The 71,929-nt window shown below is 43.0% G+C and overlaps 5 protein-coding genes and 1 pseudogene across 5 annotated transcripts; 3 read left to right on the top strand and 3 right to left on the bottom strand.

The window, feature by feature from the left end:
- Nucleotides 1-1,876: 1,876 nt before the first annotated feature.
- On the top strand, nt 1,877-6,350 carry LOC127781148 (exocyst complex component SEC15B). Its single transcript, XM_052308059.1, has 2 exons — nt 1,877-4,372; nt 5,826-6,350. Exon 1 carries the CDS (start codon nt 1,947-1,949, stop codon nt 4,347-4,349), a length of 2,403 nt encoding a protein of 800 aa, XP_052164019.1. The 5' UTR covers nt 1,877-1,946; the 3' UTR covers nt 4,350-4,372; nt 5,826-6,350.
- A 2,958-nt stretch (nt 6,351-9,308) lies between these two features.
- LOC127764344 (dirigent protein 23-like) lies at nt 9,309-11,527 on the bottom strand. Its single transcript, XM_052289214.1, has 3 exons — nt 11,259-11,527; nt 10,924-11,044; nt 9,309-9,444 (listed from the first exon to the last, which is right to left on the bottom strand). Exons 1-3 carry the CDS (start codon nt 11,525-11,527, stop codon nt 9,412-9,414), a joined length of 423 nt encoding a protein of 140 aa, XP_052145174.1. The 3' UTR covers nt 9,309-9,411.
- A 9,377-nt stretch (nt 11,528-20,904) lies between these two features.
- LOC127757289 (protein SRG1-like) lies at nt 20,905-22,736 on the top strand. The gene is made up of 4 exons (XM_052282790.1): nt 20,905-21,292; nt 21,386-21,633; nt 21,714-22,041; nt 22,160-22,736. The coding sequence occupies exons 1-4, from the start codon at nt 21,080-21,082 to the stop codon at nt 22,403-22,405; spliced, it is 1,035 nt and encodes a 344-aa protein (XP_052138750.1). The 5' UTR covers nt 20,905-21,079; the 3' UTR covers nt 22,406-22,736.
- A 21,454-nt stretch (nt 22,737-44,190) lies between these two features.
- Nucleotides 44,191-49,043, top strand: LOC127771374 (2-oxoglutarate-dependent dioxygenase 11-like). The gene is made up of 3 exons (XM_052297314.1): nt 44,191-44,412; nt 44,550-44,882; nt 48,778-49,043. Exons 1-3 carry the CDS (start codon nt 44,191-44,193, stop codon nt 49,033-49,035), a joined length of 813 nt encoding a protein of 270 aa, XP_052153274.1. The 3' UTR covers nt 49,036-49,043.
- Nucleotides 49,044-55,324: 6,281 nt separating this feature from the next.
- On the bottom strand, nt 55,325-55,656 carry LOC127767754 (pathogenesis-related protein 1A-like; annotated as a pseudogene).
- A 2,639-nt stretch (nt 55,657-58,295) lies between these two features.
- Nucleotides 58,296-59,187, bottom strand: LOC127760582 (dirigent protein 2-like). Its single transcript, XM_052284868.1, has 3 exons — nt 58,910-59,187; nt 58,602-58,791; nt 58,296-58,337 (listed from the first exon to the last, which is right to left on the bottom strand). The coding sequence occupies exons 1-3, from the start codon at nt 59,185-59,187 to the stop codon at nt 58,296-58,298; spliced, it is 510 nt and encodes a 169-aa protein (XP_052140828.1).
- Nucleotides 59,188-71,929: the final 12,742 nt, after the last annotated feature.

Below are 71,929 nucleotides of genomic sequence, written 5' to 3' on the forward strand. Positions count from 1 at the left end.
TAAGCAACTTTATTAGGAAAAGACAGAGTTAAGGGGTTAAACCCTAGTACATTGCAGAAGGATGTAAAGCAAGCAAAGAGACCATCTTAACAAGGTAGAGGCTAACCAATCTAAGGAACCAAACTTCCAGATGAGACTAAACAACAGTAGAGGACCAGATTGACGGAGCTCAGCAGCACTGCCGCGACGACTGGATCCTTGCGCCTCCAAAGACATGCATCCCGCTTGAGAGACTGGAAGACTCCTACTGCTGCCCCCGCGGAAAAGACACATAACAGAGGTTAACTGCTGAGCCGTAGATTTTGGTGTAGCAGCATAGAGGTTCCATGGAGTCTGCCGTTAAATCTGAGGAGCAAAAATTGCTCAACCCGAACGGTAGACCCTACATGGATACTGCTATTTTGGAACAAAAGGAAGATTAAAACCAAAAAATAGTTAACCAACAACACAAGATCAATTAGATGGTTGCGATAGCATTAATTTCTATCTTTCAAGGGGGTCAAGGATTGGTGAGGAAGTGCGGACACCGGCGATGCAGGCGACGAAGCCACAAGCGGCAATAGCCTCGTGGGCGGCGTGACCGTGGGAGGCAGGAGCCACTTGAGTGGCGCAGCCGCGGGCGAAGGAGACCCCGTGAGCGGTGCGGCCGTAGGAGGCGACGACCACACGGGTTGCGGCACCACAGTCGATGGAGACCACATAGGCGGTGCGGCTGCGAGAGGCGGCGAAGACCTCGCAGGAGGCGACGGCGCGGCCGTGGTCGACGCAAATGCAGGTGGGGACGGCCCCTCGGCCAACGCGGCCACACAGGCGACGCAGACGCAAGCGGCGATAGCCCCCACGGCGACGGACGCAGTCGCAGGCGCGGACCCGGGCAGCGACAGCCTCGCTGCTAGCACGGCAGCAGGCGGCGACAACCCAGACTGCGACGACCACGCGACCTACAACCACGGCTTCTTCAAAGCTCTGCCCCATCTAGAAACCCGAGACCTTCAAGAATGCTAGTAGAAGCACCACCAAGAGACTCAGATCTGGAGAAGAACGGGAAGAACCCGACTACAAGACTAGCTCGTACACTAAACAAACCTACTAGACTCCTAGAACTAAGGGAAAGGGGGGGGGGGGGGGAGGGACTCCTCTCCCTCCGGCAGCCGGCAGCAAAGCCACCGGAAACAGGGAAGAAGAGGGGTCGAGAAAGGGGAGATTTACTGTAGCGGAGAGTTCGAGAGAGAGCGAGAGCGAAAAAATTGCTTGATAAGTTTAAAAAAAGTTTCAACCTGAGAGATAATTTGGTCATTGCTAAAATATTTGGGAAAAGTTAGCTATGCTATTGCTTGGTTTTGCTACCAAAGTTACATTTAGATCTTCAATTAAGCCTTTTTTAAGATAATGATTCAACTATGCTAAATGATTTAACAAACCAAATAGCTTGCTAATTTTTTTAGTTTACTTGAAAAATTCTATCAACCAAACAAGTCCTTATTGCACTCTTCTACCGCCGAAAGCCAAAATCTTCCAGGTCCAAACGCTCAAACCGGAAGTGAGTCTATCCCTCCACTCACTGTCAGTTTGGACCCACCATCCATCTGAAACGGTGGACCAACCAACATCCCCCCCCTCCCCATGACCCCACCTGCAGCCACTCACTCCCCAATAACACAATCCACTCCAGTCCTCCTTCAGACGCCGTCGCCTCCGCTTCCTCCGCTTCCTTACCCCCTCCCAACACTCACAGACATGTGGGCCCTACCCCCCTTCCCGCATTCCGTTCCTGCGCGTGGACCCCACCTGCAGCCACCCACCCTCCACCTTCCCTTCCCCCCCGACCACCTGACCTCCCCTGCTACTAGCACCCCGACTTTTTTTTTTTTTTCTTTCCTTCGCTTCTTCGCTGTGTTCCCAACTCGGCAACTGCTTCTTCCTCCTCCTCTCCCTCCCAGATCTCGATGCTGCGGAGGCAGCCCGGCGACGCGCCGGCGTCGGCGGCGGCGTCGGAGGCCGACCTCGCGCAGCTCTCCACCGCCATCGCCGCCGGGGAGGACCTGGGCCCGTTCGTGCGGCGCGCGTTCGCGTGCGGGCGCCCCGAGCCGCTGCTCGCCTCGCTCCGGGCGGCGGCGCGGGACCGGGAGGCCGAGATCGAGGAGCTCTGCCGCGCCCACTTCCACGACTTCATCCGCGCCGTCGACGACCTCCGCTCCCTCCTCGCCGACGCCGACGCGCTCAAGGGCTCCCTCTCGGCCTCCCACGCCGCGCTCCTCTCCTCCGCCGCCCCGCTGCTCGCCTCGCTCGAGTCCTTCCTCGCCGCGCGCGGGCTCGCCGGGAACCTCTCCTCCGCGCTCGCATCCTCCCGACGCTGCGTCCGCCTCCTGGCGCTCGCCAACCGCGCCAACGCGCACCTGCAGGGCGGCAACCACAACCTGTACCTCGCCCTGCGCGCCGTCGATGCCATTGACCGCGACCTCGCCTCCGGCCCCGAGCCGCTGCCGCTCCCCACCCTCCGCCGCATGTTGCTCAGCCTCGTCCCCGCGGTGCGCGCCCACGCCGAGCGCGAGATCTCCAGGGAGTTCTCCGATTGGATGGTTAGCATCCGCGCCGCGTCGCGGCACCTTGGCCAGGTAGCCATTGGCCGCTCAGCTGCCGCCAGGCAGCGCCAGGAGGAGCTCCGATCCAAGCACCGCCCGCTGGAGGAGTGCATAACGCTGGACGACGATGGCGTCGGCGACCTTGATGACTTCGCAGCTGCCGCCGCAACAGCAGACGTTGCAGATGGTGCCGCTGCAGCATCATTCGACCTCACGCCACTCTACCGCGCGATGCATATACACCATACCCTGGCACTTGGCGAGCGGTTCAAGAAGTATTACCTGGAGAACAGGAAGCTTCAGCTGACATCGGACTTCGATGTGATTGCAGCAACACCGTTCCTCGAGTCTCACCAGGTGTTCTTCTCGCAGATTGCTGGTTTCTTCATTGTCGAGGACCGCGTGTTTCGGACAGGGGGTGGGCTCACGTCCCGGCCTGATGTAGATGCATTGTGGGATTCTGCTGTTGCAAAGATGGTCTCTGTAATGGAGGACAACTTCTCTCGCATGCAGACAGCAAATCACCTGCTTCTGATAACTGATTATGCTGCTTTACTTTCTGCCACGATGAGGCGGTATGGTTATCCAGTTGGGATGCTGCTCGATGTGCTGGCTAGGCACCGGGACAAGTACCATGACTTGCTACTTGCTGATTGCCGTAGGCAGGTGGTAGAGGCACTGGCTGCAGATAAGTTTGATCAGATGCTGATGAGGAAAGAGTATGAATACTCAATGAACGTGCTTGCATTTGGGATCCAAAGCTCGGATATCACCCCAGCGTTCCCGTATGTTGCTCCATTCTCATGCACCGTGCCAGATATTTGCCGCATAGTTCGGTCATTCATCGAGGATTCTGTAAGCTTCATGGCACATGGGGGTGGTGGGGACACTTATGCAGCCGTGAAGAAGTACCTTGGTCGGATTCTCTCGGAGGTGGTTGATGCATCGATACAAAAGCTCGTGGATTCTGGTGGTGGTCTGAGTGTGTCCCAGGCAATGCAAGTTGCTGCAAATATGTCTGTTATGGAGCGTGCGTGTGAGTTTTTCACAGGCCATGCAGCGCAACTGTGTGGTGTGCCACTTCGTGCAGTGGAGCGTGGGCGGCGTGACTTCCCACTTCGCAAGTCCCGTGATGCTGCAGAGGCACTTTTACTACGGCTTCTACGTTCCAAGGTTGATGAGTTCATGGGGCAATCTGATGGTGTCACTTGGATGGCTGATGATCCACCAGCTGGTGGAAATGAGTATGCAAACGAGGTCATTATCTATCTCGAGACACTCACTTCAACTGCACAGCAGATCCTCCCTCTTCCGGTGCTCCGCCGTGTCCTTGTGGCAGTGCTTGCCCACATCTCTGAGAGGATTGTCGGGCTCTTCTTGAATGACTCAGTCAAGCGGTTTAATGCTAGTGCAGTCACCGGAATTGATACCGATCTCAAAATGTTCGAGGCGTTTGGGGAGAGCATGTCCAGTTTGTTTGTGGACTCTGATCAAGAGTCTGCAGCAAATGAAATGAAGGCTGCACTTGTGGAGGCGAGACAGCTAGTGAATCTTCTTATGAGCAACAGCCCAGAGAATTTCCTTAATCCAGTGATCCGTGAGAAGAGCTATAACAAGCTTGATTACAAAAAGGTGGCAGCCATATCAGAGAAGTTTCGGGATTCCTCAGAGAGCTATTTCTCAACATTTGGAACTAGGGGTGCTAGGCAAAATCCGAAGAAGAAATCTCTTGATACTCTCATCAAAAGGCTCAGAGAAGCCAGCTAGAGTTGCTAGTCCTCTCCTCTGCAGTAAGATAATATATGTTCTTTGCCTTTCACCTTCTCATGTTTTCATGTAATTTAGCCTGCATTTGGTGTGCATTATTCATATTAAAATCACCATTTTTCAATATACTGTAATTTTGCTAATGTTAGAGTGCCTGCTTCATATGTGTTGATATTGCAGTGTTAATTCTTTAACTCATTTACTGTATAATCAAGATATATTATTATCATTCTTTGCCCTCCAGTTCTTTGGTATAGCTAACATTCCTCTGTTTGTAACTTCTGATAAACTTACGATAGCTGAAGTTAAAGTTTGTTTTGTTTGTAGCTTAATGCTGCTTGGAAGTTAGAATATATCATATGTAGTTATGGCAATATAATTCTATAACTAGTAATCTATTGTCAACTTTCTGCTGTGACATGGTAATAGTATTATCAGTTTGAAGATGTATATTGATTATGACATATTACAGGACAGGGTGAGTAATTATATGCCTTTGCAAAGAATGCACCTCTAAGGTGCCCTTTGCTTCCAACATTAAATTCCTTTTTATTGTCTTCTATATGGGTATTGAGGTCCAAACAACTTCTTACTGTTATGATCAACAAATAAGTGAAGTGAACTTTATCTGGCAATGTTTAAGAAAATAATTTCACAGATGGTACTAATTTCTTTTAGTTGCGTTTCATTAGGGGTTTTGGCCCCCGAACATTTTTATTATTATTATGGTCAACAAACAGTGTGGACTGCGTGAGTGTATTGACATGTGGTTGAGAGTTGATACTAGCAATGAATTAACAGCGCTAATATGTTACCAAGGGAATATTTTATAGAGTAGCCTTATATGTTACTAGAAGACAACCAATAACTTTGTGTTGCTTTTTAAATTTCTGAACAAATCTAAATAGATGCATATAAAGTTGTCCAGTCAAGCTAGAGACACTTATTTTGGTTTATGTTTTTGCTTATTGAAATTTCACCTGTACTGCCTCATAATCAAGTCTAGACAATTCCGTTGCAACGTGTACCAACATTTCAAGCGCTATCAGCCATGCGAGACTATGTGAAACATAATTTGCATGGTTAATCTCCATGATAGGTTTTAGAGTATGTTTAGTTTATACAAGACGGTAATGTTCTGTACTTCGTCTTCTCTTCCCTAATTCATTGTTGGAAAACTATTAGTGAAGACACGTAGATATGTAATGCATGGCTACTAAGTTGCCATGGACCACAAGGCGGGCCAAGGGGACCTAGAGGGGTGTCGGGATGCCTGGACGCCATGCTTAGACAGTGGCACAATGTAGCCAAATCAACGCTTAACATATCACAGCGAGAATAAAAAACAATGATAGATGGGTTTCTACTCGTTCATTCATCCCAAACTTTCTACATAGCTCAAAACCCCATCTTGGATGTGACCAGAGCCCATTGAATCTTCTTGTAAATTAATTCCCTTCTCTGATTCTCCCACAGCCAGTTGCCCACAGTGCAGAGCAAAGAAGGGAGAAGAGTAGAACCTGGAGGAAGAACAAGCAGAGGAGTAAGAAGAGCAGAGCAGGGGAAGAGGACAGAGAGTTAAAGAGAGGCAGATCGGCGCAGGGGGCAAAGAAGAGAAGAGCAGAGGTGGAGGAGATAAGGAGATAACTGGGAGGTTCAGTGCTTTTCCCTCCAGATCTGGAGCAGGGAGGGTACGGTGGTCGACGAACGAGGCTGCAGGGGTCCTGTGGTGACTGGCTGGTTTGAGGAACTTAGGAGACTGCCTGGTTGCCATGGTGAATTGGTGATGCCTTCATAAAATAGATGGTATACTATATATTGCTTAACTACCCATATTCTGTAGTCTAACAGGGGTAATCTGTCCATCGATAACTGCTTATAGTTATAGACTCATAGGACTGGTGTAGATGTTCTGAAGCTTATCATGTGAATTGGGTAATTAACATTGCATGGTCATCAAGTCTCTCCTTAATATTTATTTGGACTAAACAAATTTAGTTAGTTAAGACCTGCTAGTTATTAATCCCTTGGTTGCTGGCCACATTGGGAAGTATGGTGATTCTGCTTGAAAGGTCATACAAGTATAGCCTATGCCCCCTCAACATCATAATATTTTTACATCCCCATGGCCCTCGTTCATTTGCTGTTTTATTGTGTCTTATCGTGTAAACTGTCCTTCAACTATTGTGACACAATACTGTTTATGTTTCAAAATTTCTGTAGGGTGAAACGAAACGTTATCTGATTCCGATGAGTTCTTTACTCTTTACAAGTGAGTTTCATTCTTTGGGTAGAGGCACATGGTCATGGTACTAATACTACATACTATTTATTCCTTAAAATGGGGGTGTTTACCTTGCCAGTGCATGAATACATCAGTTTATTGAGCATGTCTTGGAAGATTCCATTTGCATATCGTCTTTATTTTTGATCAATTACTGTCTTCGTGAAAAAAATATTTGTGTGCATAGCTGCATATTTTTTTATTACATTAGGAGCTGCATAACAATGCTTAAAAATAGACATATTCACGCTTAAATATGTTGGAACTTGGAAGAGCTATCAAGTAGCTACATAGCGACTTTTTTGTTTGATGATTCATCACCGACACTAATATTACACTAATTATAGTGTTATTTTTATTTTTACCAGTCGATGTATATTTACCACTGTCTCTGATGCAACTTCCTTCTCACTCTTACTAATGTGTGGTTGCATGGTTTTTGTTGACCTTATGTGGAAATGTTTAGTCTGAAATTCAGGCTTTGCTGTGATAAATCATCAGTCCAACAGTTCAAAATAGGACTAACCTGCGCACCAGCTTACCTCCAAAATCATCAATGCAATTTGACAATTGTTCTGTTGATCAATGTTCTGTTCGTTGCCACTGTCCCGTATTCACAAAATCTAACATTCTTTAGATGCCTTCCTTAGGACATGTACGCATTTAAAAGTTTAAACAGAAAATGGCACAGTTGTTGGTCCCAACTTGAAGAGCCTCTAGTTGGCATCGGGGACCAAAATTTGCAACATCATGATCGTTGGTCAGTTCAGCACTTATCTTGGTTAAGCTAGTGCAAACTAGATAACGTTTGATGAAATGCCATAATCAAGCAATGATAAACACTACATATTCTTAGAAGTATAATATGTTAGTTAGAGATAAGAGTCAAATATAAATATAGAGATAAGATATATGCTAGAGATAGAATACTAGAGATAAGATAAAGTCCTAAAGGTAGAATCCTAGAGATAAATCTACTCTTGTATTATACTTCAAGTCTCTATCCGCTATGTACTCCTATATATACTCCATAAGAGGGTCGATGTAAGACATAAGAAAACACCAAAATACAACAATTAGATTTTTCCACATGGTATCAGAGGCTTAGAGACCAACGTCGTTCGATCCCTGCGTCGCCATGGGGAGATGAGATCAATCCTGTGATCTCCTTGGGGCGCCGCATCTCTTAGCTCCACAAATTATCCATAGATTAGATTTTAGCAATGTTAGCATTAGATCAATTCCTATTAGTCACGGCCAAATAAAACCCTATGGTGATCCACGTTCATTGGAAGTGGAGATCGATCCAAGATTCAGGAGAACGAGGACGTTCTCTCCGGCCACGATGTCACAGTTACATCATCATCATGTCATCATTGCATCATCATCACCACGTATCTCTTCGTCGACCAGCTTCGCCACGGAAGTCAGCCATGAACAACCCACGTCAAGCCGGCGAGACCTCCACGACGATCGACTTCACCAAGCTTCTACAGACGTACGTCACCGACGAGATCGATCCGTATCTGCTACCTCTACATCATCACCACGATGGTCTTCTCCGACACAACATCGCCGATGGTCTTCATCAACAAGGGAACACGCCGCCGCCGCTCGTTCACAAGGATGGACATCCCGCGTCCTATGATAGATTAATCTACAAGACGCTTCATCGACGATATCGACCGTGTCCTTTACGACGGCAACGACCGCGTCACCGACGACGGCGTCGATCACGTCATCTACGACGACAACGACTGCATCAACTCGGCATCACTTTTGTGATGGCTGCTACACGGCGCGAAAGGACCAACCAAAGTGGTGGCCTCATCACCAACGACGTCCTCTAACATACGCAAGACGTCTCCAATGGTATCCTCTGACATCTACAGGGTGCAAGATGCTCACAATTGCAGTTTTCTCTTCACACCATGGCGTAAATATTTTTTTTCGCCTTCGGCTATTTGCGGCTACATCAACTACCATAACTACCACGACCACAGCTACTACATGATCGGCTACATCGACGAATGTACTAGGTGGAGGACCGTCCATTAGAGATGCAATCGATGATGGTAACTCGAAGAAGATGAAGAAATAGAAGATTTCAAATCCAGTCGCAATCGTTCGCTTCGCTCCCATTATGACTGAGGGGAAATGTTAGAAGTATAATATGTTAGTTATAGATAAGAGTCAAATTCAAATATAGAGATAAGATAGAATCCTAGAGATAAGATAGAGTCCTAGAGATAAATCTACTCTTATTTGTATTGTACTCCAAGTCTCTATCCCCTATGTACTCCTATATATACCCCATGAGAGGGTCGATGTAAGAGTCGATGTAAGACATAAGAAAACACCAAAACACAACAATTAGATTTTTCCACACATATATCAAGAGGTACAGAAACAGGACAAAGCACCAATAAATGATGGCCACTTTGATGGCCACTTTGATTATCTAGAAAGCAGCTCGCTCCTATATTCATAAACATAGGTGAGAAATATGCAAACCATATCCATAGCTACCTTTGAGGCTTTTCATCAATACAACACAGAGAGAACATGACTTCAAACTACAAACATAAAGTGATAAGCAACCAGAAAGCATGAAACACACAAATATGGCTTGTAGAGTTGTAGTTCAGCATACAAACTCAAACTTATTTAAATAGGGAACAGACATCATGCCAAACAGGCAAACAGCCAAATGGTATTAAACTGAATGATCGTTTAGCGTGACGAGCCTTCATCTGCATCGCACCATGCATGCACTTGTTAAGCTCCAAGCTTCCGAGAATTACAATTAGTCTGCGTAAGTTAAGAAATATTTGTTAGTAATGAAAAACATATTTTACACCTCTGGCAGTCTGGCCTATGTAAAGAATGATATAAATAGTTAGCTTAATTTGTGGCTGTGCATTAAATTATGGAACGTTGAAATCCATCCCTAGTAAATGATAAATAAAATGAAACTAATAATTATTTAGCTACATATATATCTGAATATGATGCTATTTAAGAGGGAAACATATCCCGTGTGCATAAGCTTCCGATGCACATTTCATGCACACCAACTAATAAATATCATCAAAAATTCTAAAAAATGGTATATGCAGTTGATCTAGTTTCAATTGTACAACGTGTTGGTAGGAAAAAAAGAACATAATGGTCATAACAGGAGACATAAAGTTGTCCAAAACACACCAAACTTTAAATGCTTGCAATCTCTTGGCATATATAGAATTAAAATAATGTTTTATCAAACAACTGAAGCGAAAATGAGGTGTTTTCCACTCAAAAGATATCCAGCCGAATATTTGCCACTCTTATAATTTTAATTAACTAGAAAAATACCTGTGCGTTGCATTTCTTATACGATTTCTTCTGTATTTCCAAAATTGAACAAATTTAAAAATCAAGTCAAATAAGGATTTGTGTTTCCAAAAGCGAACGAATTGAAAATCCGACTCATACACGGATGACGTACCAAAGTACCGGCAAAAACATCTTTAGTTTTTATATTTTAATTAATTTATTATTCCTTACCATATTTTGTACTTTTTCCCTAATATCTGCAGAGATGATGATTTTACCCCAACCCATCTAAATGGTCATAAATTATTAAGTAATGAAAAGAGTGGGAAACATCCAATAATTGGATATGTTTGGAGTGGCATTAGTACTACTAGTACAACCTTTACAGTGGAAATCTCAGAGTATCGTCATTCTTAGCCCTATTTAGAAGATTAGCCCAGGGTTAATTTCGAGAGCTAATGTTTAGTCATGAATTGGTACGCTAAACATTAGTCTAGGGTGATATGTTTAGATCCATGGACTAATTTAGGGCTAAAAGATGGAGAAAGAGTAGAGAGAAGGAGATATGGCTGTTTTTTTATGGTTCCCACAGAAAATTAGCCCTATTAGCATTACTTGGAGGGGCTAATGTTATGAGGAGGGCTAATTCATTTTAGCCTCAAATTAAACCACCTGTTTAGATCATTGGGGCTAATTTAGGGCTAAAAGGTGGGGGCTAATAATTAGCCCATAGAACCAAACAAGATGTAGTGGGAACATCCAATTTTCTGAGCAACGAAATACCACGGAATTTATATCACTTCAAGTGCATCGAAACTACATCACTTCAAGGATATATATATATATATATATATATATATATATATATATATATATATATATATATATATATATATATATATATATATATATATATATATATATATATATATATATATATTTGATTTCATAAATCCTCCCGGTACTATCTACCTGGACTATCTTGTGTTCGACAATACCCTCTGCGGCAACAAATTCTCCAGTCCCTCCAAGAATAGCCCACTGATCATCTTGTGGAGTAGTCCCCATCACCTGAAGCATGGACCCGTTGAATCTAGAGTGCGCGCGCGCGCACACACACATTCATACATATGCAAAATTAGATTATCTGGAAAGAATATTTCATTGAAAATGAAAATTATTTGTGTCAGTAACTGCTATATGTAGCTAGAAAAAATAATTCCAACTAACTTGCATGCATTACATATTGTTTGCAAGGAACTATACATGTAATTGTCATATTAGAAAAGAAAGAGCACATTAATTACCTGGTATCCTCGAACAAGAAGTTCATGGATGTGTACCACTTTTCCCTTATATGACCTGATTGGAAGTGCATACCTTGCGCACGTCCGACGACACTTGCATTCGGCCCAGGACCATCGAGTATAGTCCAATCGCTGATGGCAGTTAAACCAAAAAATAGAGGCGCCTGCTGGCTTCCATTTACCACTACTAATTGGTTAGGGTTTGGTCCAGAAATAGTTTGATTGATAGTTTGATTGATGTATAGATGCATGTAAAGCTCATTGTGCATGAGTGTTCACAGAAGAGGAGCGATTGCATAGTAGGCCATGGCTACACCTCTCAGTGGGAGAAGTGTAATGGAGCTGAGGATATACTACTTAGATCTTGATTCCGTTGTGTTTTGAGGACAAGGGAAGAGTCTATTTATACTCGTAGAATGCTACAAACAGTGGCCTAATTTTGACAAATTGACCCATCTATAAAATTTATTTTAAGAATAGACAGTATAAAAACTAGTTTCAAAAATTAGTGGCACAAATTAGCAAGTTAAGAGGAGCTCAGCGCCATGTGTCAATTTGTCAAAATTAAGGGTGACATGCTACGAGAATACACACACACTCATACTCCGGTGGACATATAGTTTTGTTATTGACCATTTTAAGGGGAAAATAACAAGGACGAAAGAAGGATAACAATGCCAGCTTGTTGCCGTGCAACAAGAGGAAAAGAAGAAAAGAAAAGAAAAAGGAAATCTACCTATTCCACCTAGTTGTGACAAAAAAAAACAAAAGAAAATATGTTATATACCAATGAAGTAATGAACAAAGTCCAAGTTCCACAATAGCTCACCAGTAAAGTCGTGTTCCAATGTACACCATCGATGAACTTGTTTTTTACCCCCTAATTTATACTGTTGGCATTATTATTTTGTTGGTGAGGCAAACAAAAGGACCAAATTTCCCGTAGGTTTAGAATTAATTTGAAGCGGGTAGTTTCACCTGGGGGCACCTAAGGCCTTGTTTGATTTAGCTTAGGATTAATCTGGATTATTAAGAGTAAGCTGAAACAAACAAGTATATTATTTTGATAGATTATTATAATCTATAAGCCAGATTAGTATAATCTAATAATCTCCTATGGAGGAGCTTTTATCAAATTATTGCATGGCTAAAAATCCACTACCTTAGATGCCTTCAATAATCTAGAGAAACAAACAGCTCACAATTTATTCTATATCAACTTATTATAATCCAACTTATAGTAATATGATTTAATAATCTAGATTACAATAATCTTAAGCTAAAACAAACAGGACCTAATACACGCATGTGCGCTAGCGGAGGAAGTGGCGTAGACACGAACGGGCGCCTATGTCTCCCCCGTCGAGCCTAGTGGTAATCTCTAACAAATAGCCTTAATCCTTTTGTTTAATGCTAACCTATTTTTTGAATAAAATGATAAATAAATAGTTGGTTTGAATTTTATAATATGAATTGATAGTTGAAAATTGACCTAAAAGTTTTCAAATTTTACTTAAACAATTTAAAATTTTAATTAATCAATACTTAGTTTCGAATTTCAAGCTAAAAGTTTTAAGATTTGGGTAGAGTGTTTTTAAAACATCAACTAAAATTTTTAAAATTTGAGTTTAAAGTTTTCAAGTATGATTTGAATGTTTTAAATTTTGAGTTTAGTGTTTTCGAAGATGAGTCGAAAATTTTAAATTTTGATTTGAATGTTTTCAAATATGAGTAGAAAGTTTTAAAAGTTGAGTTGAAAGTTTCAAATTTGGAGGCGAATGTTTCAAAAATTGAGTTGGAAGTTTTATATTTTGGTAGAGTTTACAAATTTTTAAATTTGATTTGGCAAAGAAAAATAATGTTAAAAACTTTTTTTGAAAAAAAATTACAAACGCTAATAAAACTATTTTTTTTAAAAATGCATAAATCAGAAGTGATAACACAAAATTATAATTATAGCGGTAATCTTTAAAAAAAGACATTAATCAGAATCGTACTCCGTAACACGTGCCCTAATTTAAAAAAGATAAATACTTCTCAAATGAAAGAAAATGTATGTGCATTGACTGGCCGTACGCGTGACTTAATCTACTTGCGCGTTTGTGCCAAATAGGATTGCTAGTTTTAGCTTCTACATAAACATAGCCAATGGAATGTAAGGATTAATTTTTTTCCTATAATTATATGCCCTTTTTTATATTTATTATTCCCTCCATGCCGAAATATAAGGTATTTTTGTTGGATCAAACACTAGTACATCTAGATAGGGTGTCTCTTTAGATTCATGTATAGCCTGAATTATTTTAAATATACCTTTTGTGATGACCATGAAATAGATTTCAATAACAATTGTGAACATATGAAGTTCATGGAACAAAGCGATAAACTCTTCAAACTAAATAACATACTGGTAAGTCTAATGTCATCACTAACGGCCCCTTGAATCATAGAAATGAAAAAAAGGAGAAATAGGAAAGACATTGGATTTTACAGGAATATAAGTGTAAAACAGAGATATGAATGATCGTTTGATTGGGCCGTATAAAAAACAGAGGAATTCGAGAGATAAAGATTCAGGGGTGTAAAGTTTTGGCATGTCACATCGGGTATTATATAGAGTGTCGCATGGGATGTTCGGGCACTAATAAAAAAACCAATTAAACCGTGAGACGAATTTATTAAGCCTAATTAATCCATCATTAGCACATGGTTACTGTAGCACCACATTATCGAATCATGAAGCAATTAGGCTTAAAAGATTCGTCTCGCAAAATAGTCGCAATATGTACAATTAGTTATTTTTTAGCCTATATTTAATACTTTATGCAAATGTTCAAACGTTCAATGTGACAGGGTGTAAAATTTTAGGGTGGGATCTGAACAGGCCCTCAAAGGATTTTTTCCATGAAGTCTTGAAAATTTATATAGGAAGAGGCATTCCATAGGAATTTTATAGGATTTCATAGGATTTATTACTTTGATTCAAATGGCTATATAGGAAAAAATCCTCTAAAATTTTTATGAATTTCTTTTGAATCAAAGGGGCCTAAAATTATTCTCTTCAGTTTTATATGGTACTAAAAAAATTCGGAAGCCTCGAGTAGTAAACATGTGAGAGATTGCTGGGACTTTAGCATGCCAGGAAACTTCAGCCTGAGATGTGCTCGTCAAACCACACGAAGGTGGTGATCAGATATGTTACACGTTCAGGAGACTTGACAAATTCTGCTAAAGTTCTACAATATCTCAAATATTCCCAACTCAGGATAAGTATTTCATCTTAAGCAATGATACACACAGAAGAAAATACAACTTAAGACAAATAAAGTAAGCGTTCTCGAAATTGGGAGTTAGTTCACTTTGATACATTTCAGATAGCTTTCCGTCTATTTTGCATCCTTTCGTTAAATAAAAGGAACTTACCCTTCATCAACCTGTAATTGGAAAATGTTTTCCTATGTCAAATAAAGCATAATGCTTTCCTAAAAACTAATAAAATAAAGTGTAATGGTTAATTATCCTGTTTACAAATACCATCCTGTACGAATGCCTTGGCTGCGGCTGCGTCGCAATTGCTAAAAACCAAGCAGAGACACAAGGTAGCTGCGGGGTGCAGTAGCCACAACGCAGGACCCGCTATGGAACAACCCCATATGTGAAAGCACCTAATCAATACTCCCTCCGTCCTGCGAAAGGGCTTATAGATTAGTGGTTACAAGAGCCACCTCAGTAGCATCTGAGATTCTGGAGATTCTAGGTTCGACTCCTCATGTGAGCGAATTTTCAGTGGTAGGTGACATAAGCCGACTACACGCGAAAATACATCTCCCTCCCACTCACTTCAAAATTTTCACACCTCCTCTCCCTCACTCATTTCAAAATTTTCACACCTCCTCTCCCTTACTCATTTCAAAATGTTCAAACCTCCTCTCTCTCTTCCCTTTTATTTTCACTTTACTCTCCTCTATCTCTCTCACTTCCTCTCGTCTCCTCTCCCGACTTTCACTCCTCTCCTCTCCCGACTTTTGCTGCATGTCGACGAGGCGAGGCGGCGGCAACCGTGCACGGCGTCGAGGGGCAACGGCAACCGGCCCCCTCGCATCTGGATCCGGCGGTGGCGGCCGTCCCCTGCATGGATCTGGCAGTGGTGGTGGCGTCGCGACTGTGGCGGCGACGACAGCGGCAGCCGTCCCCCGCGCGCCCAGATCCGGCGGCGGTGGCTGTCCCCCGCTCGGATCCGGCGGCGGCGGCCGTCCCCCGTGGCGATGAGGGGCGGCGGCGGGCGGGCTCAACAGCGACGCGACTGGGTTGCCATGGCTGGTCGCGGCGGCGCGACGACGAGTTGCGGCGGCCGGTGGCGTGCGGGCCGGCGGGCGGGCGGCGATTTTTGTTTTTTTTATTTTTGTTTTTTTTGTTTCCGTGCGGGTGGTATAATATGACTGCATGGGATAATCGATTATCCCGTGCGGTCGGCCCGCCCGCATAGGAAAATACTGATTTTCGCAGACAGCTGGGTGCAGGCGGGCCAAAGTAACGTACGGAAAAATGGATATGCCCGCACGGGAAAATGAGTTATGTAGTAGTGCGTAGACAGCGAGGCGCCTGTGGTGACTTCGTCATTCTCAAGGATTTGTCGGCCCAGTCTTCAGAGATGCTCATAGGGATAGGGTTTACGTGCGTGTGTTCATAGGGGTGAGTACGCGTGCGTTGTGAGTGTATGCATTATACTGTGTAATTCTTAAAAAAAACTCCCTCCATCCCAAATTATAGGACGCCCCCTTTTTAAGGAAAATCAAATTCGGTAGCTTTTTACTAATAATCATACTAACTAAATCTATACTAAGTATTATACATGTTATATCACTATATCAATATTTTGTGATGCTAATTTCATATTTGTTGGGATCAAAGAATGAAATAAAATACTGGTCAAAGTATGTTACTGAATATCGTGTCAAAACAAATATAGGTCTTATAATTTTATAACAGATGGAGTATTGAGCAGTGCTATACGTACGATAAATATCTTACAATCAGTGTAGGATGCTTTCTAATCTTCGATGCATGCAGCAAATATATGGTCCAAAATGTTTCTGTGGCCCAATCAATTATCATGAATGATTGGATCGTTTCCGATAAACAATCATCCTGATCTATCTGGAACACCAAGTTTATGCCAGTCATATTGTATTGTATTCTGTACTACAGTCATATATTTTTGTAATTTGTAGCCTTCTGTTCATTTGAAAAGTACTAAACCCCTCTAGAGACTAGACTCGTGAGTCGTGACCTTTCTTGATAGTTCACGCATTTCCCTGTTGGGCCCACAAGCAGGAGAATACCATTTTCCCCGATTATTCTACTTAATTAAATACTATATAGGAAACTTGTTAGTTTTGGTCACGGTTAGCCGCATAGGTAGCCGGCCTTGGTTTGACAGAACAAACCATTCAATAACAAACAAATCTGGAGAGGCTCTATGCGACTTGGTTTAGTCATTAATAATAATTGTTATTTGTTATGAGAGTAAAGTTTATGGGAGCGATTTTTTAAGATTTAACGGCATTATACTTTCAGCGGTAGGCGACGTACTCGTCAACAACGAGACACGTGCCTATGGTGACTTCGTCAATCTCAAGGATTTGCCGGCCCAGTCTTCGAAGATGTTTATAGGGGTAGGGTTTACGTGCGTATGTTCATAGGGGTGAGTGTCTGCGTTAGCCTTCAGTAGTACTATATAATTTTGTCCTAACGACCAAAATACTCCTGGGATGAGATCTTCCAAATTTTTGTAAAAGATTTCGCATATCAGATTGTAAAACTTCTAAAGTTTGAGATGCACAACTTCTGTTCTAGTTTACAATATGATATTTCGGATTTTTTTTGTCAAATTTTGAAAAATTTCACTTTAGGGATATTTTGGTTATTAGGATAAAATTTTATAGTACTAACAGAGGCTAACCGAACGACGATAGTATATTATGTTCAGCAAAATGTGGTAGCATATTGTAGTACTCGATAAGTTCAGTGGCATATTGTAGAATAGGGACAAAGTTAGTGACACACGACACAATGGATTCTCTCTAAGAGCAAGTACAATAGTAGGCTATAAGCCGACTAAATGCTGAGGTGGAGGAGAGAAAAGAAGAGAAAGAGGAGAAGCTGGCTGCAAACTTATAGCCGGCTTGAACACAAGAACCAAGAAACTCTGTGAGAGAGACAAGTAGACCCTATATTAATGGTAAAAAACTAACTATTATATGAGTAGACTAAGAGAAGGCTACCAATAACCTTATAGCCAACACGTCGGCTGTATTATTAGTTTTGCTCTAACTATAACTCTCTGACCTCATTTAATTCTATTAATTGTATTTTGAATTTTGAACTTGATTTAATGATTTTGATCATGATGAAAGACACGCTGTCATACACCACGACTCTATCGCCTACAAGCTCAAAATGTTAGTGCTGTCTGCCTAGGCAACCGCAAAGCGCAAACCATGTCGACATGATTTACATAATGTCTGCCAAATGAACATTTTCGATTTGCCAAAGTAACTTACGGTGCAAAGTGATGAAAGTTTAGGGAGCTTACAAAGTAATTTATACTCCATCAGTCATAAAATATACGCTACCTATTTAAGAGAGGTTAAGATTATGAGAAATCTGTTGGTCAGCTTCCGACTTTCATTTTATTTTCTAGATTCTATGATTACAAATTCTCAGAATTCCAATAAAAATTTAAATTGTTTGGAAGCTAAAGATTCTATCAGAAACTGAAGCTACCCTAATCATTCCCATAATTTGAGATGGAGAGAGCATATGTTTAATAAGAGCATCTCCAACAGCCTTTCTATCCCACTCTCAAAGCTAAATTTAGCAACTTTGAACAAAAATGCACTCCAACAGAATGGCCATCCCACATGCAAAAAAAAAATAGCATTAGCTAAACATGGGCTCGAGCTGGCCAAATTTGACCAGCCGTTGGCTACCCTCATGCCACTGGCCATCTGTGGGCCCTACCATTTCTTTCCCCTCTCTCCCCACCATCCGCATGGACCGCACCATCCTCCTACCCGTGCACTCCCTTCCTTTCGCCTATCGCTACCGCGCCTTCCTCCCTCCGCCCATGCTCGCCGCCGCCATGGGAAAGAAGGCACGCCTCAGCTTCGTCACCACCATAGCCTCACTGTTGTCCGCCATCGCTCGCTTGCATCATCCGCCTATGTTCGCTGCCACCGCCGGGAAAGAATGCCTTGGCTTCGTCGCCGTCGGGTCGAGTGCCTCTGTCGGCAAGATGGGAGACGAGCGGAGTGGAGGAGGCTACCTCGGCCGGCGTAATGATCGGAGTGGAGGTGGCACAATGGTGAGGGGGGTGGGCGCAATAGCGAGGGAGGCTCGACGGCGCATGACTGTCGAGGAGGACGAGGCTGGCGAGGAGTGAATCTGTTGTCGCCGACGCCATATGTTGTCCGTCGTCACCATCTTCGTCCGACGGAGAGGGTAAAGAGGGGATTAGGGAAAATGGGGAAGAAAGATGAGGAAGAAGAAAGGGTCTTAGAGGCTGACATGTGGGTCCCACTATCATAGACTTAGAATGGAGAGGCTGTTGGAGTAAACGAGTTTGACCTGCCAAATTAGATGGAAAATTAGCCAAATGGATATTTGGAGAGTCGGATTTAGAGAGATTGTTAGAGATGCTTTAATAGAATGTGAACAATCCACCCCTACAATTTTGTTATTGGGTTTTCCAAATTGATAATAGGAAGTGAAAAAAACTTCTCTCTCCAAGAGAAAGCCTAAATTTAATTTTAAAAACTAAAAGTGGGCCCTTCTGTTAAACTACCTACCGAAATTTTTGTTTTCCCATCGTCCCCATGCAAAAAAGAAATGCTCCTGTCCTTTAGAAAAGAATTGCTCATGCACCCAAAACTCAGTCCACGCGCTCCCTGCCCCGATGCTACGCAGATCTCTCGTGAGGAACCGCTGGGCAGGAGTTGGGATAGGGGGATGGGGGCAGGAGTTGGGATGGGGGGATGGATTGGGATTTGGGAGGGAGGCCACGCCCTCAGATGAGAGTGAGAATCAAGGAGATAGGAACTCCAAAAGGTTAGGAACTCTAGAGGCTGTGTTTGCAAGAGCAAGTTCCCAGCACTTCCCTCTCGTTTTCCGCGCGCACGCTTTTTAAACTGTTAAACGGTGTGTTTTTTTAAAATGTTTCTATATGAAAGTTGTTTATAAAAATCATATTGATCCATTTTTAAAAAAGAATAGCTAATACTTAATTAATTACGCGCTAATTGGCTATTCTATTTTTTGTGTGTAAGTTCCATTCTCCCCTAACAAACGCAGCCGAGACTGTTGGAACATAATCTTGGGCCAAAATAAAAAAAAAGGATTGGGAATGGATTAGTAGACTGTTGGTGATGCTCAATTTACCAAGTAGTACTAGGGTACAGGCCTTTGTGCGCCTGTCTTATGTGTCAAGCCCGAATGCCCACTAGTTCGGTCGCAGCCGCCAGCGGGTCAACGAGCGAAGACGAAAGTGACAGGGCAAGCGTAGCAGTGAGGTAGCTAACCCTAGCGGGGGCGCGCGGGAGCGCGCCGCATTGTTCCTGAGAGCTAGCCAGAAGGCCAACGGCGGTCGATCGTTGTCTCGGTGAGCCTGTTAGGCACCGTTGGAGGAGATTGAAATCAAGGTAAAAAATCCCTAATTTCATACTTGGGAAAATCTCTGTTGAACATGTCCTAGTTTTTCAGTTAAACCGCTTCGAATTTCCATCTGTGGAGCTGATTCAGAAACCTGTTGTGACGTCAGCTAAAAATTGTTGTCATCAGTACGAAATGGAATTAGTTTGGAAGCACATTAAGTCGTCATCGGTAGCTACAAATTTGGGTGGAAATCCAAAATCCACCAAACAGCAATATATTACAAGTGCCAGTTTCACAGATATCAAAATTGTTGCATTAGGGGGGATGCGAAAGAATGGTGTCCCGCTGTCTACATGGGATTCACGCTATTGGCATCTCCGTACCTGAACTTTTGTCCTGAGCCCTGTGGCACCGTGGAGAAACCTTTGTGTTTGATGGTGCTTCTATTCGTGTCTCAGTTTTGGTACTTTGGTTACAGTTTGTGTTGCTGTTATAAGGGGCAGCATTGTTTGGCATCTGTTTTCCCTGTCTTTTTTGTCTTTGGTAACCAGTAAAACCTCGTGGACTTGTTTGTATTTTAAAAGCTGGGTAATTGAAAAGTGTACCTTGTATCTACAAGTTGGTACGATGCAGCTAGCTCCTGGTTCCAAAGAAAAATGCTGCTTTCACTCTTCCGGGTTTGTTTGGATTGTTGCCATTTTGAACCTTACCATAAAATTTGGGAAGCTAAAATTTTGGCAATCCTAAAAAGTTGGCGAAGTGTGGGTGTTTGGTTTGTGGCCAAAATTTGTGGAATGTTATAGATGATGTACTATTTTTTGGCAACAATAGAAATGCATGCCAATTCCCTTGCTATTGCCAAGTTTTCTGGTATGGTTTGTTTGGGCTATAATCCAAACAGACCCTACATTCCCAATCACTGAAGAAACATGGATGACTCATGATCTGTCATGTGTTTCATCTGTAACAACACAGAGAAGATAGGAACATATGTACCATGCAGAAATTAGCATAGGTGCAGAATTAAACACCGCTGATCAGTCCTGACTATGTATAATCTTTTCAAAACTAAAGTACATTACTAAATTATTTGACGGACACCATGTTACCACCCACTTATCTTCAGAGAGCAAGGATCCAAGCCAGCATCTCAGATTGAAGGAAAGGAGATGGAGTCTCTCCCTGTGCCGAGTGTTCAGTCAATGGTGGCGGCTGAAGGTGGTGCCCATGTGCCACCCAGGTACATCCGCCCGAGAGATGAGGCAGTTGCTACTGATGGAGAGACAGAGATCCCTGTCATTGACTTCCAGAGGCTGCAACTCGGCCATGACGAGGAGATGGCACGTCTTGACAGGGCCTGCCAGGACTGGGGCTTTTTCCAGGTTAATTAGGAGTTGTACTTCTTCTGAATACACATTCTGCTAATCTGATGCTGCCAACTGATGATTGAACTGGTTGCCTTCTTTTGCTTGCAGCTAATAAATCACAGCGTCCCAGAAGATGTGGTTGATGGGATGAAGGCCAACGCCCGGGGATTCTTTGAGCTGCCAGCGGAAACCAAGAAGCAGTTTGCTCAGGAGCGAGGGCAGCTTGATGGTTATGGCCAGCTGTTTGTTGTCTCGGAAGATCAGAAGCTCGACTGGGCTGACATTCTCTTCCTCAATACGCTGCCAGTGCAGAACAGGAATTTCAGATTCTGGCCTAACCAACTTGCTAAATTCAGGTAAGTACATAGTCCGATTTGATCTGATGGTGATGTTTATTTTGCAACATGAACTGCAAACCTGAGTGTGATTAATTTAGATCGGCACTGGACAAATACTCTGCTGCTGTGAAGAGCATAGTGGATTTCCTCTTGGTTACAGTGGCGAACAACTTGGGAGTGGATCCAGAGGTGATTGCGAACAAATGTGGCACTGATGGGATCCAGGCGGTGAGGATGAACTACTACCCTCCGTGTGTTCAGGCGGACAAAGTCATCGGCTTCTCTCCTCACTCTGACTCTGATCTATTGACCCTTGTCCTCCAAGTGAATGAGGTGGATGGCCTGCAGATCAAGAGAAACGAGACCTGGTTTCCTGTTAGGCCTTTGGAAGGCGCTTTCATTGTCAACGTGGGAGACATTCTTCAGGTAGTAGCATAATATACATTTCTTTACTCAACGCTGCCTGCTAGTTGTTTGATCTAAACTGAAACTAAAACTACACTGTCTGCTGTTGCTGATGGATTTCCCATGCATCCATGCACAGATATTCACAAACGGGAGGTACAAAAGTGCTGAGCACCGAGCTGTTGTCGACATGAAGAAAGAGCGGCTGTCTATAGCAGCCTTCCATTCTCCAAGTGTCCATGCTGTCATTGGTCCTCTGAAGGAGATGGTGGCGCATGAACATGAAGCTGTTTACAGGAGCATAGGCCATGATGAGTTTATGAAGCTCTTCTTCTCCTCCAAGCTGGAGGGGAAGAGCTTCTTGGACAGGATGAAGAAGCTCTAAATCAAAGCTGAGAGTAAGATCAGTGACAGAGAATCAGATCGAGTGATCGACAAGCATCCTGTTGTGCTTGCTGGCATTCGATGAGGTATTGGACTTGAGGGCAAAGGATGCAAGGGGTCCAACTCCAAGGTAAGTACTTAGAACCCATTGTAGTCTCTATTCATATCATTGTATTATCCTTGAGAGAGTACGTAGAACCCATTGTAGCCATCCGTGTGCTTGTTGAAATGGCTGCAACTCTGTAACAGTGGAAGATTCAGGCACACAAAAATTTCAGACAAATGTTCGTAAGATTTCTGTAGGGATCAGATAGAATTGTTGATGGTCTTCAGATTGTTTTTTTTATGGCCAATGATATTCATACCTCAAATATATTTGATATGACCTAAATCAAATTAAAACTCAACAGATGTTAGTATTAGATCAGTTTTCGGTGATATTTGCATGGCAATTTTCGGTGATGTTTGCATGCCATACTGCAATTGCACTTGAGTTGAGGCAAAGTTAAATTGAATTTTAATGATGCTATTCAACGTTTACAAATGCTTATGTGTTTACAACTATTTCAATCCTACATACATGGTGTTACTTAAATAAATTCAAATCTTTAGGTGGTGATTTATAAAGTTTTATCTGATCATCAGTTTTACTATTTTGATTACAACTTGGAACCTTTTCTTTTGGCACGGGAGTGCTTACATTAAAAATAAGAAAGTAACTGCATATATTTTCAAATGGCTGAAGTTATTTATTTTTACCAGTGTCAGTGATATTCATGATAGATATTGGCTTGCAAACATCATCAACTGTGCATGCCTTTTGGATATCTTTTCCTCCATTTTTTATGCAGTATATTCTTGCGCATGGAAGTTGTAAACATCCCTGTAAAAATAGATATAATTTACTCTATTCTTTCTCGTCATGTGCCTATGGTCAACAGTACTAAGATTTTTCCTCGATTTTAGTATAGCATAGCTATGCGCTCTTGATTTTCACAGATTTGGTTGTCTGGCATGAGTGTATAATGACAAGACTGCTCCGAAGAATGTGATTACTTGTTTGGCTGCCATCTTAGGTGTAGATATCTGCGAATGATTTTGGTGTGCTGCCATCTTAGGAGTAGATATCTGCGAATGATTTTGATGTTTGCCATACATTCTGATTATTTTATAATTGCAAGCTCTCTATAATTCGCTCCCCAAAGGAAGTCTATTATTAGTCTTTAAATTCATTGCATATGCTTTGCAATTTAGATTGTCCAATTTATAGTATTATAGTTGATTGACATCATTTGGAGGTTTTTGAAGTAACTATTGTTGTATTCATAAATACATTTACAGAACACTGCACATGTTTACTGTGTTTTCACGTTATGCCATGCTATATTATATATGTATTTGAGACCGTTGCAAAGCCAAAAAAGATTAAACACTATTACAAAATCCCTAATAGGGGACGCCCTTATATGTGTAGGTTCATCCAAAACCGGCGCATATAAGGCTTTCTATGCTTTTTCAACCCCTCATATGGGTTCAAAAATAAAAAAACCGACACTTATAATACCTTATAGGTGTTGGTTTATTAAAAAAACCGACACTAATATAAATGCTAGTTTTTCTAATAAACTGGCACTTTCATGTAGGATAAAAGTGTTAAAAAAAGTCACTTTTAGGAATAGAGCCAAGCCGAACACTCCACTCTTTAGTCTTCCTCAGTCCCAACTTCATCTTGTCCTCTCAGCCTATGTATCTGTCGAACACTCAGTCCCTTCCTCCTAGCCTCTCACTCTCGAATATTCCATCCACTCTCTTCCAACCTTACGGAGCTGGCGAGCGATGCGACGGTGATGGCCCGCCTCTCCTCGGCAACGCGATGGCGACGGAGGTCTTGACCCCTCGCCACCTCTGACCATGGCCTTGACCCCTCAGCCGAATTTAATGGCGACACCGGTGGCACCGACGCCAGATCCGAGAGGCTCGAGCTTAGGGGCTATCGGCCTCAACCACACGATGGGGGTCGCCTGGTTTGGCCGAACCGGCCAGTCAATGGCCACCTGCCACTTTTGGCAGGGTAACGGCTAGTGGGCCCCACAGGTCAGTTTTGACCGTTGTGGGTGCACTACTTAAGCCAACCGGCCGGGAGAGGGAACTCCACCACATTTCAACACATTTTCATTCACTCTCCAAAGTTTGCTCTCAAATTCATTCAAGCTTTGATAGTTTCCTTCAAATTCAAATACTTAGTTGCATATATACAAGTTGCTTTGGTGAAACTAACCGGCGGGTGAAACTCTTGCTATTCTAACCCCGCCGAGTTAGTCCGTTCTTGCTCCATTGTGCAGAATGAGGAGGCGATTGTCTCGTCTGTTCAAGGGGTTCGGCTCTTCGTCAAGTCATCATGACGAGTCTAGCACTCGTTCATCAGCTGATGTCTCAATGGAGGATGCCGACGCTCCGTGACGTCTCCCGAACGACGCCGATCTCGACCTTGTTGGTGATCGGGAAAGACAAGCCTACTACATGCTGAGAGACCGGGAGTATGCTCACACGCGAGAGTACTCCGGAGCTGCTAAAAAAGATAGGTATGGATGCTGATTTTCGTGCTATTTGGAAAGCTATTGGTTAGCAGAGATTTGCTGTGGTAGATGAGTCTGGTTCTCGTTTGCTTACTTTGCAATTCCTGTGTACTTTGAAATAAATAGAAGATGGAATTTTCTTTCGCTTTTTCCATAAGGAATACACACTTACATGGAAAGGATTAAGTACACTTCTTGGCTTTCACGATTCCTGTAAAATCGATCTCTAGAAATGAATTCCTGGGTTCGAGAAAAATAGGTTTCGGGAAGATATTTCTGGTGCTCCAATTTGCAAGAAACCTAGAACAAATGATATCCATAATCCTACGCTTAGGCTTATGCACAAATGGATTGCTATGACTTTGTTTCCTAGAGGTGATCTTAGACCCATTAGGGGGGATGAATTGATTATCATGTTTGCCATGGTTAGAAACAATAAAGTTTCTCCTGTGAAATGTATGATAAGACAATGGTTAGAGAGTATAAGATTTTATGCTCCTGTTGAGTGCACTTCTCTGATTACCTGGATAGCAAAAGGGCTAGGGGTTGTGAGTGACCAAATTGCTTTCATCTCAGCCGCTCGTCCCTGTATTGATGAGAATTATCTAGTGCAAGGGCACATTCTTAAACATGGAGTATATGAATCTTTGATATACTTTTTCCACGGTTATACAAATGAAATCTCGTTGCCAAATGCGGGTATCATTTGTACAACTTCCATGAACTAACCATTCCCCTGCAGACCATAGAAGAATCTCGTGCAGGTGGAGCATACATGGAGACACGCAACATGGCAAGGAATGAACGAGAAGGTTCATCATCCTCAACACCCGTGCAGATGTGTGAGGCAGGTTGGGAACCAACTGGGGATGCACTCGGATGGACCCAAGCTTCACGCCACAGCATCGGAGTCTCAAGCTGGGCAAGTGCCAGTGAGGACCGGTGGCGTGCGCCTCATGACATACAATGGGGGGATAACCAACCCCTCAGATCAAGTGGTATGCTTACATCTTGTGGGGACCCAACATAGGACCTCCTGTGTATAAGTGCTAGTCCATGATCAAGCTAGCACACACAGACACAAAGATAATATCACAGCCAACATCACGAAGGAAACCTAATATTTAATATTAATAATGACTATGATAAGCCTTATGGCTAAAGTTTACATTTATTCTGCCACGAAGGGCCTAAGGAAAATATTAAAGTAGCAGCGGAAATATGATAAATGCGTAGTAGCTCCATTCAACTTGCCACAGGCAGTCAACTGGGACTCACGACCTATTCCTCGTCTTCAGCAGCAAACTCCTCAGGAAACAGCGGGAACCTTTCTTCTGGAATTGGGGGAATTGCAAGGTGAGTACATGGAATACTCAGCAAGCACACAGAAATATGCATATGCAAAGCTGACAATAAAGGCAATGGCTATTTTGCATAACACAACAATTTGCAGTTATAAACAATTTATAAATAGGTTTAAAACAATAGTTATAAATAACGGGTATTGCCAACTATCCATCCACACAGGATTCGTCCACACAGGACCACATAGCTATATTCATTAACCTGCACACAGTTCATTCCCAGTTTTCACAATTTACCCCTCATGAGATATCACCGAGCATGTCCATGACCGTGGACGCGGTTATTCGAATAGATTAATTAACACTTTGCAGAGGTTGTACAACTTGACCCACAAGATACATCGTCCTTTTAACGACCATGCGCAAGTGTCACACTTCAGGTTGCACTGCCTTCCCCCATGAGACACCTTTCCCTCACACTGACAAGAAAGTCCCCATGGCGAACCTAAACTCCTATCATCTAGCCACCTGGGCCGACAGTGCCAAGACTCGGAATCCTACTAGGCCAGGTTCTTCCCATGAGACATGTGGTTGCACGTTAGGTTCAGATCCATGACTTATGAAGTGAAGTCCTTAATTGACCAAGGCAACTTGCCAAACTACAATAGCACACAGCTCAACAGTAGGCTCACACAGAGACCATACCCGGCAATGATCACACAGATACATTACCACCTAACCAGGTTCACACAGAACCACCCATCACCCCGGTCAAAAATGTTTTATCCGCCCGTTGTTTTACACGGTGCAACACATGCTACCGAAAAGATAGCACACATCCACACAGTTTATATAAAAGTGATTATAAGTATATGATTATTCAAAATTATATTTTGCTTGTAAAACAACCATGAGCGGGGCTAAGCATAACTACTCTACCTTGAGTTGAGCCCAATTTTCAACTCACAAAGACTAGGGTGACATGGTATCATGGCAATCAATAATTATCAAAGGTAGGATAATAATAACAATTAGGTCACGCTACCCATCGATAGTTTATAAACAAAACAATGCATGTATTCAAAACAAAACATTTCACAAATGGGTTCAATATGTTCAAAGAGTGCACTTGCCTTGATCCCAGTACTGCCCTTGCACAACGTCTTCTGAAGCAAACTGCTCTTCTGCTCCAACGTCTACACGATTGCAAACGAAAAACAAATAAACACAAAGAAAAACTAACTAAATAACATCAAATGAAATAACCAATTAAACCAGGAGGTAGAGTTCGATTTTAGAAGAATTTAGGAAGAAAAATGGGTCGAATCGGAGTTCAAACGGAAAAGTTATGGCCTCCGGAAGTTTGAATTCAGGGAAAATCCGAGGATAAAAGAAAAAGGAATATTCCGAGAATATTCTCTGGATATTTAATTTCAGAAATTGAATTAATTTTGGATAGGAAAATATATGTGGGCCCACTGTCAGTGGCATAGAGTGTATGGGTGGACTCGGTGTATATGGACTCGATGACGTGGAACGACACGTGGCGACACAAGGCGATGAGGTGGCACTGACATGGATGGATCTAGGGCTGAGGTGGCATAGGTTAGGGATTATGTAGATCCAACGGTTGGGATTTGATCTAGGGATTTGGACGGCTGTGATTATTTGGAGTTTTTGGATGGCAGGTCCCACACGTCAGTGTCACAGGGAAGAGGACAAGGAGCAGCTGCTCCACCACAGGCCTGGGCGTGCCCGGCCATGGCGGCATGGCGACTCCGGCACAGCGGCATCGGCGGCGTTCTCCGGCGACGGCGTGCGGCTGCAGGGACGAGCAGCGGCGTCGGCAAGAGGAGGCGGAGGCGAATCCGGTGGCGCAGCACCGAGCTTCGGGACGACGTGGAGATGACCCATCGACGACGAGCGGCGGACGCCGGAGTTGAGGAGGAGAGAGGAAAACGGCGCGGAAGGAAAAGAGGCTTGGCCTCAGGGCTTTACCAGCGGCTGCGGTGCGGTAGGAAGACGGTGACGACGACGGCGCGGCTCCTGGCGGCGGCACGGAGCAACGGCGGCGGTGGCAGCGGCTTTGGAAAAAGGGGGAAAAAGGGGCGGTGGCCGGCGGTATTTATAGAGGAGGGAGTAGCTAGGGTTAGGGCGCACGACGCAAGCTTTGGAAAGGCGGCGGCTCCAAATTTGGCGGCGCGGCTTGCGGGATTTTGCGGCGGCCGTGTGGGCTTGCGGCGCGGGCTCGGTCGGCGGCAGCTTGGGCCGGGGACATAGAGAGGAGGATGCCGGGCCGAGGGCAGCACGTGGGCTCGGGGCTTGGCCTCCCCGGGCCTGCAGCTCAAGAAGGAGAGAGAGCTGGAGGTAGAAGAAGGTGGGGGGAAAAAGAAAAGGAAAGAAGAATAAGGGCTAAACTGCAAAAGGGCAAAATAGAGAAAAAGAGAGGAAGGAAAAAGGGAAAAAGACAGGGACTTCTCTGGAAAATTCCAAATATAAAGTATTTGGAGTTTTTGGGAAGGAATATTGGATTTGGATGGAATTTGAATTAGGGATTGAGCTCCACTTCCGAACTACAAATTAAATCCAACTAACTCCAATTAAGAATCACAAAGCGAACAACGTAATTAATTAATTAATCACTTTCAAACCTTTTGATTTAACGAAATTTTTATTAAGCTATTTTAGACGAATAAACCAAATGTGAATTTTCGCAAATAGGCGAGAAGAATGGAAAGCGAAAAATCAGGACGTGATACATCTCCAGGTGAATGGCGCTCAAGTTCCTTTCGTTTGGACTTGGGTGAAATCACCAGGAGAATAGACACCCTTGATGTGCAGACGGGGGAGATCCAATATAACCTCACGGAACACATAGCCCAGACGCAAGAATGGCAACAGACTGCTAATGCTCAGTTCGCCAACATCAACAACATGATGCAGCAACAGCACGACGACCTACAAGCGTACTTTTGCTTTCAGGGGTTCAATCCTTATCAAGGACCCTGAGTGAAAGACAAGCTTCGGGGGGGGGGGGGGGGGACATCTCTCCCCCCGCTGAGGTAACTTGTATTGCATTGCATATTTCCCTTTCCAATTGTATATTTGCTTTCCAATTGCATCTTTTTTTGCTTTCCGTTGAGGTAACTTTTTGGTATTTTCTATTTTGCAAAATAGAAAATACCAAAAAGATAGGTTAGGTTTGAGTCATGCTAGGTAAGATAAACTAGTTCTCTTTGTTGAAATGATGAATAGTTGCTCTGTTTTATATCTCTTAAATATGGGTTCGTAGGTAAGTGCTCTCTCAAAGGTTAAATATAAGTAGCCAACAATTATCTGGGAACCTGAGGTAAATGAGCTGCACTTGCTAATCTGAGTCTAAATTGTTGCAAGATATGAGATAGTAAATAAGAGTTGCTATGATCCTAGTCCTAGTTTGAGTTGAATTTCGGATGTTTTGTTTTTCAAAATGATAAATTAACATCACTATGAATGTGGAAATGCTAGAATGACTTACATTGTGAAACGGAGGGAGTACTTCTCATGTTCTATGATCAAGATCATACACCCACATATATGCACATGCTAAACTCCTACACTAGGACCTAGCAATTATCCATTCCATTCCATTTCCATATTACCACCAAAATAAATTATCCATTCTTTCATGTACTTTCTTCTCCTGAAAAGAAAATCCTTTCGAAAAAAAAGAGGAGGGAAAGGCATGGTCATTAAAAAAAATAAAAATAAAGTTATTCTCTGTGAAGCATGAGAATGATATTGAAAAAAAAATGTAGCTATGCCCTCTCCTAATCAATAAAAGAAGGATTTTTGGGAGAAGAAAGTAAGCATAAAGGAGGAGCATTTTTGTTTATTTCCTCATATACCATTACCACCATATATCACACACACTTTGCACGATCTTGATCTTGAGTATGTTTAGTCATCTGCTTTAGTCTAAGTTTTTGACTTAGTAATAAATGTGAATGCAAGTATGCCATGTTTAATATCTACCGAGCTCCACATATCAAACCTTAGAGTAGGAATCAAAAAGGCAAAAATGTGAGGAATTTATATTGATACACTTAGAGAGACTGAGTGAATCATTTGAGGAACTCGGCTTTCTTTTGCAAAATCATTTGAAAACTTCCGGAATAAAAGTTGAATAAAGATTGGGTGATTGGTGCTCTAATTGTTGTTCTGTCTTTCAACCGCCCAAGGCAAAGAGAAGCAATGTCTCGTGGGAATCAGGGGTAAGGGTAAGCCACCGTGCCAAAGATTATTTAATCTGAGAGAGAGTACATATACCTTGCACCTGTACCTTTGAGATATACAGCATAATAGCAACTCCTGATCAACAACCAAGTTTTTGTTTCCTTTCGTCCTTCACTCGGGACGAGCAAAGGTTCAAGCTTAGGGGGTTTTGTTGATGGTCGTTAGCGATCAGTTTCGACCGTCAATATTACCAAAATAGAGGAGAACTAGTTATGCTTGCAATACATATACATGTTAGAATAATAATATTCCACTAGTCTTTGGTTTACTAACCTTTTGCAGAGAATAAGTATAAAGTGAAGGAGAATCGACATCAAATCAAACGATAAATCAATCGGACGATGTCGAGAATCAAACTTATGTATGAATGGGCCAAGAACTCAGAAATAACACAACCAATTGGGCCAAAATTCACAAGTCTGCGGAGAAGAGAAGTCTAGGAGGCCACCAGCCAAATTGTGGGCTGGTTGGGCCGGCCCCTGGTTCGGCCGAAGCCTCCTCTCCACCATTGGATGTGGGGTTTGGCAGGGACGCTCCAGATCTTCTCCTGATGGCGGTTGTGGGGTACTTCAGACATTTCGCAGTAGTTACAACCGTCATACCTGCTATAAAAGGAGCTCACTCTCTTCACTTCAACACACACCTCAAGCAAGAGCTCTCTCATATTCTTTCAAGTTAGTTTAGTGTTCTTGTGGAGATTATGGGTACCCCATACCCACACGGCGTGGTTATTCGACTGATATAGGGGATAACTTATATCTATGAAATATGTAACGGATCATGACTTGGGTATTACGTTTCCTTGTATATTATGGAACGGCCTAAAGTCCTGGTTTGATAATATTGTAAAGTAGATTTAGGAAACCGATACCGTATTGGTTAAGGTTTGTATCTTGTAATCCTGCCCCCCATCTTATATAAGGTGGGCAGGAGGCCCTCTAGGGGGCATGAAACACAACCTGATCGTCAGATCAATACACATCCGGCGGATTCAAATCCCCAAATAGGAGTAGGGTATTACCTCTCATCGAGAGGGCCTGAACGTGTCTAAATCCTTTGTCTCCGCATCCATCCACTTTTAGGCCTCGTGCTCATCCGTTGTAGGACGTCTACGACTTCACCGACCAGCTTGCCTCCGTCGCCGCCGACTGGTGTCTCCGCCTACATGGCTGGCCTATTATGCCGCCGTTGTAGGACGTCTACGACTTTACCGACCGGCTTGCCTTCGTCGCCGCCGACTGGTGTCTCCGCTTCCACGGCTGGCCTATTATGCCGCCGTTGTTGGGCGTATACGACTTCACCGCCGGCCTGCCTTCGTCGCCACCGACTGGTGTTCTCGCCTATACGGTTAGTTGGTTACACCGCCGTTGATGGGCATCTACTTTTTCACCACCGGCTTGCCTCCGTCGCCGCCGACTGATGTTCTCGCCTATATGGTTGGTTAGTCACACTACCGTTGATGGGCACCTTCGCTTTCACTGTCGGCTTGCCTCTGCCGCCGCTGACTGGTGTTTTCACCTATACGGTTGGCGGACTCCGCCGCCGTTGATGGGCCTCATCATCTACACCACCGGCTTGGTTCCACTGGCGCCGACTGGTGTTTTCGTCGCCATTGATGGACGACTTTGTTCCCACATTGGTCACCTCTGCCATCATCAAGGGGAATATTACAAAGCTAAGTCATCATTAATTTTCTTCTTTATATGATATTTTCCTTCTCCTCTAACTCACTACATCAATTGGCTCGCCATTGACTAGTGAGTCGGGGGCTATAGATGTTATGTCATATTTTTTCAACATTTTTCATAATACCTATCTTGATTGCTTGCGAAATAATCTGAGTACAAAAGTGTCTATCGAGTTATGGAGTTCTATCTTCCTATGCTTTCCGTTTGGTTTGTCGATGGATAGTTGCCTTTGGGCCGATTCCTAGCAACCGGGGGCTCGTTGGATGGACCGACTAACGCAAGGTGCTAAGTATTATTCGGAATAAATCAAAAGCACAGAGATAAGATAAATTTATTTTCTGCTCTTAACAATTGCAAAAGTACCCGAGTAGTAAACTCCGATTCGTGAAACTTTGTTCCATTAATGACGAACTCATGTCACTCATATGCATGTCTGGGAAGTGCCTAGGCCGACTCCCAGTGCTTGGGGGCTATGACTAGTCGGGCATAGTGTTTAAACGTAAGGATTCATCTGCTTGGGGAAATCAAAATTGACAAGAGGAGAAATACATATTTATAAACATTTTAAAATACTTGAATTTTCATCGAGAATTATATTTACACCATATACTACTCATCCTATATACTTGTTCTGTAGGATCCAGATCCAGATATGCATGAAAGGGATTCACGGCTTTAAGCTTATCTCCTACGCTTCAGGAATGGATCAGTCAGAACATCACCATTGGCTTGCTGTCGTCGCCGCCAACTGGTGTCTTCGCTTATATGGTTGGGTGGTCACACCGCCGTTTGTTGGGCGTCTACATCTTCACCGACCGGCTTCCCTTCGTCACCGACTGGTGTCTCCGACTGCATAGCTGGCCTATCATGCCGCCGTTGTTGGGCGTCTACGTCTTCACCGACGGCTCGCCTTCGCCGCTGCCGACTGGTGTCTCCGCCTGCACGGCTGGTTTATTATGCCGCCGTTCTAGGACGTCTACATCTTCTCCGACCGGCCACCTCGTATGATGCCAACTAGTGTTATCGTCTTCACGGCTTGCCACGTTGCGGCCAGCGCTAATAGGCGTCATCATCTTCAACGCAAGCTGTCTACATCTGTTGCCGACTGGTTTCTTCACTTCCATAGCTGCATGATTCTGCCAGTGTTGATTGGCCTTATCGTCTTCACCACCGGTCGTCTTGTCTACTGCTGTCTAGTGCCCTCGCCTCTACAGCTGGTTTATACCGCTACCACTACTGATGGACGTCATCGTATTCATTGCTGGCCGCCTTGTCTGACGTCGATTGGCTTGTTCATCTCCACGGCTGCGCGTCTTCGTCATCATTGACTGGCGTCATCGTCATCGCCGGTTTGCCTTCGCCGCCACCGACTAGTGTTTTTATCTTCACAACTATGCGTCTTCGCTACCGGTTTGCTTCTGTTGCCGCCGACTCGTGTTCACTTCATCACGGCTATGCAACTTTGTCGCCATGGTGGAGCGACTTCATCTTTATTATCTTCAGCACCGGCAAACTCTATTGCCTCTACTTCGCAAGTTTTGCTATTTCACCAGCCACGACGTCTACAAGAGTTTTGACATCTCGGCATGCGTCACCAAATATGATGTCGTGTTATTTTACTACAACAAGTGGTGTTCCAATCTTCAATATTTCTACTCGGACATCTTCAACATGCATCTTCACTCAAGTGATGGCTATTCGACGACAGGAAGCTACAGTTCTCGACTCTATGTTCAGTTGCTTTCCAACTAACCAAAGAGTTGGGGGGCTACACAAATACAAGTCTCAAAATTCTACAAGTTTTATGTCAAGATGAAGCAATCAATCAATCAACGAGTCAATTCTGGGAGTTATTATTTTCGTCTTCGCTTCATAGCCGACATTTTACTTCAGCGATTCCAATTATTTCACTGGCAATTTTGGCTTCTCCACACCGCCACAATCTACTCCAAAATTTTCAAGTATCAAGTTTGAGATTTTATCTACATGTTCGGGAGTTTGGAGTTATCAACCAATCAGCTTAGTTTCGACGAGTTGGACAACAGCATCTACTTTCCTACAAGTGGAACATCTGCAACAGTTATAACACCAAGTTCTACTGACATTTTTATAAATGAAGGGGCGTTGCATTAGTCTTCGTTATACACACGCTTGCATCAAGGAAACTACTTAAGCTTCGATATCTTCTCAACAGTTTGATGGATTATTGTCGCTGACATCATCACCAACACCTCTACTTCATCGGCCCTGACGTTTCCGCTATTGATAATGGGTGACTACGTCTTCGCCTCCGGTTGCTTCCGTCATCGCCGACTTGTTATTTCGCCTTAATGGTTGATCTACTATGCAAACGCTGATGAGCATCTTCGTCATTAATATCGGCTGCTGCATCGCTACTGACTAGATCACCAACATCGTCATTTTCATCAACATCCTGTCAAGCCTCTTCAACATAGACTACTCTATTGCTATTGATAGGCAATTTCGTCATCATAGTCGATCATCTCTATTGATGCTAATCGTCGTTACCGTTAGTTGCGTTTGCCATCGCCGACTATTTTCTTCATCTTCATGATTGGTGGATTTCGCCATTACCATTGATGAGCGTCTACGTCTTCATCACCGGCTTGCCTCCGCCACCGCCCATGATGTCTTCGCTTTCACGGCTGGCTTATTATGCCTTTACTGATGGGCGTTTTTGTCTTCTTCACCGGGTGCCTTGTTTGTTATCGATTGATTATTTCGCTGCCGTGGCTGCACAATTCTATCGCCGACTGAGTGTCTTCGTCTTCACTATTGGCTGACCTGTCTGCTACCGATTGGTTTCTTCGCCTCCATGTCTATGCGACTTCATCACCTTCGATGGGTGTCATTGTTTTTACCACCACCAACATTTTCGTCACATCTGACGGGCGATATCATCCCCATGTTCGTCATCTTGCCTTCATGTCGACTGCATCAGCTATTGCTAATGAATAATTTTGACTATGACAGAAGGACAAGCTATATATGCTCAGGGGCTTATCAACTCAAACACAAGGATCATACCTTCAAGGTGAATTTTGTTCTAGATATAGGCAACATGCACTCGTAGTCCTGATTCTATGCTCGAAGACTGGGCCAATCATTATTCCCCGTAAGGGCTATCAACCAAATACTTACGCCAGTCGGGATTCAATTTTTATATCTATTTTGGAGTATCCCATAAGGGATAATCACTCAGATCAGAAGCTATTCATATGAGCTACACTTGGTCTATATCACCCGGAAGATTTATTACTCGGGAGCATGTTACATGCGTCATCCTTTAAAGGGTGTCGAAGGCATATTTTTTGGCCTGGGCCTAATATGTCTGCAGCCCTATTTTCAGGTGTGGCATGTCACGTTCTTTTAGGGACTTAGGCACTTTTTGCTTAGGCCAAAGTGCACGTGATCAAGTGCTCGATACCTTACGCAGTTACTCAACTTTTTAGGAGTTGGTACAATGCATCTTAAAAGGTGTCAAACAGTAAAGCTTTATATAGCTGCCCCGCTGACTTTTTTATATAAGTCAAGGTGCTGTTTGGGTTTTTAAGCAATTGAATGGATACAATATCGTTGCTTTTTGCCACGTAAGTGTGCATTTTTATTGACCAATATTATGGCTTAGGCTGATTATATATTGTGGTCATTTTCCAGGCGGTTGGTAAATCCTTTATGAGTTTATTTGCTCGGATGTTACATCACATATGCCATATATTTCCAGGTGTGGTGAAACCATGTGTCTTTTAGGGACTTAAGCACATCTGTTAAAGCAGTGTGCGCATGGTGTGTGTCCAATATTTTCGAAATTTCTTTATTCACAACATACAAGCTTTTTTATAGCTGTTTTGCTATGTGAATTTTCAATGATGTAGTCAGCTTTATGTTGCACGCATCATATTCTACAAAGCAGTCGGTATATCACTTGGATCATGTTATTCGGGGATTCATACCGCATATGCTATTAATATTAAGTCACTTGGTTGATTATAATTATTAAAATCCACTCAGTTGGTTAGATTATTTATTCCTTGACTATATGCTTAGTTTGTTTAGCTAACCACATAGTCGGGGGCTATACCTATTAGGTGCATCTAGTCGATGCACATAACTTTATTTTTCAGCCCTCCACAGTCTTCAGATTTGGTAAAAGTACTCGGGAGACCATGACGAAGATGATTGAAGCACTTGGCTTTGGAGTAATCTAGTCCGAGAGAAGATTATCTTTTCGACTGTGAAGGTCTCAGGGGCTACTGTGGAGATTATGGGTACCCCATACCCACACGGCATGGTTATCCGACTGATATAGGGGATAACTTATATCTATGAAATATGTAACGGATCATGACTTGGGTATTACGTTTCCTTGTATATTATGGAACGGTCTAAAGTCTTGGTTTGATAATATTATAAAGTAGATTTAGGAAACCGATACCGTATTGGTTAAGGTTTGTATCTTGTAATCCTGCCCCCCATCTTATATAAGGTGGGCAGGAGGCCCTCTAGGGTGCATGAGACACAACCTGATCGTCAGATCAATACACACCTGGCGGATTCAAATCCCCAAACAGGAGTAGGGTATTACCTCTCATCGAGAGGGTCTGAACCTGTCTAAATCTTTTGTCTCCGCCATCCACTTTTAGGTCTCGTGCGCTACCCCTTTTATTATTGCCGAATTCATGTTTCGACAGTTCTTAAGCTAGTGGAATAGGAATAGAGTAGAAATCGGAGTCCGGAAGCCTTCGGAAGAGTTCAGGTATGGCTCTAGTAGCTCTTTTCTTCTCTTTTGTAAGCTTTGTACTTTATTTAGAATACTCTTGTTTATACATTTATGGTATTGAAATACTTTCCAAGTATATAAATGCCAACTTTACATTATGTTCGTGTTATACTGATTATACTGCTAGCTTATTTGGGAGATGCTTTGGTGCGGGTATAATGTTTGCATATGCAACTACTCTATGTCATGACAATGATATTAGAGTAGTATCTGGTAGTTTAGGCGTAGTGTCTAGATTACGGGATATCATTATTTGGGGTTATATGCTGCGGATGAGAGGTGGGCCGCTGATGGTGACAGCTTAGTACGGGTATTCCTCCGCACGTGTATATAGTCCTAAGTTACTTTCCTGGGGAGGGTACTCCTCCGTATTTAGCCCCGGTTGTTTGGTCATGACGGGCTGTCGTAAGGAACTCGGTAGTCAGGGGTGGCTTCTCGAAGTACCAGGAGGGCATCGGATAGAGGGTATTAGCTAGTATATCAGATAACTAGAATGTATGTATACTTTGTATACTAGAAGTATAGAAATATATTCTCTTTCTCTTTTCTTTCCACTTAGCTTAGATATTTTAGTATGAGAATAGTAGCTTCCTGCTTGTGTGTCACTCTACCCTTGAATTATCTTAACCCCTGCTTGGATTATGATTATTACGAGTAACATATAAATTATTAGTCAAGTTCTCTCTACCATGATCTTCCCATGGGATTAAATAAATACGATACCCTTGGAATACTCTCGGGTGAAATGCTACAATGGTATATCTGTGCGCTTGCGGATGAACTCTGTAACCATAATATACCAGGAGTATTTCTGCGCCATTGCTGGGAATTATATTTCTAGTAATGTCGTTAAGAAATACCAACAATGGCTCCATGAAGAAGGGCTTCGAGGGCCTCATGCAGGAGGAATCCTCCTTCGATTAAGAACTACCCTTCTATGGGGATTTTGTTAGTGACAACTAGGATTGGCAAGGGGAGGGTCAGGGTCAGGTTGGGCCAGAAAGCTCTCGCCCCCGCTCCCCAACTTCTCTCCCCGTCCCGGGCCCGCAGAGATGGTCAGGTGAAAAACATCACCCGTCCCCACCCACGCAGGGGACCCGGCGGGTGGGCGGGCCCCCTGTACCACCTGGCTAGGCCTCTAGGGTGACGACTGACGAGCGAGGACATCGCCACCATCGCCGCCGGTGCGCCGCGCCTTGCCACCGATGACGGTGCACCCTCCCTGGCCGCCACAGCCACGAATGCACCATCGCCGCCGCGGATGCGCCACTGAGTGGCCACGCCACCGCCCGCGTGTGGTCGCCGCTATCTGTGCGTGGCTATCGTCATAGCTTGCGTGTGGCTGCCAGTGGAGTGATGGCTGGGTGGGGTGGGAAGGGAAATGAGGATAGGGGTAGGGAAGAATAGATGATGAATTAGGGTTAGTCTAGATAACCTTTTTGGGCTCGTAATATGATTGTATTAATAGTCTAATATACATCCTCCGAGGATCCGCAGGTGGCTGTCCTCACCCGCCCCCGCCCCCACTCATGACTAGGGCTCTGGCCCCGATTCCCCGTGGGTAGAAATCAGCCCCCACCCCTGCCCCCGTAGGGGTGGGTCCCCGGCCCCACGGGGGAAATTGGCACCCCTAGTGACAACGCTGAGGACCCTGACTGCTCGTCCTCATTGTGCAACTACTTCATCTCATAGTGCTCCCTTTTATGTTTTGCGTTGGAACTTCTCTTTTTTTTGGGAAAGGGAAATGTGCGGGAGTTCGTGATGTAGGACCTGTGAGTTCCATTTTTTTTTGGGAAAGGGAAATGTGCAGGAGTTCGTGATCTAGGACCTGTGAGTTCTTGTTGGATCGAAACATGGACTCTTGTGTGCAATGTAGCTAGCTTATTGTTGTTTATGTAGGGCCTCATATGTGATGAAGTTCTTGATTTGTTTTTCCATGAAATGTAATGGATGTTCTTGATTTTGTTGTTTTCTTCCATGGCTTCTTGATCTATGTCTTGGATGTGGATCTCCAGGGATGTTGGGCTTGAAACACTGGCTCCCTTTTTTTTTTCTCGTTGTAGGCCACATAGGTGCTAATTTTAAAACCGGCAAACAAAAACATGGCTCATTAGTGTTGCTTGTATGATGCCGGTTGCAGAAACAGGCACCTATATATACTTGCAGACTAGCATCTATCTATGTATTTGTAGTAGTGAAATGAGCTGGGAGTATTACACTATCAATCTAAAATAGGATGTGTCTTGTGGGGTTTTCTACTGTCCATGTTGGAGTTCAGGGGATTTGGCCTGAATTGGAGACGATGAATCTCGGCAGTTATCCTTACTGAAGAAACAAGCATTTTAATAAATGGGGCGCTCTTTGACCCAATTAAGCCAGCAAGGGGACTGAGGCAGGGTGATCCTTTATCGCCTTTGCTCTTCGTGTTAGTAATGGATGCCCTGCAAGCCATGGTGAATCGAGCGAAGCAGGTAGGGTTGTCACCACTGAACGCAAGAAGGCAATTGCCCCCCATCTCGGTGTACGCTGATGATGCGGTCCTGTTCTTCAGGCCAACGGCCGGCGAAGCCAGCACGATTTAAGGACTGCTGACGCTGTTTGGTGAGGCAACGGGCCTCAAAACGAATTTCTGCAAGAGCGCGATCACACCGATACCGTGCAGCGATCAGCAACGGGCGATGGTTGAGTCTATCCTTTCTTGTCGACTAGGCCTAGGCCTCCCGCTAGAAACAAGGAAACCAACAAAAGCTGAAGTATAGCCGATCCTTGACAAATTAGCAAAGAAAGTTGCTGGCTGCAACCAAAGATGTTATCCGTCGACGGTAGACTTTGTTTGATCAAATCAGTGCTCATGGCCCTACCACTACATGTCGGTCCTGCAATTGCCGAGATGGGCAATCAAAGACATAGAGCAAAAATGCCGTGGATATCTATGGAAGGGGCAGGAAGAGGTGAGTGGCGGACATTGTCTGGTCTCATGGCGGAAGGTGTGCTCTCCAGTGGAGAAAGGCGGTCTCGGTGTGAAGGACCTGAATTTCTTTGGTCAGGCCCTAAGGTTGAAGTGGCATGCTAAATGACTGGAACAGAAGGATAGGCCCTGGACGATGGCGACTTTCAGGCCTGGGAATGATGTGGAGATCATCTTTCGCTCGGTGGCAGAGTACTTCATCGGTAATGGTGAGAACACTGACTCCTGGACAGCAAACTGGACCGGGAAGGGATGCTTTGCTTGGCGGTGGCCGATCCTGCACTCTTATGCAGGGCACACTAGGCTTTCGGTCGCTAAAGCCCTATGCAACAATCGATGGGTCTGCGGGTTACAAGGGGCGTTCTCCAATGAGGATGGGCGAGTTTTTCCAACTATGGGACGAAATTCATGATGTGCTGCTGCTCCCCTCGGCGGATGAGATCAGGTGGAAACTGACGAATGACGGGCAGTTCTCGGTGGCGTTGGCCTACGACATGTTCTTCATGGCAACAGAGAATTGTCCCTACAGCGAGCTGCTATGGCGCTCCAGGGGCCCCTCGCGCGTCCGCTTCTTCACGTGGATCACGCTAAAGAATCAGTGCCTCACTGCTGACAACCTTGCCAAGCGGAACTGGCCACATGACGATCTTTGCCCGCTCTATCAGCGACAAGACGAGGACTGCCATCACCTGTTCGTTGGCTGCGATTACATGGTGGCGGTGTGGAGAATTATCAGGAGATGGTGCAGTGCTAGCTTCGCAATCCCGGCAGATGAGGAGAACACCCTGTCTGGCTGGTGGCTGGCAACAAGACGTCGTTTTCGGACGAGCTACAGGACGGATTTTGACAGTGCATTCATGCTAATTTGTTGGTTGATTTGGAAGGAGCTTAACGCAAGAGTTTTTCAACACGTGTCCAAGTCACCGGAACAACTTGCGGAGGATATAAAACAGGAAATTGCTATTTGGAGGGTGGCTGGGATTTTCTTCCAATTTCATGAGTAATCGCCATGTCTGTCTGCGGGGTTTTGCCCTGCCTTCCTTTTTCGTTCTTGGCTGGCCGGGGATCTTCCTGGCCGCCAAGACATTGTAATGTCGTTGTAACATTTTACTGTATTTTTCTTCTCAAATTTTAATGAAATTGGTCCGACCCGGCAAAAAATAGGATGGTTTCACTCACACAAATACTGATATGGTTGTCCAACCAGAACTTTTGGATGAGTCCAGCTTGTCACTCTCCCCTCCCCTCCCCTCCCTCTTCATCCTTCTTCCTCTGTGAGCTTCAGTGTTTTCTGTCCTTTCCAGGCTTCTTCGTCGTCCCTGATATCCATCTCCATTGCACATATTCTCATGAGCTAGGGCAATATGCCACTTTGTAAAAAAAAAAAAAAACTAACTTAACTCACGGTCAATATATGATTAGCTAGGAACACATAAATACCGTAGGATTTTGCAGGTGAATTAAAAAAAATACATATCCTAGGTTTCTTTCTTTTTTTTTTTCAGAATGAAGAAGATAACTAGTTTGAAGATCATAATGTTCCAAATTTTTTAGAATTCCATTTGAAACAGTTCAAATATGAAATAAACGAAAAAAATAAATGCCTGAGAAAAGACATATTTTCTTTAAATTCATGGCTCATGTACAACACACGCACACACCGTGCACTACTAGAGGATTGATTTTTCTGGACGCTGTCCTCTTTTGTTTCCATGCGGTTCGTAAGTGGAACCGTACGGAAAAATAGGGGACCGGGCGTCGGGCTATCGCCCACCGTGCGGTCCTCCTAAATGAACCGCACAGAAAAATTAACCGGATTTTTCTGTGCGGGCCTATCAAGAGAGCCGCACACAGAAATAATCATCCCTCCTTTCCCTCCTACCCACTTCAAAATTTTTCTTTTTCCACGCCTCGGTCCCATCGCTCTCCTTTATTCGCTCAGTGCTCTCTCTCCTATTCTCTCCTCACGCGCGCCCCTCCTATACTCTCCTCACTCCTCTCTCCTCTCCTCCCGCGGCGACAGAGACAACGGCGCGCGGCGAATGTAGGCGAGGGTGGTGGCCCGCGGCGACGGCGACGACAGCTGCCCACGGTGAAGGCGACGACGACGGCGACGGCGGCGGGAGTAGGCAATAGCGGCGACCCGCAGCGACGGCGACAGTGGCTGCCCGCGGTGAAGGCGGCAACGGCGCGTGGCGGGCGTAGGCGATGGCAGCGGCCCCCCGCGTGGATCTGGCGGGGGCGGCCACCCCCCGCGCGGATCCAGCGGCGCGACGGCGGCGGCCGCCGCCCCCTGCGTGGATCCGGCGGCGACGGTGACGACGACGGGAAGGCGGTGACGACGAGGGGAAGGCGACGGCGACTATGGGAAGACGACGGCGACGATGACGGGAAGGCAGCAGATCTGGCCACCGCGACTGCGACGACGACCGGAAGGCGGCGGATCTGGCCATGGCGACGGCGGCGATGACGGGAAGGCGGCGACGGCTAGGGTTATGGTTTTGTTTTTTCAATTTTGTTTTTTTCAATTTTTTATTTTTGCGTGCGGGTGACATAAGCACCCGCACGCGAAAATCCGATTTTCGCGTGCGGTTGCGCCGCCCGCACGCACAAATAGCGATTTTCGCAGACGAACTGCTCCAGACGGGCCGAAGCTCCGCATGCGAAAATCCGTTCGACCGCACGGGAAAATCTTCTGTGTATGAGTGGTGGCACACGCTCAAAATATTTGTCAGGGATAAATATACTCCCTCCGTTTCTAAATATTTAACACCGTTAACTTTTTAGCACATGTTTGACCGTTCGTTTTATTCAAAAACTTTTGTGAAATATGTAAAACTATACATATACATATAAGCATATTTAGCAATGAATTCGAACAGTCAAACATATTTTAAAAAAGTTAACAGCGTCAAATATTTAGAAACGGAGGGAGTATGAACCTCATAAAAATTTCTATGGAAGCACAGCTACATTTGTATAAACATGATCACCGACATCTATTATATAATTAAAGGAATAGAAAAAGGAGCCTCCACGTTCACTCTCATGGCCTAGAAATTCTCACATTAATCGGAGAAAAAGAAAAGGCAGAGTCCATATAGAAATAAAATTTAGAAATAGCTGAAATTTGGAATTAAAAAATAACATATAGAAATACAATTTAGAAATAATTGAAATTCGGAATTAAAAAATAAAAAATATTAGAAGAGGAGAATAGAGTCCATATAGAAATACAATTAGGAAATAACTGAAATTTGGAATTAAAAATAAGGAATATTAGAAGTAGAGTATAGAGTCCATATAGAAATACAATTAAAAAAAATAGAAATTTGGAATTAAAAAATAAGGAGTATTAGAAGTAAAGTATAGAGTCCATATAGGAATTTAAAACTAACTAAAATTCGGAATAAACATAATAAAATTAAAAGTAGAGTTTTGAGTCCGTATAAAAATATAATTTACAAATAACTAAAATTCGAAATTAAGAAAAACATGGGAAGAAGAGTTTAAAGTCAATATAGGATACAATTTAGAAGTAACTGAAATTCGAAATTAAAAATTAAAGAATATTGAAAGATGAGTTTAGAGTCCACATAGAAATACAATTAGAAATAATAAAAATTCAAAAATAAAAATAAATAATATTGGAAGAAGAGCCTAGAGTCTATATAGAAATACAATTTACAGAAAATTCGGAATTAAAAAAATATTAAAAGACGAGTGTAGGAATATATATAATTTACAAATAACTAAAATTTGATATTAAAAATAATTACTAACTAACACGTATATAAAATACAATATGAATATTACACATTTGTAGTTTCGTAAAGTTATTGCAAAATTTAAAATTATGATGTTATTTTAATATATTTGAATAATATAATGAGAAAACATATATGCTATTATATGAGAGAAAATATAATGTTACTACTTATTACAATAGCTTTGTGCTGTTGCTGTCTAAAGCAGACCAATTAATTTTGGAGCACACATAAATCTTGTAATTAAAGAATTTTGAGGTGTTTCAGTGAACAAGTGATCAAAAATATTTCCTCAATAGTTTTCCGAACTAATATTGTACGGACACCATAAATATGGACTTCATTACCATATCCACACGTAATCGAAACCGTCCGCATCTGACAGTGAAGGAAAGAGAACAGAGGCCATGGCGTCTCTCCCGGTGCCAAGCGTGCAGGCCATGGTGGCGGCCACCGGCATCGACCATGTTCCACCCAGATACCTCCGCCCCACGGACGCCGACGAGCCGGTCGCTTCTGACGGCGGCGAGGCGGAGATCCCCGTCGTCGACTTCTGGAGGCTGCAGCTCGGCGACGGCGACGAGCTGGCTCGCCTCCACATTGCCTGCCAGTACTGGGGCTTCTTCCAGGTTAATTTGATACTACTACCATTAGCATGCAGCTTCATTCTACCATAAACGTCTCGTCTCATGCTCTGATCGATTTTGCCATTTCTTGTTTTTGTTTACCTGCAAAACTGAACTGTATGCATACCGTGTGCCGTTGATCCTTCAGAATGGCACTGGACAGATACTGCGCGGCTGTGAAGATCACAGCGGATGGCCTTCTGGCTGCCATGGCGACCAACCTGGGAGTGGAGCCGGAGGTGATCGCAGAGAGATGCGTGGGTGGAGTCCAGTCGGTGAGGGTGCAGTACTACCCTCCGTGCGGTCAGGCGGACAAAGTAGCCGGCATCTCTCCTCACTCTGACGCTGATCTGGTGACCATTCTCCTCCAAGCGAACGAGGTGGATGGCCTGCAGATCAGGAGAGGCGGGGCTTGGCTTCCCGTCAGGCCTCTGGAGGGCGCTCTCATCGTCAACGTGGGAGACATTCTTCAGGTATGACTTTCTTTGGTCAGGCAGGCCCTAACATTACGGACTTTTGGAGACGCATGATGAGATTGAAGTAGATGCCTTTCGCAGATAAAAAAAGGCATGTTCCCTTTACTCTCAACTAGCCCACACAATTACGCGGCTAGCATCCACACAAATTATATATTTTTTTAATATATGATTTTACTTAAAATTTATTACATATCTATCTTGTTGTATTAAGACTTCGAAAGACCAAATCATATCATCCATATGTTTCTAATTTTATAGTTTTAAAAGTTACACCAATTACTACCTCTTACTTTTATCATCTCTTTCTTTATTTGCTTGTTCGATCAACCACTGTTTCTATTCATTCTCTTTGAAACCTTTAGAAATTGGATCTTATAGTTTTTAGAGTTTATTATCTCGTTGGATTTTATTTTTATAATTTATAGAAGTCCTGTCAAAGTATACCATTATACTCCATTACGACTCGTCCACTGTCTCTTCTCTTTATTATTGACGAGATTTTAAAAATCAAACATAATTATCGTTTGGGTTCATACTTTCCTTTCTAGAAGTACGCCAAAACGTTAGCGGCTCTGCTACTGTACTCATCTATGGCTGGTCTGCTACCTCTTTTTTTTTATCATTGAGATTTTAAAATCGAATATGATTATCATTTTTTTTACTTTATGAAAGTCTCGAACCTTTAAAAATTGGAACGTGTAGTTTTTAGAGTTTATTGTCTCGTTGGATTGCATTTTTTATAATTTTTAGAAGTCCCGTCAAACGCTTCATATACTCCTCTACGACCCATCCACCGCGTACTCTTTATTGTTATTTGGATTCTAAAAATTGAACATAACTATCGTTGGAATTCTTTTTTTACATGTCACACCATCCATCAGCGGCTTTGCAACTATACTCATGTATGACCCGCGCCGGCTGTCTCTCCTTTTTATTGTCATTGAGATTTTAAAAATCGAATAAGATTATCAATGGGGTTTATTTTTTACTTTCTAGAAGTCTTGCCAACCACCTTGACCGGTTCCTTCGTGGCATGTCCGTCGTCCCTCATTTTAATAGTTATTAGAATTCTATTCGATGTTTTATTAATAGTTTTTAGATGTCCCATCAAACACCACCATTCTACTCTTTTATATGCATATTACTTAACTAATATTATCATGTGTTTTAGATGGTCTTTTCTTTCACTAGTCTTTATTTTTTTATTACCTATTTTAGTTATTTGTAAATTATATTCCTAGTTGAAATCTTAATTTTATTTTTCTAATTTTAGAATTTATTTTATTTTTTATTTCGAATTTTAATTAATATCATATTGTGTTCTTTTATTTTTTTATTTTTTATTTTGAATTTCAGTTGTTTCAAAATTGTATTCCTATTTGAACTCTCCTTTTATTTTGTCTAATTTCGTATTTTATTTTATTTTTACTCCTAGTTTTAATTTATTTCGTATTGGGTTCTTATATAGACTTTTCTTTCAATATTGCTTATTTTTAATTTCGAATTCCAGTTAATTTTAAATTGTATTCCCACGTGAATTCTTCTTTTATTTTTATTTTTCCTAATTTCTAATTTTATTTTATTTTTTATTCTGAATTTTAGTTAAACTCATATTGGGTTTTTATATCGACTCTTCTTTCCATATTGCTTAATTTTAATCTAGAATTTTAGTTATTTTTAAATTATATTTCTACTTGAACTCTTATTTTATTTTGTTTTTGTTAATTTTGGATTTTATTTTATTTTTTCTTCCGAATATTAATTAATCTCGTACTGAGTTCTTACATGTACTCTTCTTTCAATAATGCTTATTTTTAAATCCGAGTTTTAGTAATTTTTAAATTGTATTTCTACTTGGAATCTCCTTTTATTTTTTTCTGATTAACGTGGTAATTTCTAGCCCCCACAACGAACATGGTGCCTCCTTTTAAAGCTGTCTTAATAATATAATAGATAGATAGATTTCAACCATTACTGCAAAATAGGTTTGTGCAAACGCTCAAAATGCATTTTCACAAGCAGTTGGGCGGGCCGCATGGAAGAAAAGGTCTACAAAAATCATGATTTCCGCTTGCGGCTTAAGCCGACCGCATGTGAAAAAGAATAATCACAAAAACAAATAAAATTTCTAAAAATTGAAAAAATACACTGCTGCCGCCGCCGTCCTCATCCTCCAGTAGCCACCGCCGTCATCGGCGTCGTCCTCCACCCGTTGCTGCCGCCCTCGTCGTCATCCTCCTCCCTTCATTGGCGGTGGATCGCAGCGGGGAGGGAAGCGGCCACTGAATAGGGGCAGGGGAGGGAAGCGGCCGGCTACTCGGGACGGGGGAGGGAGGTGGCTAGCAGATCTGGGCGGGGGAGGGTGAAGGCCGCCAGATTGGGGTAGGGGAGGGTCGCCGCGTCGCCCACACCCGCCCACGCCGTAGCCCTCGCCAGCTGTCGCCGCTGGAGTCCGCGCCCACCGAGCCACGCAAGGCAGTGACGGCAGCGCCCGTTCCCAGCACCTCCTCATTGGCCATGCCACCCGCCGCCCAGCGTGCCCACTCCTGCCCAGTGTGATAAAGAGAGAGAGGAGAGGAGAGGAGAGGAAAGAGAGGGTGAGAGGAGAGAAAGAGACAGAGGGTGAGGTGAAGTGGAAAAAAATGAAGTGTTGAGAGGGAAAAGAGAGAGCAGGGGAGAAAATATCTATGGAGAAGAGGATGGTATTTTCATATGCGGACCACTTAAGTGGTCCGTTTGTAAAAATAGTTTTTTGCATGCGCCCCCCTTAAGAGGACGGTATTAGAAAATAGACTAATTTTTCAGCGGTGCCGGGGGAGGGAGCAGGCGGAGGAGGGACGGGCGGCCGTGGCCGCGCCGTGGCGGAGCTGAGCGGGAGACTGCGGGAGCGGACGCCGTTCTCTCCGTCGAAGTGGGTGGATTGGTCCAGCCAATTTTGGCGGACCGTTTCATCGCGGATCAAAGAGGAATATTCCTCTCCAGGGATCATCCCATCCCACTCACCTTCCAACCAAACACTCCTAAAATGGGTTCATCCCATCCTATCCCATCTCATCCTTGTAACCAAACACTACCTAAGTGGTCTGTCCATGAAAATAGCTTTTTGCATGCGGACCTTTTAATAAGCCCTATGCGTAAATAGAGCTTGATTTTTACAGACTAGACTAGTTACAGCCCACTTGCAATCTATAGGGGTCATTGTATAGAAAAATCGTTTTTTATAGTGAACCCTACTAAATTTTTGTAAGGTAAACTAAATATTGGTAATTCTGAAAGTTTCCACTTAAAAATCCCCATCAAAAGTTGGTCGAAACATAACCAAAGCTATCAAAATTTGATAACGCCAAAATATGCCATAATTTGGCATTACTAAATTTGCTAAGGTTGATTTTGGTAACAATGTGAACAAGGCTATTTTTTTTCTTTTGGTTGCAAATATGAATCTAATATTTATTGCGTTGTAGAATAAAAGTATTGCAATTCAGAATCCATCCTACGAGTATCTTTACGGTGCTCTCTAGTGATAGTATTCTGCTACTAGCATTATGACCAGTAGAAATATTAACAAACTGGTGATTTATGAATTCTACTACCAATAATTGAGTTGGTTGTATAAATAAATATTATTATTAGAATAGAACATATAAATAATCTAGATTGATGGAACTAATACCAGTAGAGCACATTATATACTAATTTTTGTCATAAGTTTGGTAACAGAATAACAATATTTTCTAGACTACATATTGCAGTTGCACTACCAATACTATTAGGATTTAAATAATGAACAAAATCATCCTAATTAACTGTCTGATTTGATCCAACGTGAAACTGAAACTGACGTCCTTTCTATGTCGTCCATGGGGTCTGTCCATGTTTGCATGCACAGGTCTTCACTAATGGGAGGTACAAGAGCGTCGAGCACCGGGTTGTTGTGGATGGGAAGAAAGAGCGGCTGTCGATGGCGACCTTCCATTCTCCAAGCAAAAACGCCATTGTAGGTCCTCTGAGCGAGATGGTGGAGCATGAAGACGATGCTGCTTATACAAGCATGGACCATGACGAACTTCTGAAGCTCTTCTTCGCCAAGAAGCTGGAGGGGAAGAACTTCTTGAACCCGATAAAGAAGCTGAAGAACAGCGGCTGACCAAAGGAGTGGAAAGGAGACTTGCTCTGCTTGCAACATGTGTCTGTCCAAAACAGGACATGTCCTTCACTTTTTTAAACACGTAGTTATCAAATTGTTTGAAAAATTAAATAAGATTTGTACAGTATATATCTATTGTCCGAGTTGTTTTAGTAGACAGTCAAATGATTCTTTAAATACTCAATGTAATATTTGTGGTAGAGGTTGAGACTTTACTAAAATCAGTAGGATGTTGATGTGTAACATGTGTTTCACTTATTGTTCGATGCAACATCTTCAAATAAGGAGTAAAATATAATTGTCTAAACAATTAGTTCCACATCCATGTAAAGACAGTGAAATATTAAAATACATGTAACATTTAAAAACAAAGCTCGTGCAACATCCAAAACAAATTGTTCAACATTCCTAGTAAAGAGAGTAGCACAAGTGGGCGAGTTGTATATTTGTTTGAGCCTGCGACTGCGAAGGTGGTAAAAGGTCTATAGATACTGGTTTTAGCATTTCCGGTATATATAATGCCGTCCCTTTTGTGTATTTTATGAAGCAGTGTGACTTAATTGTAGGGAAATTTTGATTATTTAATTTGACATACCTTCAAAATTTTATTTCTACTTTTTCATTTTTTTATGCCACTAATACCATGTCGGCAATTTAGTAAGATCCCATTAAACCCCATAATTTACTCTTACTTTTTAGGTACAGTTTTAGTTCCTTCTTAAGTACACAGCATGTGCATTTTATGAAACCAATGAGACTAAATAATTAGTGCAGAAAATTTTGACATAAATTTTGAAAATAAAAAAAATACAATACATTAAAACTTTTATTTGAAATTTTAATAGACAATGGATTTTTTTAACGAGAGCATTTATAAAAAAAATATCGTGAGCATTGCTAGTACTATGTTTGTATAAATGCTCCTTATTTTTTATGACTTTTTAAAAATAATAAAATAAATTCATTTTTTTTATTTCATTATCTAAAAATAAATTATATCATAAATAATATATAGCACAACAAACCCATAACTATAATATTCTCACGCGACAAACTTTTACATTTTCAATAATGTAATTCATAAATTAAATTTATGTTCATCCAAAGAAGGGTAAAATGGTTATTTTTGTAGAAATTAGCATTCAATTGATGGGAGGGCCATGAAAGGGATCAAAATGAATTTTTTTTTTTGTGTGTGTGTGGGGGGGTATACAAGGAACTAAACAAAATTTAGGGGTATATAAGCGATTTTTCTGTTTCTTTTATGTACCTTGTGTGTACTCTCCCTTTGATAAATGCAATATAAAGTAGTGTGTGCGAGTATACGTCTTCGATATAATCGAAAACAACAAAGTACTTTCTCCTTTTTTAAAAATATATGATGCTATTGATGTTTGGACTTAAAAAATTAGTGTTAATATGAAAAATATAAGTCATGCATTACATTTGATGATAAAAACAAGACACAACGAAATAAATGATAGTTACACAGTTCTTGTAATAAGAGTAATGCACAAACATCATGTTCTTGCTAGATTTAATTGGGTAATTGGCCTATTTAAATTAAATTAAATAAATCCTAAGGCCCATTAAATACAAAGAAAAATGTGTGTGTAGTCCCACAAGGGAAATTAACAGCTAGATGAATCAATTGAACTGGTGAAAAAAGGTTTACACCAATTGTGAAGATGGAAAAAGACAAGAGGTAAGTCACATGCGCGCGCGACGCGCTGGGCGGCCTAGGCCTAGTTTTTCCGTTTAGTCTATATGGCTGTTGTTGGAGTAATCGAACTGCTTACAATTGATGGTTGGTTTTTGGAATAAATGACGAGCTAGGTTTTCATTGCACAACTATTAATTGTTGACGTAATCTTAAGTGACCCTTGCCCTTCGTCTTTGCTTGTTACCCAAATTGGAGTAAACATGGAGTGTAAATTGATCGTTGTTATGCGAGTAATAAATTGTCCATTGGTCTTCCTCTTCCTGGCTTTTCCTCTTCGTATTCTTGAGTAATCCTAAAAAAGGATTGGTTACTCATCATGCTTACTCACCATGAGAGAGACACACGAATCTCTGAATCGAACTAGTATCATTGCTATGATCCTCCCATCCAAGCAAGTGTGTGCACACGCGTGCTGGGAGAACAGTCCTTCAGAACCCCCGCCTCCCTGATTTGGTAGCGACAGGAGGTGAATCAGATTTTTCGGAAGGGCATCATGCAACTGCTTGCTGGTGCCTTTGAACGACTACATCGACTACTTCCTCCTCATCATGGCAGGTTCGTGAGAACGGGAATGGGAACAACAACGATTCTAATGGCGGGAACGGCAACTGCAGCGGTTCTCCTTTCACTACAATTGCGGCACCTGATGTTATTCTCCTCTTATATTCCTTTTTGCTGATTCCGTTTTTTATGCACATAGGAGTTAGATATGCTTGTTTCTATGGTGTAAGCCTTATTATTGAGGGTAATCAGTTTATGCATTGTTAATGACATCATGGTTTATGTTTACGTCATCATGATTTATGTTGTTTATTTCCGAACTAAATATTATATTGACTATTTCTTTCAAAAGTTTTAATGTCAACAACGTTATATATTTAAAAACGAAATGCGATAACGGATGTTGTATTTGCTAGTAAGATAGTATACACAGTAGGAAACTCACTTTCGATCCTTACAACGCTAAACTAATGGTCGACAACTTGGCATAGATCAGGGGCGGACCCTCCCTTTGGCATGCTATGGCATTGGCCATAGCTAGATCACGGTGCGAATACCCCCGTACACCCCGCTGCTTCATGATCGTCCAGTGCTAGGGAGCCATGGCTGCGTGCGCGAGGAGGCGACATGCAGCGGCGCGATTGGATGGGGGAAACGATGTTGGGCCGGATGGACTCAGCCCATCTATCCATTAGACATCAGGCATTTGTGGGCCATGAGTCACGACAGAGGTGAAAAGAAATATGATGCCCCAAATCCCAATTACTCTCTCTGTCCCAGAATATAAGAAGTTTTAGAGTTGGACACGGTTATTAACAAGTAGGTAGAAGTGAATGGTGGAGGGCTGTGATTGGATGAGTAGTGGAGGAAGGTGTAAAAGGTAAATGGTGGAGGGTTGTGATTGGTTGGGAAGAGAATATTAATTGATGAATAACTTGCTATATTTTGAGACAAATTCTGGTGGCTAAAAGTTGTTATATTTTGGGACGGAGGGAGTATATTACACCTACGTACTGCTAATTTGCATTATTTGTAGTGAACTACTGGTTGATGGTCCAATTATTACTGCATTTTCTCTGTTTCCTACAAATAAGATCGGTGCAGTACGGATAAGGGTTATGGCTCATAAACATGTTCATGTTGTTTTGTGGTTAACAAATAGAAAAAGTATGAATTGCCCCACTGAACTATCAAGGTCGATCGAATTACCTATCTATACAAATCGGATAAATATCCCCCTCGGCTCAATCCGGAGTGGTTTTAGTTCTACATGGTATTCCAGTCATCAATTTTGTTAAAAAAATTGTGTGGGCCCAACATGTAAGGCTCTCCTCCCTCTCTCATTCCCCTCTAACCTCTCAATCTCTCTCTTCTTTTATCTCTTTCTCAATCCCTATCCCACCCTCTCTCTCCTCCATCCCCTTGATGCAGCGAGTGGCGGTGGTCGGCCGGCAAGGCGCGTATGGCGGCGCGCGGGGGCGGGCCGTGGGCGGCAACGCGAGATGCGGAGGCGGAGGCCGGAGCTGGGTGGCAAGTGGTGACGAGCACGGCTGCGTGGCTTCGGCTGGCGCCGAGCGATTTTGAGCGCGACGAGGAGGGGAACCGGCAGAAACCGGCGAGGAGCATCACCACCGCCATTGCTCACCGCCTGCCACCACGCGCTGCCCGCCACCGCATGCCACCGTGCGCACCTATGCCCGAGAGAGAGAGATTAGGAAGTGGTTAAGAGGAGGTATGACATGTGGGTCCCATCAATTTTTTAAAAAGAAAATGCTGACTGGATTGCCACGCATACGCCACATAGACCTAAACTGCTCTGGATTGGGTCGAGGGGGGTAATTCGTCTAACCTGGACCAGGAACCTTTTAATATAAAGATAATTGTTTTGCACTGAGTACTGAATATTCTGCAAGCATTATGCAGTTTCCTAAAACGAATCATCCGATAAACCAAAGCAGATGAAACAGTACCGCATTTATAGAGAAAAAATGTTTTCCCTATGTAGTCCTACCTGTCTTCCAGTTGTAGTAATCTATTCTGAGTGTAAGAAGGACCCAAACTTCAGCAAAATCACCCTTCTATTTGTATTCATGCCTTACAGTTATAAAAGGTTTTCTTATTTTCTTTTTTTTTTACCAATGCTTTCATACTTAGCTTCATTATAAAATCATTTCTAACAAAGCCACTAAACATTATATACTTAGCTTCATTATAAAACCAAAAATCATTATGATAATTTTATGGAATTTGTAGACATGAATTTTGGACGTGGTAATTTTTGACTTAGTTATTTTAGACTTAGGAATTTTTAGACTTAGGAATTTTTTACTTAGGCATTTAGGACTTTTTTAGATTTCTATGTGTTGATATATATATATATATATGTATATATATGTATATATATGTATATATATATATATATATATGTATATATATATATGTGTGTGTGTGTGTGTGTGTGTGTGTGTGTGTGGATGTGGATGTGGATGGGGTTGAGAAATTGATATTGTAAATTTGGATGTGGCTATGAATGTCAATGAATTTGTGTGAATGTGAATGAATGTGGCTATGAATTTGTATAAGTTGATGAATGTGAATGTGATTGTAGTTTCTATTATTGTGTGATTTGTATGTGAAATTGGTAGGTCCTGCTATTTTTTTTTTCTTGCCAACATATACGTGCCGGTTTCTTGTTACAAACCGACACCTATAGTACTTGCCATATGTTCAAGCTATTCAACAACCGACACCTATATGATACTTATAAGCGCCGGTTGTTTTAAATAACTGTCACCTATAAGATCAGCCACGTGTCATGTTAGTTTACAATCGACACCTATAATTCTATATAGGTATCTGTTCTTGGTAAAAACTGATATTTCTTATAGGTGCTGGTTCAACAACCAACACAAGTGACCGAAGTCATTAGTACCGTCTACTGGGTGCCGGTTGAAAAATCCAACACCTAAGAGGGTTTCCTAGTAGCAGTGATACATACTCCCTCCATACTCATAAAAGAAGTCGTTTAGGACATTGACACGGTCTCCAAAAGACAATTTTGACTTCCTGTTTCTATAAAAATATTTATTGAAAAGTGATATATGTATACTTTTATGAAAGTAATTTTCAAGACAAATCTATTCATATAATTTTTACATTTTCAAACTCAACAACTTGAGAGTTATTCATGATTTACATTCCCAAGGTTTGACTTAAACATTGTCCTAAACGACTTCCTTTACGAGTACGGAGGGAGTAACTAATAATTTACCACATCCCCTGGGTATTATAAAAAGGAAAAAATACGAATTACCCCCTGAACAATCACTGTCGTTCGAATTAGCCCCCTAAACTTCAATACCAGTTATTTTTAACCCTAAACTTTATAAACCAGATGAATTACCCACCTATGTCGATCGAGGGCAGTTTTGATCCCACGTGGATGCATACATGGCAATCTAGTCAGCAAAACAAATAAAAAAAGATATGGGCCCACTTGTCAGCCAAAACAAATAAAATATGGTGGGACCCACCTCTCTCTTACCCCTTTCCCTTCCTCTCAATCTCTCTCTCAGATGTCGCTGGGCGCGGCGACAAGGTGGCCGGCGATGGGCGCGGTGGGCGGCGGGCGTGGTGGGGGTGCGGCGGGGGCGCAGCGGGCGGTGGGCGTGGCGGAGAGCGGGTGACGAACGTGGTGGGGGCGGGCGTGGCGGGAGCGCGGCGTCACGGTGGAGGTTGTCGCACTCGAGGCGGAGGTCGTCGTGGCGGGAGCGAAGGGCAGCGAAGTGGCGAGGGTGTCGGCGGCCGCGTCCACAAAGGCGATGCACGAGATGGGGCTGCAACGGAGGGCCGCGAGCGCTGCAAACCCCTTTCCCCTTTCCTTTTCTTCCGACTCCCTCCCCTTTCCTGCAGTGCAGCGACGGTGGTCTGGTCAGCTGTATGTACATGAGGCAGGCGGAGAAGGCGGCAGCGTCGGCGGTGGTCCGGTCAGCTGTATGTGCATGAGGCAGGCAGGCAGGCAGCAGGTAAGGTGTTGATGAGACAGAAGAAAAGCATATTGTGCAACTAGGAGTAGGTAGGAGGTGTAGCCGGCTGCTCCTCGTCTTTGTAGTAGTTGTAGGTGATGAAGATGCCGCCGTTGAAGCACTCGCGCGGGCGCAGCCGATCCTGGTGAAGTTGGGCCTAACCATGAAGGCGAAGTGGCCGCACTCGTGGAAGTCGATGCCGGAAGTGCAGTTGCCGATGTCTCTATCGTACAAGTGCTCCTCGTCACCCCAGCATCGCACGGCGTAGGAAGCCCTAGCATTCCAGCCGTTCCTGCCGATGTAGAGGCTCTCAACGAACCTGCTGCCGATGGAGTGGCGGATCTGGCAGTCGCGGCACATGGAGTTGGACCACCGCCTCCGCCGCCAGCCACGCGGGCGATCTCCGCCTCCGCAGACGGACTCCCGGGCGAGCTCCGCCTCTGCTGTCGGCCGTCCGAGCGTGTGCGCCTCCTCCGAAGCCGGCCGTCCGAGCGCGTGGGCGAGATGGCGAGAGAGAGAGAGGGGATTGGGTTGACAAAGGGATATGACAGGTGGGCCCCAGGGGTTATTTATTATTTTTTTGACTGGATTGCCACGTTGGCGCCACGTGTACAAGTTGAAGTCAAAACCGGTCAAAACAGTGTTGAGGGGGGTGATATGTCCGGTATGAATAGTTGAGGGTGTAATATGTCTGGTTTTGTGGTTCGGGGGGTAATTCATACGGTCACAATTGTTCGGGGGGGGGGGGTAATTCGTACTTTTCTCTTGTAAAAATATCTCAAGGGTTGTTGAGAAAATACGAATGCTAGTTAGAAGTAAGTGATGACGTATCTAACATTCTTAGAAAGGTTTGTCCAAGGATGAGATTCTTCTACATACTTATAGAATGATTGGGATTTTACAACGTATTGTCTATGACTAAGATTGGTTACAAACTATATAAATCAGTTTTGTTGTAGTGTTGTAACTTTGTGAATGACTGCTTGGCAAAGCCCTGTCAGTAAGTTTAATAATAACACATCCACAGAAAGAAATAAAAAAGAAAGAAAGGGTCTTTTTGAATATGCATGCGGCATCCTATACCTAAAAATTCAAAATTACTAACTGAAAGCAAACAAATTATTGCAAATGCACAAGATTGTCTTCAGGCTAACAGATTGACAGTTAGCAAATCCCCAATTAAAATTAGTTCCCCGGGTATTATTAATTTTGTCTTGCACAAGTGTAGATCTGTTCAGCGGAACAAGCAGATTAATTTTTGTGGGTATGTGTCTTCCGTGTGTGTGCGATTCTCCCCTTCTTGTTAATTTGGTTTTGAGCCGACGATTGTAGGTTCATTATTTGTCCGAGGTTACGTTTCTGAGGATATATAGTTTGTTCTTATATATATGCATATCGCAGCATATATGTACAACACAATGGCGTGCCACATGGATCAAGATTACATCAATCAAAGCTCGAAGATAGGGGAGCTAGAGTTCTTGCACTGATCTGATCAAGCAATAAACATATTCATTACTCTCATAGGAAACATGAACGCACCTCAGCGAAGCAGTAACAATTATGGGCTTGCGAATGTAATATAAGTGCACTATGGGTAGTTGAGGGGTAACAACAAATATTAATTTCGTCTAAAAGTTCATGGATAGAGCAATGCTCCGGTGCTTCTACTATCAGTAGAACTAATCTGAACCGTTTATTTTTAAGGGTAGATTAGTAAAGTACTGAGGCAGATTTGGGATAAATTTGGCACTTAATTTATTTCTGTCGTGGATCGCTCGGATGTTTCTGGAAAAGCAATGCTGCCACCGCTTCCTCATCCATCGCAATCGAGCGGAGGTGGAGAGAGCGACTCCTTCCGCCGCCGGCGCTTGTGCATCACGTTTCCTTCCGCCGGCGGCAATACTCTCCGGCGCCCCCTCTTGTTCAGTTCCCCTTCTCTGCCGGCGTCTACCCGCTTCCCCGTCGCAGGAGCTTCTGGTGCCACCCTGAAGACTTCCGGCGTGCGCACAGGGGCGGCGGTGCAGAGGAGCCCCGCGTGGTTCCACCTCCTCTCGCACGACACCGCCGGCGGCGGCGGTAGCCGCGACGACGGCTACAGGCATGCGTGGAGCCGGCTGTTGAGGAGGCTGGTGCAGGAGAGCATGAGCTTCTGTAGCCTCAGCATCAGCAGGCACGGTAATGTTAATTTTCGTGGATGACTTCACCAGAATCAAGAATTTGATTCTGAATCTGAATCAAGAATTTAATTTGGAGATGGACAGTATGCTCTATTGCTATACCAGAATCAAGAATCTGAATTTGCTATGAAAAGAAGTAGGTCAACTTCCGTGAGCCTGATCCATTAAATTTGTGCTTTGCTTCCTCTTTACCCAAGCTAATGTAACGTGAATAGGCCCATCTTGTTGGAATTCTGCGTGAAACCCATTCCAGCAATCCAGTCCACGAAGGCTTCCCCTTGCGAGTCGTCACGGCGGCGAGCGGGTGGCGGTGGCGCCATGGATGGCCAGTAGGAGGAGCAGCATGCAGGGCGGCAGCAGCTAAAGCCCGGGAAAGACAAAAGTATCCCTCCGCAAATATTTTTTTTGACAAAAATATCCCTCCACAATTCTACTACCATTAAGTGTGATGGTAGTAGAAATAGATCTGAACCCTATGATCAAATGAGATCAACGGTTCAGATTATTTTCTACTACAATTAGAGGGCACCGGAGTGGGTATCTCATGGATAACATGCATGCACCCTTTATTATTGATTAAAATAAGATAAACTGACGGGAACTTGCTGGTACAAATTTGGAAAGGAAAAAAAAAGTAGGATAGAAACGTAGCAAAACAGGGTCTATGGGGTCTGCAGATCAATATATGGTCTGCTGTTCCATTGACAACTTATTAATCTAGATAAAAGCATAAATTGAAATGATTTCAGCGGTGACTTCCATCATGCATGAAGAAATGCCCACTGGTGATGAAGAAAAATTGCATAACACCCATAATGCAGTTTGAAATAATCATGGTCCAAGCTTCCATGAGTTACAACCATATGCACCAACCTGCGCAAGGCATAGCAAAACAAGAAATAGATAGTTTAATTAGTGCATGCTTAGTTTGACATCTGCTGCATGCGTCAGTCATCTATACATATATGTATATAAGAAATGAGATTGCAGTAAATTGTCTCCTTTGTATATGCAGATCAAGAAAATGCATATACTGAAAATAAAATATACATGGATCATAGCATTCATGTAAAACTACGTACACACAAATACATCGATCGATATAGGAAGCAACTTAATTATATTAATCAGACTTACCCCTGAGGATTGCATGGGAGTGTAGAATGCATGGATTTTAAGTTCATAAGTCCTAGCTCCACCGGCTTCCTGGATTACATTATGCTCGACGATACCCTGTGCAGCAACAAATTCTCCAGTACCTCCAATTATGCTCCACTCGCCATCCTGTGGAATCGTACCCATCACCTGGAGACTGGATCCGCTGAACCTGATACATACATATATACACAAAAATGATATGAATTCTTATATACTATGGTCGATAGAATATCGCATACAATTAATTGTTATACTACAATAGAATTTCTCATACAATCGGCGATTACCTCGTATCCTCGAAGATTAAATTCATGGATGTATACCACTTTTCGCTTGTTTGACCTGACTGGAAATGTAATCCTTGTGCACGTCCAACAGTATTTGCCCCATCAGTTATGGGCCAATCATTGATGACAGTAATACCAAATCCTTGAGGCTGGCTTGAAGTAATCACTACTAATTGGTTAGTACTCTGTCCAGCATACACTTGGTTTATGTATAGGTGCATGTAGAGCTCATTCTGGACGAGGGCACAGAGAATAGGAGCGATTGCGTAATAGGCCATATTATTCCCTGAGCTAGCTCAGTGTAATTCAGCTCAAATTAGCTAATTGCCTTTGGTGGTTGTGTGTTCGAAGCGCTGGTATTTATAGAATGCAAGAAGTAGGGTAAAATGCATGCTTCCTTGTGTGTGTATCAGTTGAGAGAATTGATTTTTAATTTTATTGTTTGGATCCGATCCTTTGGTTCAGTAGTGGTTGACATAGTGAAATAAAATAGATAATTAATTCTGCCAGGTTATTGGCAATAGAGGAGAATCACCGTATTAATTACATGTCATTGAGCACAAATTATTCTAATTGGGTCCAAGAAAGCTGGTAATAATTTAAAAGGACTCCACTACTTGCCTTGTATTATTACATATATTTTGCAGCATAGTACATACTTAAAAAAAAATCATTTGTGATGCTGAACCGTTGACTGTTTAGACTTTACACATAGCATGTGACCTCACATGCATGCAGGATGGTGAATTCACATCACATGTACATGTGTTTTAAATTTGTCGCAGCTTCTCCGTGCTTAGTTAAATATTGATTAAACTTGACCTACATATTGTTCGAATTTGGAGGTCCTTATATATGTGTATAGTCTCAGTTAATTATGTGTTTATTGTCAACTAACATGCATTTGCATGCAGCTTATATTATCACATTTCCAGTGGACTACTATACGGAACATATCCTGTATAAACAAGTTTTGCATATACACACCATGCAAACCAATTAACAAATGTTAAAAAAAATCTAGAAAAAAATTTATGCATATATATATTGAAAATAGTACTAACCGACGTGTAAATTAATTCTTAACCTCAAATTCATCATGAGTAGTGCTTCTTTGCTCCTCAGAGAAAAAGACGCACAGATATTAAAATTCATGGGTGGTGTAGATTAAAAGCTGTTTAACAGAGTAAATATCATTAGCGAGGGCCTATTTTATCCTGAGGTAGGCGATGGGACGCACATCTCTGACCCGATTCCTCCGCCAACCAACGCCGCCGCGTCGGCCCTTTAATTTCGTCCGCCGTGCCACTTGCTCCCATCGCCAGCCCTGCCGCTTGCGTCCCCCTCCATGCCGGCGACTGTAAAAATGTACCTCTATGCCGTGTCGCCCCGCATTGCCTGCCTTCGTCTGCCGTGACGCCACACTCTATCCCCTTCCTCCGCCACGACGCACTCGGGCGGTGGTGTTAGAGACACATTTGTAATGAGTCGGTTTCCCTTATTATCTCCCGATTTATTTTTCTATAAGTCGGTTGTAAAGATAAAGATGCACCATCTTTATATGTACTCGTTTTTTATTAATATAACTAGAAATATAGTCTAAGCAAATGCATTGGTATCTATCGTAAGTTGTATTTGAGATACTTATATAGAAGCATAATATTAACTAGGTAACATCTGCATGCCATGCTTCAAAAGAACAATTTGTTTCATAAATTTTCTTTTTGTCATTGCTTAGATAATTTTTCTAACCTATTAGAGTTGTTCCAATTATCTAAGGCAATTATTATGCAATGGTTATTGCAATAGTCGTTTCAATTTAAGTGTATAGTAAGAAGCAAAATTTTCCTCCATTGGTTAAATTTACTAACTATTGATATTTTTCTATTTTCTATTTTATTTTATACAAGTCTTATTTTAAGTATAAAATTTGTGATATGATAAATAGTAGCATAGCATTACCTTTAGATGAACATAGAAATTTATGAACTACTCCCTCCGTCCCATAATATAAGGGATTTTAAGTTTTTATCTGTATTGTTTGACCACTCGTCTTATTCAAAAAATTTGTGCAAATATAAAAAACGAAAAATTGTGCTTAAAGTATTTTAGATAATAAAGTAAGTCAAAAAATAATAATAATTCCAAAATTTTTTAAAAAAGACGAGTGGTCAAACAATGCAAGCAAAAACTCAAAATCCCTTATATTATAGGACGGAGGGAGTACATTATTAAAAATATAAAAGTTTGTCACATGAGACTATTATATTTATGAGTTTCTTGTGCGATGCATTATTTATCACAAAATTTACTTTTAGATAATGAAATAAAAAATATATGTATTTATTTTTTAAAAAGTCATAAAAAATGAGGAGCATTATACAAAGATAGGACTACCAATGCTCACAATAATTTTTTTTATTATGAATGTTCCCGATAAAAAAAATTCACTACCCTTTTTAAATATTTAAAATATATATTTTGATTTATTACATTTATTTTATTTTCAAAATTTGTCAATAATTATTTAGTCTCATTAGTTTCATAAAATGCATGTACTGTGCACTCAAACAAAATTTTCAATCGTTTTTCAAGTTTATATTCAAAACTAAAGCATCAAGGGCAAAAAAAAGACATTTGCAACCAATCATAATAGTGAAATGAAGGAAAATGTAACGGTAGAGACATGGAAAGGATCAAGTTGAAATTTCAGGAGTATAGAAAGGATCGGATAAATTTTAGAATAAATTTCAGAAGTATAAAAGGGATTGAGTGAGTTTTTAGGGTAAACATGGAATTTACTCTATATTTATTGGGTTCACATGTGGAAGAAGTAGATGTAGTTGTTTGTATATGTATGTGAGTAATTGTTACCACTATTGAGAAAAGGCATGATACGGTTTCGTGTGAAATTTTTAATTAAAGTATTGTTAATAGTGGTGTTATTTTTTTTCTTTTATTATAGATAACATAGATGTCCCTTGTTTTAAATAGCCATATGGATCGTTTGTTTTTTAGATGGTAGATGCATATGTACGTACATCTTCTTTTTTTTCCCGTGAATATTTGTACATATTTTCGTACGTACATGTTTTTTTCTTTGATTTTTTCTCTTGGCGCTAATGGGTGATCGATCGCCAGGGCGATCGCCCAGTGATCAGTTTGCCCCGCCTCCCCCTATACTCCTCCCTCTTCTCCCCCTTCCTCCTCCCCTTCTTCTCTTTGTACTACAGTACACCACACAAATTTTTTAAAACACAAAAGTTAGAAAAATTTACGTATAGAAATACTATATATATAAAAAATTTGAATTCAAATTCAAATTTGAATCGGGTATATAAACTTTGGGTCTATAAACTTTAGGTGTATAAACTTTAGATGTATAGAAATACTATATATAGAAAATATTTGAATTCAAATTCAAATTTGAATCGGGTATATAAACTTTGGATCTATAAACTTTAGGTGTATAAACTTTAGATGTATAGAAATACTATATATAGAAAATATTTGAATTCAAATTCAAATTTGAATCAGATATAATTCAAATTCAAATTTGAAACGGGTATATAAACTTTTGACTTATAAACTTTAGGTGTATAAACTTTAGATGTATAGAAATACTATATATAAAAAAAATTTGAATTCAAATTCAAATTTGAATCGGATATATAAACTTTTGACTTATAAAGTTTTGGTCTCTAAACTTTAGATGTGTAAACTTAAGGTGTATAAACTTTAGGTCTCTAAACTTTAGATGTGTAAACTTGAGGTGTATAAACTTTAGGTGTATAAATTTACTAAAATAGGAAAGTAATACGGTGCCAAAAAGGGAAACCAGGTAGAGGGGTGGAGGGAGGGAGGGTGGAGGGGATCGATCGCTGATCCATCCCCAGGGCGATCGATCGCCGAACAGGATTTCCGCCATATATGGGCTAACGGGGTTGAGGAGAGAGATGATTATGTGGTTTTGATTTTTTTTAAAGATTAATCTAATAGTTAAAAGTAGTGGGTCCATCGATTTATTAGAGTGTGATACAATCTAATGGTCTAAAATAATGGGCCCACCATTTAAATGAAAATCTAGAGCTAGATGTTTCTAATATATTAGAATGCCACGTGGCGGCATATGAGCATTTTTAGGAGTCCCATGTAGCGGCTTGAGAGCGTTTATAAGAAGTTTAATGGACTTTTAGTATATAATAGATAGATAGATAGATAGATAGATAGATAGATAGATAAGGATGAACCATCTTTATATGTACTCGTTTTCGTTATTAATCTAATTATCGTGTTGACTCTTATATACTTTCATGGAATCAAACAATATCTACTTCCGCCATAAACCCTAACCCTAGCTCCTCCGCCGTATGGAATCAAACAATATCTACTTCCGCCATAAACTTTAACCCTAACTCCTCTGCCATACGTCTGCCATTCTCTGCCACGTGCCACGCCGCTCTCTTCCCCACGCCATGGCCAATGATTCTCTCACCCATGTGGCTGCAGTCGATGCTACCTCCATCGCCGTTGCCAACGCCATGCGCGAGGCGTTCCAACTTTCCACCCGCTATGACGCGGATCTGTCTACGGCCACCAACATTGCCGACTCAGCAGCCACGATGGCCTCCAACGCCACAAGGAAGGCGTACTCATCGCCTTCAATGACAAGGTGTTGCTACCCATGTCTTCGCCGCTGGTCTCTTCAACTGCCCTGATGACGGTTGTCTCCACTTCTCCGGCAATGATCTCGTCTACGTTGGTGGCCACCACTTCTTCCAGGCTCTCCTCCACCATCGCCACTGGCACCACTCAAGTCCCTCCATCCTTGCCGATGCTACCTGATCATACGACGGGACCTTCACTGTCCATGCCACTGGAGCTCGCAACCCTCTTTACCCCCGCTCGTTACTTCGGTGGCCCTACTGCTGCCCTTGGCGGATCTACTGCACCGCCACAACCATCTCTGTTCCAGACGTTCGCCGGGCCTCTCCCCATGCATGGTTGGCCTTACTTGGGCTGGAACACGCAATCGCCTCCTCCGTCTCATGGTAGTTTCCTCCCCGGCGGCAGCTGTTCCCACACGAATGACCCCGACTACGGAGCACTTCTACCATGTCGACCTTGACGATGACACCACGGCCAACCTCCATGCACAGGCAGTTGCTGTTCTGAACAACAAGGCCGTCGTGCCCATCACCCTGGACATCATCTCTGGGAACTACACTAGGTGGCGTGGGCTTCTCCTCGTCACCCTCGACAAGTACACCCTCGCTGACCACGTCCTCACCTACATCTATCGGTCGGATCGCTCTGACTGGATGCGCAGGGATAGCGTCGTCCTCTTCTAGTTGTACGGCACGATCTCCACCAACTTGCTGGAGTCTGTCATGACGCACACCACCATGGCTCGACTCGTGTGGTGCAGCCTTGAACATCAGTTCCTCGGCAATAGCAAAACTCACGCTCTTAATCCCAAAGCCGAGTTCTACAACTTTTACCAAGGTGATTTGTCCGTTACCGACTATTGCCACCGTCTAAAGTCCATGGCTGCCAATCTAGGACATGTGTCGCCAAACCTGTCGGCTAATGCACCCTCACTCTTGCTGCTATTTGAGGTTTTAATGAAAAATTTGCACATTTGCAATCCGTTTTCACCATGCAGAAACTATTTCCGACGTTCGCCGAAGTGTGATCGCAACTCCTATTCGATGAGCTCACCAAGGGTCGCTCCTGGGCGCCCGTTACCGCTCTTGTCGTCACCACTAGAGGACGGGGCTACCCATTCACCAGTACATATGTGATTATGCTAGACGGCGGCTCATTTTGGTTCCAGGCGGGTCATAAGTGGCTCCGCCTGGAACCAAACGAATGCCGAGGTCGGGCAGTGGGCCGCATGGGATAATCGATTATCCCGTGCGGCCCACAGTAGGCGACCACTTGCGATGGTCGGGGGGCATATAAGCCCCCAGCCCGACCGTTGCCATGCATGCCCGGCGTTTTCTCTCTCCTAAACATCCACAAATTAGGGGGGAAGGTTTTCGACCTCAAATCTTTGATTGGGTTCCATATAAAAGGTGTAGAGCTCATTCTCCTCCTTCATTTGCTTCCATTTTTTTCAATTTTCATCGGTTGAATACGAAGAAACTTGTAGTTTTATAAATGGAATAGTGTAGGCACCTTTTTGTTTTTTTATTTTTTTAGCAAATACATATTCCAATCTTTTACATGTTTATAAAAGTAATTAGCACCTACATTGAAACTTTGGGTTTGCCTCTATTAAGTTTATTTTCATTCGGATGAAAAAGGACGAATATTTTTATTTTTTTAGAAATGGATAGACAGTATTCTATTAATGCTTAAAATTGCTGTGGGGCTGTTTAAATAGTCCGTTCAACTTTAGATTACTACATGATTAGTTCCCTCTAATTTAAATACATTCGTGTTTGAATCGGGCATGGATGTATTAATGGCAAGCTTTATTGTAGGTCATGGATCGGACATGGATGTACAACACAAAAAGAGCTCATCCAACGTTCTTGAAGGAAGCAGGCAAATTTGTTGACCTCGCAAAGGCACATGCTGCGAGGGAGAATTTGAGGAGCATTTTTTGCCCATGCAAAGTATGTAAGAACAAGATCTTGCTGCAAGATCCGAATGAAGTATTGTCGCACATCGTAGAACGAGGATTTAAGAAAGGATACGAGATATGGACTTTTCATGGGGAAGTCAGTGGTCGTAACGAAGAGTTAGATGATTTCTGTTTTGATGATGCAGAAAATTTTATAATTGAAGACATGTCTCAGGGAAACATCCCGGAATACGGTGGCTCAGGTATAGAGAATGAAGGTATTGATTTTGATCTGGAAGATATGTTGCGGCACTTTGAACCAGAGGTCCTAACTGGTACAAGACGAGGGTTGGACAATTGGGAAGCGTTGGAAAAAGCAGCGTAGGAGCTTCTGTACGACGAAGCCAAAGGATGCGACAAGGACTATTCAGTCCTGCGCTCGGTGCTCGAACTTCTTAGATTGAAGGCTAGACATGGATGGTCGGACACGAGCTTCAATGATTTGATGGATCTTTTGAGAGTTATGCTTCCTAAGCCGAACCTGCTACCGACGAACACATATGAAGCGAAGAAATTGATATGTCCATTGTCTCTAGGTGTTCAGAAGATCCATGCATGTGAAAATCATTGCATACTGTACCGCAAGGAATTCGCGGATTTAGACTCTTGCCCAACATGTGGGACGAGTCGGTACAAGACGTGCAACAGAGCCTCCGATGGAGAGGTGGTCGACAAAGATGATGCACCGGTGGATGAGAACAAAAAGATTGCTAGGATGGTGATGTGGTACCTGCCAGTTAAAGATCGCCTGAAGCGGCTACATTCCAACCGAGACGACGCCGAGTTGATGAGATGGCACCAAGAGGGTAGGAAAATTGACGGTAAGATCCAACACCCCGCCGATGCTCGACAGTGGAAAAACATTGACGCACTACACCCGGAATTTGCAAAGGACCCGAGAAATGTCAGGTTTGCATTGAGCACGGACGGAATGAACCCGTTCAGTGACCTAAGCAGCACACACAACACCTGGCCAGTTCTTCTAACAATGTACAACTTGCCTACATGGATTTGCCAGAAGCGAAAGTACATTCTTTTGTCTATCCTTATACAAGGTCCAAGACAGCCTGGGATTAACGTAGATGTGTTTCTCGAATCATTGATGGAGGACATGCAAGAACTGTGGGAGGAAGGGTTACGAATGTGGGACGAGTACCGTAGGGAATATTTCACTATGCATGCCATCATATTCATTATGATCAACGACTTACCGGCAAACTTTTCGCTCTCGGGCCAGTTTAAGGGGAAGTTCGGATGCCTCATATGTATCGACAAGACGTCGTACAAGTACCTCACCTCGTTAACCAAGGGTGTTTACATGCGTCATCGTCGGTTCTTACCTCAGAGGCATAGGTGGCGTGCGAAGGCCAGATTATTCGACAATACAGTAGAGAACTTTCTAGCTCCTGAAACACGTACAGGTCATTCTATCTTCGATTTGACAAAGAACATTAAGGTTGTGTTCGGCAAGCCAAAGAAGAAGCCCGTCAAGAGGAAGAAACGTACGGATCAGGACACAACTGATGCACCTTTAGAGGAAAGTAACCAGCCCTTCAAGAAGCACTCAATTTTTTTCAGATATCTTGATTACTGGAAAGACCTAGAGGTTCGGCATGCCATCGACGTAATGCACCTTTAGAAGAATGTGTTTGATAGCACCATTGGCACTTTACTGGACATCCCGAGTAAGATGAAAGATGGGTTGAAGTCCCGGACCGACCTCGTCAATTTGGACATAAGGCGTGGGCTTCACCCCAAAGAGCTGCCAAATGGGAAGATCGAAATTCCTCCGGCTTGCTACTCACTAACACCTGACAAGAAAAAATCTTTATGTAGATGCTTGCATAGTGTGAAAGTCCCGATTGGTTTCTCAGCGAACGTCAGAAAACTTGTATCTTTGAAAGATTTGACCATCTCTGGGTACAATGCTCATGATTGTCACAAGATGTTAACAGTCTTCCTACCAATTGCCATAAGAGCGGTCAAGCCAGTTCACACTCGGTTAGTGATAACAAAGTTGTGCTACTTTTTCAATCGAGTATCATAGAAGGTTTTTGATCCTAAAGAGTTAGGCCCCCTTCAATCTTTTGCAATCGAGACAGCATGCCAGCTTGAGATGTTTTTCCCCCCAGCTTACTTCAACATGATGGAGCATCTTATTGTCCACATCGTACCTCAGATTATTGAGATTGGTCCACTATACCTAAACCAGATGTGGGCGTACGAGAGGTACATGTCCGTGCTGAAAGGGTATGTCCGTAACCGAGCTCATCTAGAAGGATCAATGATAGAGGGGTACACAACTGAGGAGGTGGTCGAATGCTGCATAGATTACATGAAGGACGCCGAACCCATCGGTGTGACCCTCCCTTTACACGAGGGCCGGTTAGCTGGGACGGGGATCGTAGGCAAGAAAAGGTTCAAAGATGTAGCGGAAGCACATAGCAGTATTTTGCAACAGCTCGCCATCGTTGAGCCATACATTCAGGAACACATGAACGAGATAAGAGCCCGCAACCCTAGAATAACGGACATTTGGATTTGTAAAACTTTGCGCAGGCTAGCAAATGGCCCAACTAGCCTTGTGACCTCATGGCAAGGGTACGACATCGGCGGATATAGATTTTACACAATGTTCAAGGACAGGAAAAGCACAGCTCAGAACAGTGGAGTTCGGGTTGAGGCGTTTGACGCATCAGGTGAGAAGAAGTCTTACTACGGGATCATACAAGACATTTGGGAGCTGGACTATGGCCTTAACATACAGATCCTGGTGCTATGATGCCAATGGGTTAGAGACACAACAAACGTATTCATCGATGACTACGGCCTGACGGTTGTGGATCGTAGCAAGCTAGGACACAAGGATGATCCGTGGGTTCTTGCTGAGCGTGTTGCTCAGGTTTTCTATGTCAGTGACCCTTCCGACGATAAGATGGCCATTGCTGTACCAGGAAAGCAAAACATCGTTGGCATTGATAGCATTGAAGACGCGTCGGATTACAACCAATACGACGACGTCCCTTTGTTCACAGATTTTCCTAACCGGATCAAGAAAGTTGAGACAAGCCTTGATGAAGATTTGTTTTCGTCCACGCGGAAGGATGGTATTTCCAAAATTGTCAAACATTAGTGAGATGTCGATCCTGTGTGCTACCTATTTTGTAAACGATTACTGGATGAAACTTATTTTGCGAATGAGATGGGGTATCCATGTTTATCCGTATTATATGTCGTTTTGAATTTATTTTATGGTCCAGTATTTTATTCATATTAATCATATCGATGAATAATTAGATGCGAATACAATTCATGTCTGTTTTAATTCTTTGTTAATCTATATTTGTATTTTGAATAATTTGTGGTTTAATTAACCCAAACTATTATTAATTTATTGTTTACCGTGATATTAATAATTATACTTATTAATTAACTATAATTTAGATGGGAATATAAAAAATAATTAATTGCTATAGCAAACATAATATACAATCCCATGCAAATTATGATTTTTTTAAAAAAAAGGACTTATTAATTAATAGGTATTTAATTTTGCTATATGAATTAAAAATTGTGCATTTTTTCTTCCCGTGCGGACCACTTAAGCCGCCCGCATGGGATAATCGATTATCCCGTGCGGGCGCCTAGGTCACCCGCACGCGATGTGCCGCTATAAGGGGTGGGCGGCTAGGCGAAATTTTCTAAGTCCCGGTGAAAATTTCACCGACGCCGCCAGGCTGACAAAATTTCTCCTGCCGCCGACGCCGCCAAAACCGATCCTCCCGCCTCCGCCGCCTCCTCTCCTCCTCTTCTCCTCCCCCCACGCTGCCGCCTCCTCTCCTCCTCCCTCCACCGACGCCGCTGACCTCCACCGCCGCCCAAAACCCCACGGCCCCGCCGCCTTTCCTCATCGTCTCCGGTCGCCGCCGGCCAGATCCAGGCCGCCGCCGACTAACCTCCTCTTCTCCTCCCCCTCACCGCCGCCTCCTCTCCTCCTCCGCATCCCTCTGCTGCCCCTCCTCTCCTCCTTCCCCTCGAATCTGCGCCGCCGACCAACTCGCCCCTCCGCCGGCAGCCCCAGATCCGGGCCGCGCGCCTCCTCTCCACCTCGCCCTTGCCGTCTTCTTCCCCGAGCTCCACCTCGCCCTCGCCACCACTGCCTCTTCTCCACCGCGCCCTCGCCGCCTTCTTCCCCGAGCTCCACCTCGCCCTCGCCGCCGTCGCCTCTTCTCCACCTCGCCCCTTTTCGCCGCCTCTTCTCCACCTCGCCCTCACCGCCGCCGTCTTCTCTCGTCCACACCGACCGGCCTCCGTCGCCGACGCCTCCTTCCCGGTCTCCACCGACGCCGCCACTGCCTCCTCCGGTGCCGACGCCTCCTCCCCGGTCTCCATCGACGCCGCCACTGCCTCCTCCACCGCCGGCGAGATCCGGGCCGCCGCCGGCCTCTTCTCCACGCCGTCAAGACCAACGCCGGCATCAAGAGCACCGTCAAGCCGCCAGCCTCCCCGACATCCCCCCCCCCCTCGGCGTCAAGAGCACCGTCAAGCCGCCGGCCTCCCCGACCAAGGACGCCGCAATCGTCCTCCCCAAGCCGGCGCCGTTGTCCTCCCCAAGCAGCCGCCGGCCACCTCGCCGCCAAGCCACGGCCGACCACCTCGCCGCAAATCCGCCGGCCGCCTCCTACCTCCTCCCCAAGCCTCCTTGATCCTTTCGTGAAGAGGGCTGGACGATTAGAATGAGGGGCTCGATCGAGAAAAAAGAGTAGACTAGCCCCCCTAGAACTGAAAAAAGTCACTATCAATGAATTCCCGAGCAATTCTAAACCAACATATGCGATTCATTCCCGTAATGATTATAACAAACTGCAGACTCCTTGCCTTATTTTCGGGATGAGTGATACATCTGGCGAGCGCCGGTGAAGAACGCAAGCAAAGCAGGAGCTCGGGCATTGAACTATTCCATCAAGCAAGAGAAAGGAGGCGTCGGGAAAGAATAGTGGGTATGTGGTCGATAAGTAAGCCCCCCGGACGTAGCCACTTTAATGAGTGGGTGGTGAACCGGGAAAAAAAAAGGAAGGACGCTTGGGATAGAAGGGTGCGCTCGGGACTCCCTTCACCGGTTTGATTCCGGGTTCTTTCTATCAACCAGAAGACAAGAAAATACACTCACTATATATATGATAGCACATATAAAATACACTAAAAAGTGAAAAAGGTACCCCTCTCTTCGCCGCCCCTCCTTTTTTGGATGATGCAGTGGTAATGGATGGAATGATGCAGTGGAATGGATGAATGATGTAGTGGATGATGCATGCAGTAGATGCAATGTTGAATGAAATTTTTGAATGGATGAATGATATGTTGATTTGTGATGTTGAGATGATGATGATATTTGTGATAGATAGATGGTTGTTTCTGATAAATAGATGATATTTGAGATGATGATGACATTTGTGATAGATAGATGGTTGTTTGTGATAGATAGATGATATTTGAGATGATGATGATTTTTGTGATAGATAGGACTTGTGCTCTTTGTGATAAATAGATATATGTCTATATGGGATAGATGGCTGTTTTATGTCACTGTGTGCTGTTTATTTTTGCTATTTACACTTGTTTGTACTGTATATTTGGGGCTATTTTATGCCTCACTGTGGTTGATACATGTGGGTGATATATGTGGGCTGATTTATATGTGGGTGATATGTCGGCTATTTTATACTTGTGGCTGATATATGTGGGCTGTTTTATATTGGTGATAAATGGCCAATGATGAATGCTCAAGAACAGATCATCTTGTGAATTTTTTTTGGGGCACTTCACTTGTTTATTTATGCTCAAGAACAGAACTACACTTGTGAATTTTTTTTTGGGGGCACTTCACTTGTTTATTTATGCTCAAGAACAGAACAACTACACTTGTGAATTTTTTTTTTTGGGGGGGAGGGGGGGCACTTCACTTGTTTTTTTTTGTTTGATAACAGAACAACTACACTTGTGAATTCTTTTGGGGGGGGCACTTCACTTGTTTTTTTTTTTTTTTTTTTGCACATAAGAACAGACCATCTACACTTGTGGTAAATGATGAATAATTTTTGAGCAAAACTGAGGCCATATGCTTTCATAGTGTGCATAGTGATGAATATCATTACCAATCTTGAAATCGTTACCCATCTTACGTTCCTTACCGATCTTGCTTTCCTTACCAATCTCGTAAAATTAGACATAGGAGGTGTAGTTCGTACGTTATCATGCCGCTATAATACGAAGTGTTCTGGTTGCCAAGTTTTACTAGTCGGTTTAGTTCCTGGACGGAACCGACTAGTACAAATCGGAAAAATAGAACATTTCGTGAACATATGACATGCGTTGGTCATCCGTCAAAT

Source organism: Oryza glaberrima, chromosome 1 (genome assembly GCF_000147395.1).
Source record: "Oryza glaberrima chromosome 1, OglaRS2, whole genome shotgun sequence".
Classification (NCBI taxonomy): Eukaryota; Viridiplantae; Streptophyta; class Magnoliopsida; order Poales; family Poaceae; genus Oryza; species Oryza glaberrima.

Coding starts and splice junctions, on each gene's coding strand:
- LOC127781148 (XM_052308059.1), top strand. CDS start 1,947: ATGCTGCGGAGGCAGCCCGGCGACGCGCCGGCGTCGGCGGCGGCGTCG.
- LOC127760582 (XM_052284868.1), bottom strand. CDS start 59,187: ATGGCCTATTACGCAATCGCTCCTATTCTCTGTGCCCTCGTCCAGAAT. Junction 58,792..58,909: donor TTAATCTTCGAGGATACGAG/GTAATCGCCGAT, acceptor TGTATGTATCAG/GTTCAGCGGATCCAGTCTCC. Junction 58,338..58,601: donor CTCCCATGCAATCCTCAGGG/GTAAGTCTGATT, acceptor TGCCTTGCGCAG/GTTGGTGCATATGGTTGTAA.
- LOC127771374 (XM_052297314.1), top strand. CDS start 44,191: ATGGCGTCTCTCCCGGTGCCAAGCGTGCAGGCCATGGTGGCGGCCACC. Junction 44,413..44,549: donor AGTACTGGGGCTTCTTCCAG/GTTAATTTGATA, acceptor GTGTGCCGTTGA/TCCTTCAGAATGGCACTGGA. Junction 44,883..48,777: donor ACGTGGGAGACATTCTTCAG/GTATGACTTTCT, acceptor TTGCATGCACAG/GTCTTCACTAATGGGAGGTA.
- LOC127764344 (XM_052289214.1), bottom strand. CDS start 11,527: ATGCACAATGAGCTTTACATGCATCTATACATCAATCAAACTATCAAT. Junction 11,045..11,258: donor TTCTTGTTCGAGGATACCAG/GTAATTAATGTG, acceptor CGCGCACTCTAG/ATTCAACGGGTCCATGCTTC. Junction 9,445..10,923: donor TCGAACACAAGATAGTCCAG/GTAGATAGTACC, acceptor TAACTTACGCAG/ACTAATTGTAATTCTCGGAA.
- LOC127757289 (XM_052282790.1), top strand. CDS start 21,080: ATGGAGTCTCTCCCTGTGCCGAGTGTTCAGTCAATGGTGGCGGCTGAA. Junction 21,634..21,713: donor AACCAACTTGCTAAATTCAG/GTAAGTACATAG, acceptor TGATTAATTTAG/ATCGGCACTGGACAAATACT. Junction 22,042..22,159: donor ACGTGGGAGACATTCTTCAG/GTAGTAGCATAA, acceptor ATCCATGCACAG/ATATTCACAAACGGGAGGTA.